Source organism: Muntiacus reevesi, chromosome 19 (genome assembly GCF_963930625.1).
Source record: "Muntiacus reevesi chromosome 19, mMunRee1.1, whole genome shotgun sequence".
NCBI classification, from domain to species: Eukaryota; Metazoa; Chordata; class Mammalia; order Artiodactyla; family Cervidae; genus Muntiacus; species Muntiacus reevesi.
The window spans coordinates 35,890,007-35,962,095 of record NC_089267.1 but is presented as its reverse complement, the minus strand read 5'-3'; the positions used below and the strand labels follow the sequence as shown (position 1 = coordinate 35,962,095).

General features: G+C 40.4%; 1 long non-coding RNA gene across 1 annotated transcript; it reads right to left on the bottom strand.

Annotated features, from left to right (window-relative positions):
* Positions 1-11,786: 11,786 nt before the first annotated feature.
* Positions 11,787-50,215, bottom strand: LOC136150916 (uncharacterized). Its single transcript, XR_010659953.1, has 3 exons — positions 50,125-50,215; positions 24,710-24,844; positions 11,787-12,189 (listed from the first exon to the last, which is right to left on the bottom strand). It is a non-coding gene; the product is annotated as an uncharacterized lncRNA (long non-coding RNA).
* Between the last annotated feature and the right edge of the window lie 21,874 nt (positions 50,216-72,089).

Here is a 72,089-nt window from a genome sequence, read left to right as displayed (position 1 = left end):
TAAAACTATCACCTTCTCTCTAAAACCCGTCCTTTTGCTTTGTGGACATTGGTAAATGTCATCATTTCTGATAGATCCGTTCTATCTTAAAATGTCAGAGTTCTTCAACTCCTCTCCCTCTATCTCACTTCAATATCTGATCATTTGCTAAAATCCTAGCAATTCTATCTTGAATGCCTCTCAAATCCAACTATTCCCAGTGTCCCTCTAAATATGTCACATATTATCTCTCAGTCTAGATAATTCTATCTTATGGATTAGTGTTTCTGATTTCAGTACCTGCTTCCTTCTCTCCACTTCCAATGTATTCTCTCTATGTCACCAGAGTGGCCTTTATAACATAAATCTTAACGGTAGATGCCTCTGTCTATAAATCTATAATTCCTTAAAGATCCATAGTGTTAGGCAAAAAAAAAAAAATCATACAAAGGAATATAAGGGATGGTTTCAGTATTAGTAAAGATAACATACATATACACAGTCTAGCAAAATGTAAGCAGTGCTTATCTTGTTATTGCTGAGTTGTAGTACTGGAATGAGTTGTATTTTCTTATTTTTGTTTGCTTGTATCTCTATACTGAGCATATGTTACTTCTGTAACAAGGCAAAAATATTATTTAAAAGTAAACTGGTAGGATTAAAAGGAGCTGATCTAAGTACCTTTGGAAAATAGTGTTTTTACTAGATGCTATAAAACTGAAAATGAAAAGAATGATACATAACACTGTACTCTAGTTGGGAAATTCATTTCTTCCCCAACTCCTCTGTCCATGGGATTCTCCAGGTAAGAATACTGGAGTGGGTTGTCATTTCCTTCTCCAGGGGATCTTCCCAACCCAGGGACTGAACCCAGTTCTCCTGCATTGCAGGCAGACGCTTTAACCTCTGAGCCACCAGGAAAGCCCATAAAACTGAAAATGAAAAAAATGATACATAACACTATACTCTAGTTGGGAAATTCATTTTTTACAGGGTTATGGGTTAGCAATTGTGAGACTACTTTACAAGTATATAAGGAATGAACAAATACATAAATAAACTGCAGATAATGGTACCAGGTTTCTAACTGGAAGGGATAGAAGTTACAAATAAGTAAAGAAGGCTGAAATAAACCTGACAGTAGAAGATTAGAGTTGGAAACATCAGCATGAATGCATGTTTAGTTTGGTACTTGAACAGATGGGTACAAAAGAATTATTGATTTGTGTATTTACATGGGTTAGCACACATGAGTGTATTTGAGAGGGCCGAGGAGCAGCGACACCCAGTAGCAACCAGTACACCAGCACCTGGGCCTGTTTCCAGAAGTCACTTTCCAACACGAGGAACCAAAGCTCCTTGGAGAAGTGTCTGAGTCTAGTCCTGGGCCACAGAAAATCAGTGATAAGCCTGGAGCACTCACAGTGACAGAAAGAGAGGAACTGCATAAAAAAAAAAAAGATGGAGCATTTCAAAAGGACACAGGAACCAACTTGAAAGAGCTTGAAATGGCCAAAGGCGAAACAAATTTCAGCAAAGAGAGAGAGAGAGAACTGAATTATATCTCAAAGAATTGTTTAAAAAATTCCAGCTTTCATACTAATATAGATAAATGGTTGATTAAATAAATAAATGAGGGGGGAGGGGCAAATCTCTCTTACAGAAGAATTTCAAATAATTTGTATATTAATAGACACCACTCCCCTCTCTGAGGGGGAGAACTTAATTCTCTTCTCCTTTAGTGTAGATAGACTTAGCACCACTCCTCTAATGAGTATTGTTAGAAAACAGAAAAAAGTTGTCCCTATGCAGTGGAGAAAACTAATAAACAGTGCCTTAATCATGTGATCACCTCACCAGTGATTGATAAGTGGTTTTCACATTATGTTCCTTTTTATGTTCCCTAGGACGAATGGAGCGTGTTACCTCTGGGGTATCTTTCCCTCAAGTCATGAGAAAACAATAAATAAACTAAAATTGAGGGATGTTCTACAAAATATCTGACCAGTACTCTTCAAAAGTGTCAAGGTCATGAAAAACTAGGAAGAATAAGAAACTTTCACAGATAAAGGAGACTAAGGAGACATGATGCAGTGTGGTCCCCTGGATCCTGGGACAGAGGAAGAATATTAGTGGAAAAACTGGTGAAATCCAAATGAAGTCTGTAGATTAATTAGAGGTAATGTATTAATGTTAATTTCTCATTAATTAATGTTAATGTTAATTAATTAACTACTGTTAATTTCTCATTGGAAAAGACCCTAATGCTGGGAAAGACTGAAAGCAGGAGGAGAAAGGGATGACAGAGGAGGAGATGGTTGGATGGCATCACCAACTCCATGGACATGAGCTTGAGTAAGCTCTGGGAGTTGGTGATGGACAGAGAAGCCTGGCATTCTGCAGTCCATGGGGTTGCAAAGAGTCAGACATGACTGAGTGACTGAACTGAACTAATTAATGTTAACTTCTTAGTTTTGACAAATGACTCATGAGTATGTAAACTGTTAAGGTTAGGAGAAGCTGGATGAAAGTGTATGGGAACATTCTGTTTGATTTTAGCAACTTTTCTATAAATCAGGTACCACCCCAAAATATGAACTGGAAAGAAAGAAAGAAATACATCTCACTGTCTGTGCAGGGCTTCTCAATTTGTCTTCAAAGATTCATCTGGAAATTTTTCAAAATTACATGCCTGGGCACCACCTGGGAGATTCCGATTCAGTGGGATGTGATTGAGTCAGGAAAACTACAATACATAATTGTGAAGTGGCACAGAAGAGCCTCATATACTTCAGGTATTGCGAAAACCACTTGTCAATAGTACAAACAGAGCCTGCCTATTTCTCCTAGGTAGACTTTTAAACTTTTTATAGTAAACAATTGCTCGGAGACCACAACCAGAACTGCCTTTTATAATTATAATTAACAGTATCCAAATTAATAAGGCATTCTGAATATAAGGAATATAACTGGTAGATTAATAGTTTGTCACACAAAGAATTGCATGACTATGTATTTTACTTCTAAATACAGTACATTATAAGTTTTCAGCTTGACACCCATCAACCCAAAAGCTTATTAAATATTTATGAGCCAAGAAATTATTTCCACACCCTCATTTTGCATTTCATTTGCTTTGAAGTGAAAATTTACACGATGTCTTTCCCATGGGATTTTCATGTGGTCATCCGGTACTTGCATGCTTTTTGTGAAACTGAAACACTCTAAAGTCATTTCAATAAACAGGAAAAAAAAAAAAAAAACAACTTGGTAAGATGTAGGGGAAAGTTAAAGAGTAATGGAGAAAAAGACTGAAATCAGAGAGTCCACGTAGATTATATCCCAAGTGTTTGTACATGCCTCTGTGAGTGTTTGTGTGCATGGAGTCTCTTACTGACGTCTAAGGAGGCCTAGAGACTCATGAGGAAGAGTCGGGGTTCCTTAGACTATGAATTTGAAAGAAAATATGTGTACATACACTTTTTTTTCTGGGCCATGATAGCAGTAAGCCATAGAGAGTTAAGAAATGCTGGCTGTGTGTGGTCTTTTTGGTAATGATAACATACATTTATATTAACTAAATTACTGCACTTTTAAAGTAAATAACTGGCAAATAGATGCATTGTGATGTGATCTCATAACAAGACGTATGGCTAATGACCCAGTGGAACACATATAAAGTGTTATTTATTTTTCCCAATAAAGAGTTGAGAAAGGTCTCAGAATGCAATGAACATTCTCAGAAAGGGTGACCAAAATGAAAGCCTCTGCTCAGAGATAGAGCATTCATTCATCAAGTGTTTACAAAGTCTTTACTATGTGCCAGGCACAGTTCCAGGGTTTTGAAATAAACTAGTTGACAAAACAGACAAACATCTGTCTCTCACAGTTTACTTTCAAGTAGGGAAGATAGACAATAATGAATAAGCAAAATAAGTAAATGACATAGTAGGTCAAAGTGCTATGAAAAAGAGGAAAAAATAGAGTCGGGAATGGGGATTGAAACTGCCATTTGGAGATGGGGAACGATTGTGTCTTAAATAAGGTGAGAGGGTAGTTCTCATTGAAGAGGTAAGATTTGAACAAAGATTCAAAGGTGGTGATGGAGCTAGCTGGGTGGATTCTGGGGAAGAACATTCCAGGCAGAGGGAACACAGAGCAAAATCATGTTCAGGGAGCAGCAAACAGCCTTCTGGCTGGAAGAGATATAGTGGTGAGAAAGGAGCAGGAGGATAGGAAAAGAGGCCAGAGACACAATGAAGCAGGGGGGCTTTGCAGCCACTCATGTAAAGACTTGGGTTCTTTCTCTGCATGTGATGGGAGCCACAACAGGTATTTCTCTCCCTTAATGTACCTTTGTCAGAAATTGACAGATTAAGTCAATACAAAATTTGGAAGGCTAGAGAGAATTTGATAAACAAAATCAACATATTAACTAAATGTAAAAGTACAGAATGTAATTGTTTCCCAACCACACAGGAAATAGTTATATTCGGTTGTCTATGTATTAGAACACATATAAAATCTTAACACATTCAAGAAATAAGAAACAATACATAACATACTATCTCACAACAGTCTGACAAAAGTAGACATTAACAGGAGTAGAATAGTTTTTAAAAATATATATCTGTTTAGAAGTTTAAAAGCACTCTTTCAAACAACTCTTGGTTTAACAAGCGTATCAAGTTCAAATTACAAACTAGGAGAAAAGTAGTGATGAGAAAAACACTGTTTGTTGAAACCTATGCAACATAGTAAGCTATCCTCAAGCAGTAAATTGAATTCAGAACATTTCAGGATCTCTTACATTGAAGTGACGGCATTTATTGTGAAGTAGTGGACCCTGAAAATTAGAATGGAAACATGTAGAATCTAATGTAGCTGTAGAATGTACCTCTAAACTCTGCTTACTTTGTTAGTAGAAGCATCTTTTCCTCTGACTAGGGAAGCTAGTCTCTTTCTAGTCTAGAAGACTCTTTCTAGTCTTCTTTCCTGAAGACTCTGCAGTGGCCCCCCTTGAGGCAGTTTTCTTGCAGAAGATGCTGAGGACTGCAGGGTTTTAAGCAGAGGAATAACAGTTTGTTTCAAATTAATGGCTGTCATATTGCAAAAGACACTATAGAGGGCAATAATGGATGCTGGAAGACTTACAGAAGGCTCTTAGAGTGATTCGGATGGGAGAGGATGGTGCATGGACCATCAGGGAGCAGGGGGTGTGGTAAGAAGTGCTCAGAGTCTGAAGGTACAGCCAGTGCAGTCTTCTGGTTGGTTGTACGTATCAGGGAAAGAGAAGAATCGAGGATACCACTAAAGGTTTTGGTCTGAGAAAAGTAGAACGATGGAGTTTTCCCCAGATGAAATGGAGAAGGCTGCTGTTGGGGCAGATTTCAGGAAGTCAAGAGTTCAGTTTTCGATCTGTTAAATTTGAGAGGCTAGATATCCAACTGAAGATATGATGGAAGCAGTTGGCTATGAATCTAGAATTTGGGAGAGAGATTTGAGTTGAAGATCTACATTTTGGAGTTATCAGCATATAAATGATGAGGAAGCCAGGGACTTAATGAAATCACTAAAGGAGAGAAGGCTGGATGGCATCACCGACTCGTTGGGCATGGGTTTGGGTAGACTCCGGGAGTTGGTGATTGACAGGGAGGCCTGGCATGCTGCAATTCATGGGGTCTCAAAGAGTCGAACATGACTGAGCGACTGAACTGAACTGAACTGAACTGAAGGGAGAGAGGATAGATGAAGAAGAGGCCAAGGACTGAGTTTGGGGGCTCTCCAGCACTAACCCTGAGGGAAAAGTAGGATTACCAATCCAGGAGGCAGGGAAGGGATAAAGGAAGGGCATTGGTAGGGAAAGTGGGGTCAGAATAAGTGCTCTCTTTTTTGTCTTTTTAAGATCAGACACATAACAGCATGTTTGAATAGTGATAGAAATGATTCAAAGGACAGTGAAAAGTGAATGGTATAGGCAATAAGAGTTGGTAGATCAATATCCTTGGTTAGACAAGAAGGATGGGATGTAGTATACACAGAGAGGGGCTGACACTTAGGAAAATGGAAATTTCATCCATGAAAGAGGTGGGTATGCAGAGAATGTGGGTGGATTGTAGTAGTTGTCTGTGGAAATTTTCTTTTAATTGCTTCTATTTCCCAGTGAAGAGAGAATTGAGGTCAGCATCTGAGAGCAAGGATAGTCAAAAAATTTTATGAAGCTATAAATATTATGTCAAAAAAATGTTTTACTTTTGAACTCTTTCTATTAAGCCTCATTTTCCAGTTTCACTTGCACAGAATCAATGGAGGCAAGAGTTCAGTTTGAGAAGTACCGTAACAGGGTGTACAGAGAATAGCTACCATGGGCAACTCTTGTCCAGCTCTTTCATGTATGATTCAAAGTGATATTCTTCCAGAACTCAGTATACATTGTGGGAAATTTGGGGACTTTGATCCCTTGGAGAATATTCTAAAAGGGTAACCCATGACAACTGCACAAACTGCTCCCATATTACTCACCCAAGGACTTATGAGTGGTAATCCAATGGAAACAGTATAGACAAATTCATCTTGACCCCAGAGGTCTGCCTCCACCCAAGGCTGAAGTGTCTTTCCTCTTCTGTACCATGTGAGTTTCCTGAAGCAAATATTCATCTTAGCCGCACTTAGGTGTCAGGTCTGTTTAGGTATGAAAAGCCACTCACATCTCACTGCTTTTAAAATAAGATGTTTTTTTCCTGGCATCTCCTGAGATGCCCCACAGCAGAGCACCTTCATGTATGCTTTAACTGAATGAGCATTTAAGCAGGTAGTTTTCTGAGAGGGCAGGAGCACTTTGAAACAGACAAACAACATTAGGAAACTGACTCTTCTCATTTAATCATTCATTTCTCTGTTTAGAACTTTGGAATTTATGAGGCACCTAGTTTAGAAAGGCATTTGATTAAATAGGGAAATATTAAGAAATATCTTTTTAAAAAAGAAGAAAGAAAATGGTAGCTCTGCAATTTTAATCTCTATCTTAGATAGAGATGACCTACAGAGAAAATTGCTTTATTTTGTTGGCACATTGTGTGTGTGTGTGTGTGTGTGTGTGTGTGTGCGCACATGCATGTGAATGTGTTTATGAAACTCTGGGCAGATCCTCTGACCTTCCACTCATCCATGTAAAATAGGCAGTTTTACATCTTCTTAAGTCATGAACATCGAGTCTCAACTTTCTAACAGTTCACTCTGAGGTATTAACCACCACATCAATCTCCAATCAAGGTTAAGTCTCTTCTTACCCTCTCCCTGACTGAAGACCAAGTTTTGAAGGTCAGACTTCTGTTCTCTCCATGGCAATCCCTATTCCTGGAAGCTGGTTAATCCTTCCAGGGTGGAAGAAAGAGGGTAGAGGAAAGTGAAGGCAGCCCTGATGTGTTAGAGCGATGGCTTCCAAGAGCTAGTTGTTAAGTATCAGGAAACCTATGAGAGAGTTTTTAAACTGTTGGTAGCTTGAAATCAATCATGCTGCTGCTGCTGCTAAGTCACTTCAGTCATGTCCGACTCTGTGCAACCCCATGGATAGCAGCCCACCAGGCTCCTCTGTCCACGGGATTCTCCAGGCAAGAATACTGGAGTGGGTTGCCATTTCCATCTCCCAATCAATCATGGTGGGTATTTTTATACCACAGAAATTGGTAAGTGCTATAAGTCAGGACTTTCCCCTCTCTGGATAGCTGTATTTGCTAACCCACTGTCAGTCTGGCATTTGCCCTGGCTATTGGTGTTTCAACTTAAAACGCACACACACACAGAGAGACACAACATTAAGAGCTGAGTTGAGTTTATTCTTACTAAAGACTATAGCCTAGGAGACAGAAGACAGCATCTCACATAGCCCTGAGAAACTAGTCCAAAGAAGTATAGGAGGAGCCAGTACATACACATGCTGTCAAGATCAAGATTTCAGCAAAAGGTTACTACTAGTCGTGAGGATCAGATAACGCAATGATTTTAGTGCTTTTCTATTATGAGAAGATGCAAGACTCTGGGGTCATTGAAATTCTTCCTTAGATATGTGTTTTACCTACCTACCATATATCCAAAAGACAGAATGCTTCATCCTGAATCCCTTTCAAGGTATACTTGTAGGTCAGTAACTATAGTGGCTAATGATTTGACCCTCATAGAACTGGAATGGTAGGGGACATTGTTTATAGTGCCCTCGTTGGTCATAAATTTGACCAAGGTTTAGGAGGCAGCTCCTGGCTAATTCGTCTCACGGTGCTAGGAAGGCTTATTCCTAGGTCAGGCAAGGATTCCATTGTTAGGTCACTTGGTGTGCTATTTCTGGACGACAGCCTGTTAATAGCATTCTTTGTTAACAGTGGCTTTGTGCTCTCTAGACTTACCAGACAGTACACCTCTTCTCCCCTGATCTGTGAGTTCTTTGGAGACTCCCATTGTCAGATACCTCTGATGTGATGGGCAGTGCATGTTGCCCTTTGGCAGGCCACTCCCAACCCTCAGTCAGCTTCTGGTTTTAGATGATCATTCCATGGAATCTTGCTGCTGAAGGTCTTTTTGGGCTCTGGGCAGGCTCCTTACTCATATTACCCCAGGACAACATTTCTATTATATTAATTTTAGTTTTATTTTGTCACACAAAATAATTGCTCAGTGGCTTGAAGTCACACACATTTCTTATCTCAGTTTCCATGGGTCAGGACTCTGGGCTCAACTTAGCTGGGCCCTCTGCTCAAGGTCTCACAAGGCTGTAGTCAAGATTCGCATGGGATGCATTCCTTTCTTGAACTCAAGGTTCTCTTCCAAGCTCATGAGATTGTTGGCAGAATTCCATTTCCTAGTGGTTGTAGGATTGGGGTCCATGTTTTCTGGCTGGCCATCAACCAAGGGCTGTTCTTAGCTCCTAGAACATGCAGTTCTCTGTCATATTCGCTCTCACAGGCACTTTGACAGCATGGCAGCTACTCTTTTGAAGAGAGAAGGTGAATCTCTATCTTGGTTGCAAAGAGGAAGTTTTATGCAATGCAAGGTAATACAGTCACACAAGTGACTATCCCATCCTCTTTGCCTAATCATGGGAGGGACATTCCAACATTCATCACACAATGTAACATAATCAAAGCAGTGATATCCAGTCACTTGTCATATTCTATCAGCTAGGGGCCAGTCACAGGTGCTGTCCCCATTCAACAGGAGGGAATTGTATGGGATTGTGATTCATTGGAGATCTCCTTAAGTTCAGTTCACCATACCTTCTATAGGTTCCACACTTGGATCCTGAGTTTCACAGACTTTTGACCACCATCAGGGAAGCACAGTTCTCAACACAGACTCAGCTTTCTCTGTTTTGCTGCCAAAGCAGCCTGCCGGATTTTCTTTCCTTTAAGATTTCTTGGGCAGGAGTTAGAGACATTTCTACTGTGTTCCGCTGGAGGATAATGTGTGATTCCCTCTGGTGTTCACTTTGAAGCCCAATTTTTTTTGGACCTGAAGCTAAGGAAGTTAAAACTGACATGACGTCCCTGCCCTTTTGTGGAAAAGAACTGGCTATCCCAGCATAAATTTCTCTGAATAATTCTTCTCAAATTTTCTTTCTTCTTCATATTATGACTTCTTTGTGTAAATTTAACCTTGCCAATGAGCTCAAGAGTCAGAGCCTTTAATTTCCTTAATAGGAAACCAGTAGGTTACCATATAAAATTGATAAGTTAAGAATAGCAGCACATATATCATTTTAAAATGTGAATGACTACTGTAGGAAATAGTTAAGATTGAAAACTGGGTGCCATTGGAAGGCAGGACTGGGTGTGGGCAAGAGTAAGGCTGGTCACTGCTTGTTTTCTGCATAGTCTTTGCAGGACTAATTAATTTTTATAATATCTACCTGTATGATTTGGATTTGAAGGGAGATACATTCAAAGAGTCGGTTTCCTTTGGCCTTTTACATTGTATATGCTACTGGAGGACCGAACATTGGAATTTTTCTAATTCATTTTACTCTTCTGTTAGGTGAACATGGCAATGCTTTAGAAATAAAGAAATAAAAATTCTTGGCAAAATATTTTGAAACCCTCTAAGGAAACATGCCTAAAAATGTTAGCTGTGATGAGCCAATTTGCCATCAACCTTCTATATTTTAAGTCAAATACTCTTTGTCTAAGTTATTTCTATTCCAAAACTATGATCCAGTCTCAGCTGAAAATGTATTTGTTGAACACAAGCTACATCAATGCCTTATATTTAACATTGTTTAATGGTGAATTTTTAATTGCGTGTTTGACATTCTTGGAAGTCAGTGCTCACTTTAGTGGAATACATTCTGTCTAAAGTGTACACTAATCTTCTTCATTGTACTAATCTCCCACATTAATATCCTAGGCATATAAATATATGCAGAGAGACACATATACATTGGAGACATAAATTTTGTGATATATAAAATCAAAACAAATATTGAAGTGATGAGAGTAGCATTCATAGCTGGGAACCAAGCTACAAGTGTAACATGAGGAAGCCTGTGTCAGTGATCATAAGGGTCAGGCCAAGTCACAGCAGGGATAGTACCCGTAATCAGCAGCTAGAATTATCAATATCTAGGCTTGAGTGTCCTGGTGCTCCAGGAACTCTTTTTTGAGCTGAACTTTCCAACACTTGAAAAGGCAAATTTGAAAGCAGAAGTTTCCATTAAGCTTAATTGTTTATCTATAACAAATTGAGCCAGGCCATTTTGGAAATGTTCAACATTTAAGATAGTTTTGGTGGATAATAGGAGATTCTGGGCTTCCCAGGTGGTGCTAGTGGTAAAGAACCCACTTGCTAATGCAGAAGATATAAGAGATGCAGGTTTGATCCTTGGGTTGGAAAGATTCCCCTGGAAGAGTGCATGGCAACCCACTCCAGTATTCTTGCCTGGAGAATGCCATGGACAGAAGAGTCTGGCAGGCTACAGTCCATAGGGTCACAAAGAATTGGACACGACTGAAGCAACTTAGCACACACACACACAGGAGATTCCAGTTATTTGATCTGTTTGATGCTCCATTCATCACCTTTGTATGAAGTGATGAGGAAAGAAATTCTCAAACAAAATTCTAGAGTCGCATATAGACATTTGTTAACATTCATTACTAAGCAGGGCCAAGCCAGCTTGACTCTTTTAAGACTGAGAAGGTCTTAACTATCTGATTTTAGGTGATTTAACTGTCTGCTACATGGAAAGTTTAGTTGAGACAGACATACTAATTTCCTGGAGACAGGATTTTGTTACCCTGACAGGTGACATCAGGCAAACAGAAGTCTTCTGACTTCCCGGGTGGATACAGGACAGCAGGCACAAGCTACAGGTCAGGTTAAACTCTTATTCTAGGGTGGAGAATCTCTCCAAACTATTCTATTTTACCTCTTCTATATGTCAGTATGTTGTTTAGTCGCTCAGTTGTGTCTGACTCTTTGAGACCCTATGGACTGTAACCCTCCAGACTCCTCTGTCAAGGGGAAGTCCCAGGCAGGAACACTGCAGTGGGTTGCCATGCCCTCCTCCAGGGGGTCTTCCAGGCCCAGGAATTGAACCTGCGACTCCTGTGGTGGCAGGCAGGTTCACCACTAGCATCAGCTGGGAAGCCCCTCTACTTAAATAGGTGTGTTACTCGCTCAGGGGTGTCAAACTGTTTCTCCAGGGGATCTTCCCAAATCAGGGATCGGACCCATGTGTCCTTCATCGGCAGGTGGATTCTTTACAACGGAGCCACCGGGGAAGCTCCCTCTTTATATTTAGAGTGCCTATGATTTCATCACTGAGAGCCCATTCCTAATTTTCTTTATGCTAATTTCATAACTCTCTGGTGTAGATGGAGGAAAGCTTACCTGAACACTGTGCTAGCCTTCTCTGAAGTGTGGGCTTCCCGATTAACTGTAACTGAGTAGCTCATTGACCATCCCTGGGATGGGAATTTCTGCTTAGGACAACACACAGAACCTAAAGCTTTACTTAAACTAGTAAGTGCTATTTATGCTGAAGAAGCAACATTTTAAAGCAAAACATGGACATCTTAACAATGTCCATTAGCCGGATTACATACAGTTGCATTTTCTGACAAATACTATTCTCCTGGAGCAGGTAAGCTCATATTGTTGAGAACAAAACACTTGAGGGGATGATACTGCATTCATCTTTCACACTGGAGCTTGATGTTTCAGCTGTGGACCAAAAAGGAACATAAATTTCATTGTTTAACTTTATTCTTTGTCCATTTCTGAAATAAACTTGGCAGACAGACTGCAGGCTCCTGATTATCACTAAGCTGCCCCAAACCATTGCAAGCTTTTCATCTCTTTTCAGTGGCACCAGCAGAAAATTGATGTCTTATTTGTGGCATTAGTTTGAACCTAATGCCATCTCTCAAGGAGAGACATGCTCTTTATTTAATGAGTCTACACCCCAGGTTAGCTCTGAGGGAAGAAATTAGTCTTTCTCTCTCTCTCCCTCCCCTCCTCCCTCTCTCCTGCCTTTCTGTTTCCCCACAGCCTGTCTTTTCTATTCTACTTTCTGTGTTGTTATTTTTTGATCTCTTCCAATAAGTTAATTAATTGCTTGGTTCTTTGTATTAAACAGAACTAAGCTACTTCTACAAAGGAAGTTGGTAGGATTTTCATTATTCCAGGTCATAAGAAAGATCTTCTATGGCAACTTCTATTATTTCTGCTACTGGTTTTAAATGTTGCAAACCTACAGATTATTCCATGGCCAATAACTTTGTGTCTGAATAGCTCAACCCTCTGCTGAGCTTTTTCTTGGTGCCTTTGTCTTCTTTTACCAGTTGTCGTGTATCATTAGTTCCTGTGGGCAGGCACTTAAACACTCAGGTTGCCTTTGGACATCTATTTATTTTCCATTCATCCATTAAATATTTACTGATCACTTCTTATCAAGGGTGAAAAGGATATACATGTAAATGAGGTAAATGCATCATCAAACCACAGTGAGATACTGAGTGTTTAACAGCAGTGCTTAAACATTTCTTTGGGGGCTCCTTACTCTACAAAATGGAGCATCTGGAGAATGGCGTGTTAACTCCACTTCAAAAAGCCATGGGTTAAGACTGTAAAACTAGGGGCTAGAATTAACCTTAGCTTCCCTTCCTCTCTTCCTTTTTCCCTTCCCTCCTTCATTTTTTGAAACAAATCTAGATTGGGAACTGGACTGACAGCTCAATTAAGTGAGGCAAGCAAAGATTTCCCAGCTGGTGCCAACTCAAAATGGATTATATCAAAAGAGGGAAAGCAGACTTCCCATCTGGAAAGCACCAAAGACCTTGAACCTCACAGCATGGATCAGTGAATTAAGGATGAACAAAGCATTGAAAATGTGGCCAAGCCACAATATCTTTGTATTGTACCTTTAGAAAAAAATGAATAGAAAAGATCTCTGGCTCAAAGGGAAGTTATATTGAGTCACAATTTACAACCCCTGCACAGAGCCCAATACAGAGCAGGTGCTCACGAAATACTTGTTAGCTGAAGTCACTTTTGACTGGAATTGCCTCTAAAGCACCTTCATCTGACCCAGTGGTATTTATGGACCTCCTGGTCACAGCCCTGCCCTGGCTTTCTCAATGTAGTATCTCCATGCAGGGAAACCTTCTAATCCCCAGTAAAATGAAAGACAGCATAAATATTCAGTAACTTGAGGGTTTAAGTAAATGCTCAGTGTCCTACCTATAAACATGTCTGCAAAGGATCTTGGTTTGTTCTTTGGAGATGAACCAAATGCTTTAGCTAATGGTAGAGCATTTTTCTCTCCCTTTGCTCTTGTAGACCTGGCCTAACATAAAAATAAATATTTGCTTAAGATAATCTCCAGCTTGACCTTTCTGAAGACACAGGAAGCTGGTTTTACTGTAGCCATCCACAGTTACAGGTTGGAATGTCTTGATGTAGGGAGGACAATGTTTCCAAGGAAAGTGCTTCTCCATTTCCTTGCTGGTTGTATTAATGCCCCAGTATTCAAGTCGAAATCTTCGGGGTAATGGATACAGTGGATAATGGGGAGTGGTTTTGTTTTTTTTTAAACCAACATAACACATTGAAATGCTTGTAACTGATGAGTGAATTAGGCTTAGCATTCTGCTCTATGGCTAAACACATCAATTTGTGAAAAGAACGTAGAGGTACACACTGGGATAAACTAGTGGCTATGCTTACATAATGTGGCTGTCCACTCTCATTTTCCTGAAGTCACCTAGCTCGAAAGCTTTCAAGTAATGGATAGGTAAGCTAACTTATGGAGAACTGGTGGTAGGAGCATGATGTTGGTATTTACATCTCAACTCTTAATTGATGCTGGGCAAACATATTTCCTTCTCTGAGAATTAATATCTTAATCTCGTAACAAGGCAACAACAGGTGCTGAGTAGGATTTTCCCTGTTGTCCCAGAATCATCAGTAAGACCCAGAACCGGGGCTGTTCCCCAAATTCTAAGCCCTGAGAACTGTAGCTAATGGGACCTACTATCTCTTTCTTTGCAGGGGTAGCTGAGAAGGATTATTTCCGAAGACTGGGCTTTATTGTTCCACTATTTCCCCTGCTGAGGTATGAGAAGACAAGCCTTTTGAGGGGGTGAAGTGCTGGTTTCTTCTCTTGATCTCTTCCACAGAAGGCTTGAGAAGGAAGTCTGAGAGAATCATTCTTACATTTGGGGGTGGCTAATGAAAGTCCCACTGACACTTCATTCCCTGGTTGAATATCTACTTAGTTAGCAGAGCTGATGAACTACCTCTGAGCTATTCTGTGTGTGTGTGTGTGTGTGTGAGTGTGTGTGTGTGTGTGACTGAGAGAGAGAGAGAGAGAGAGATCTCAGATGGGCAACATGTACTTGGATGCTGGGGAAGGAACCCTCCAATGCAGAATTAGGATTTCTCACATGTGCCACATTTTAAGAGATACTGAGAGTGCTCCTACATATATATGTTGCAAGCTTACAAACAGGCCAAGGAAGTTAGAGTTTGGGATCATGTATCTCTAGAGGAATCTCATAACAAGGGACAAAAGAATGTGACATAACAGTGCCAGCTGAGGTCAGCCAGAAATGTGGCCAAATTTCATAAGGAGTTGCCAATGCTTAGAGTGATGACTCGGAGGGAGTGTTGGTGAGAAGGAAGCATGCTGGAGCCACAGTCAAGCAGAGATGGGGGTAAAGGGGAAGCATGCAAGCTCACTCTACCCTGCCCCAACTCTAACGGAGATATTTCAGGGAAGATGAGGAAGGGAGCTGGCATCTGACAAAGGCCACATCCCTGGCTAGAGGGAGGGAGAAGAATGTGATAAATTGGATATAACATGATATCTTAATCAAATAAAGTGAATAAAAGCATAGATTAGGGATACATTGTTATTTTTTGTTGGGGGGGGCTTGGTCTAGCGTAGTTGGGTACTGTCACTAGAAGAAAATAATATAGTTTCAAATTCACAGTCTAGGAGTTGAGACTCTTCAGTAAACCCTCTTGCCTTCTAGTCCATTGTTCTTCCTGCTATATAAGGGCTGCTTATACAAGCCCTTGTGTCAAATCCTATCTCATCCCAGAAGTCTTCCTTAACGACCCCACTTTCCACCCTACCTTTTCCCCATTGCACTCCACCACTTTGGCATTTTTCTGGAATCCACCTTGTTTTTCATTCCACCTGGCCACGAGCTAGTTTAGCACTTCAACTAATCTCACCTCCAGAGCATTGCCACACTGCCCATGGCCAGCTGGCAGAGGCCCTGCTGTGTTTGGCAAGTTGTGTGTTCTGAAACAGGGCAGCCCAGCCAGTGTGTTAGTCACTCAGTCGTGTCTGACGTTTGCAACCCGGTGAGCTGTAGCCCACCAGGCTCCTCTGTCCATGGAAGTCTCCAGGAAAGAATACTGGAGTGGGTAGCCATTTCCTTCTCCCGGGGATCTTCCTGACCCAGGGATCGAACCCAGGTCTCCTGCACGACAGGCGATTCCTTACTCTTGAGCCACCAGGGAAGCCCAGAGGAGTATGTTTTTCTAAACTGCACAGGCTCAGCCCACCAGGTGTGCGCCTGTGGGATCATGGATGCTCAGGAGGAGTGTATTTTCCTGTTTCGTGAGGGTGACCCTGGGCTTTTTAACCGTCTGTTTTCCCCACACTGGCTTCCCAGGTGGCTCAGACGGTAAAGGATCTGCCTGCAATGCAGGAGACCCAGGTTCAGTCCCTGGGTTGGGAAGATCCCTTGGAGAAGGGAATGGCAACCCACTCTAGTATTCTTGCCTGGAGAATCCCATGGACAGAGGAGCCTGTCAGGCTATCCTCCATGGGATCACACAGTCGAAGATGGTTTAGCGACTAACACTTTCACTTTTCCCCACACCACTCTTGATTTCAAATTATCTTGTACATGACTGACAGATCAGTTTTCTTTTAATTAAGAAAATCTGTCTTTTTGTACATAAAATTCATGCTCCAGGGCACCCTCTTGTCATATATATGTGGTGTTGTTTTTGAAGGGCTGAAATGAGACTCAGCCTTAGTGTGCAGTGAAATGAAAAGCTTCCTAGCACCATGATTCTTAAACTTTAATGTGTACACTAATCACAAACAAATCTCATAAAAACACAGATTCTGATTCAGAAGGTCTGAGTGGGATGTGAGAGTCTAACAAGTGCTTAGGTGATGCTAATGATGCTAGTCTGAGGACTACACTTGAAGTAGCAAGCAAATCTCATTTAATTCTCACAAAGATCCCTATGAGGTAAGGATTATTTTTACTGCTACTCTATGAATGAGAAAACTGATGGTCAAACTGATTAAATAATTTGTTCAAGGTCACATGTCTTGTAAGTAGAGGAACTGGGACTCAAATGCAGTTCAGCCTGAGTCAAAACCTCTCTTTAATCACCATAGTATATTCCCTCCAGAAGGGTTGGGCAGAAGAGAATGAACTTAAGGAAGGAATTCCATTTAGGAAGTAAGGCAGGCAAACTTGGTGATGAGCTGGCCTTGATCTTCTCAATCACACTGGAGAGGAGGTCACTTGCTATTAGGAATGAAGTCTGGGCATTGGGAATGGAAGACTTAAGGAGAATTTGGAGGGTGTGGAGCAGCTGCAGTTTGCTGTGTGCTCAGGAATCAGCAGAAGGAGCAGGAGGACTGTCTGCAGAAGGGAAAACTAGGTGAAGTTGGGTAGATTAGATCTGCCAAAGTACTGGATGGTTCCTCAGCTCCATGTTAGAACCACTGTGCATCCTTAAAAATTTTCAAAAAGCTGAGGGCATGCCCAAGACCAATTAAGTCACAATCTCTGGAGCTGGGACACAAGCATCAAATTTCTTTTTGATGGTACCCTGGTAATTTCAGTTAGATAATTTGGGTAACCAAAAAATTGTTACAGACTATCTGCTTCTAATGCTAAAGTGGAGAAAGTATTTAATTATTTATGAAGAGCCAAGAAGCATTAAATAATGGTTTGGGGTTTTGGTGTTGCTTAGAGCTTGGCAAACTTTTTCTGTTTAGAGCTGAGTAGTAAATAAAATATTCTAAGTTTTGTGAGCCAAACAGCAAAATTAAGGGTATTATGTAAGTACTTACATAACAAGAGAGAAAACAAAGTTCCACAAATTTTCTATTAGTGAAATTAAAAACTTTATGGACACAATCATGAATTTCATATATAATTTCTATATGTTATGAAATATTATGCTTCTTTTTATTTCTTGTCATTTAAAAATATAAACATCATTATTTATTTGTAGGCTGTTCACAACAGGCAGCCAACTGAATTTGGCCCTTGAGTTGAAGGGCTGAAATTTGTTGACCCCCGATGTGGTTAATGATATGCTTTGATGAATCCTAAGAAGCTATCAAATATATGCATTTAAATAAAAATATCAGTATTCAGATAAGTGCCCTACTTGACTAGCAGTAAAACTGCCTTTGAAAAGTCATTGTTCTTTCTAAGGACACTGTGCAAATTGAATGACAACATTTTGGGGCAAAAATTTATTTTTGTCCCTACTTTTTACAATAAATTAAAAATAGCTTGTTGAAAATATGAATGCATTACATAGTTCACTACATAATGTGCTTTATAAATTACTCAAAAACTTTAAAAGTATCTTATAAAAAATATAAATAGGGTTTGATTTTATTTTAAAACATCTTAGTGTTTAACCAGATGTCTGTTCTCTCTGGGCCCTGATTTGTTCAAGAGTCCTGGTTGAAGAGTACAGCCTTCTTGTGTTTCTATTTTGTGTGTTTGGATACAGGAACTATAGGCCCCAAATTGCAATTTTATGGAAATACTGTCTGTGTCATCAGGTGAATAGTCTGAAATGCATGAGAGGGTTTAGAGAAATCACTTTACTGTCTCTCTCTCTCTTTTAATCCCTAAGTGAATTCCAAGGATTGCTTCACTAGTACAAAATTATACATCTGGTAACAATCAGGGCAAAACTTGAATCCAAATCATCTTACTGCAGATTCTATGCTTAGCTCATCACACCACTCAAACTTCACGGTCACTGTGAAGCCAAAAGCCCACCCCAGCAGGCTCTGTGTTTTAAAGGGTGTGCATTTGGGTCTGCTATTCAAGCACCAGAATCTTTACTTGAAGTGTCAGTGCTCACTAACTGGCTTGCATATCTCTTTTTAATAATTCTTAATGTTTTCACTAATTCAGGGTTTTAGTTTTTTAAGTTAATTAATTTATTTTTTAGCCACGTGGCATGTGGGATCTTAGTTCCCTGACCAGGGATGGAACCCATGCCCCCAGCATTAGAAGCACAGAGTCTTAACAACAGCACACCAGGGAAATCCCCATTAATTCAGGATTTTAAAACAACGATATGATGAATTAAGAAAATAATGATACCAATATTTCAGAATGTAGTATGTCCTTTTTCCCAGTTAACTTAAAAGTAAAAAGTATGAATAGATTTAAAAGCAATATAAGAACACACAAACATAGGTATAACTTTAGTGTACTTCTGTTGCAAATTATAAACCCAATGGTCTCCTCTGATGGATTCTATGCTATGGGTATTTACCATGTATTATCAGCTCTCCTTCAGGGGAAGCTGTGTGGCTAAAAATGGTCATTTTATTGCTTTGCTAGGTTTTACAGTTTAGCTGTTTCATTTCGACTTAAACAGGAGTATGTTTAAACTGGCTACTTATTTCATACTCTGTTGTCAAAAATTTTATAGAAGACTAACTTAAGGAAGTAATTCACAATATAGGAAAGAGATATTTTAAGCAAAAAGGTATTATACTATGTAAAAAGAATATTTAGAATATGCTTAAATATCCAGCTATATCTTAAATATCTTTTAGTACATACGCTCATGTTACTGAATGCTATGTAATTTTTAAGAGTTATGTGTACAAATAAATTTTTACTGAAGTATGACATGTTTGAATAAAATGTTCATTACTGAAGCAAGATGAAAGTTGTAAATTCTATACACAATTTGATAATCTATGTATTAACATGGAAGCAAAGTTATACATAAAAGAGATTGGAAAAAAAAAAGCAACCAACCAAAATAGCTAGGGATGTACCTGGAGGACAAGCTTACTGAGTTTTTCCTCTTTCTGTTTTTGTTTCCCCTAATGAGTGTATATCACTATTAATTCTAAAAATCTTAGTTTCATTTAAAAAGAAATCCTATCAGATGATTCAAGATCATAATTGCTAAGTATTTGACTATTCTGGATTGTAACTTCTTGTCATCCTTCTGTCTTGAGGCATTTTATAACTAGACTATCCTACATTATTGTATTAATGATTTCAGATAAAGTATCTCATTAGAAAAACACAGTGGGAAAATTTTTTTAAAGAGCCTTAGGACCTGGTGATCTAAATATTGTGTTTATAGTTTATTTACGATTGCAAAGTTGTTTTTTCCCCCACTACATATGAAAATATTCAATTGCTAGCAGAAGTTACTAGAAAATAAAAACTTGAAGGTTGTCTGCTTTGAGAATTTGCCAGACGTGGAAGGGAGCCCTCTGCTGTTAGTTATATTTATTACAGTAAAATTTGATTTATATTGTTTTGTACCCTTCCTTGAACCTACTCAGATTTTTAATGTCTCTATTATGATTGTACATTTCACATAACAAAGGAAACATAAATTCCATGATGCCAGCTGGCACGGTTAATAATCCGTCAATTCTGCCCTTTTTGAACCTTACCACAACATCGGAACATCTGGCGGTTTCCAATTTCCATGTTAGAGTGGGGTTTTGACCTCTATTTCACTTTCAAATGGGTCTCTTCGGCAGAATAACTCTGCTTTCTCAATTAACTGCACCGTTCACACCCTTTACAGTGCATGTGAGGCTTTAAACTGAATGCTTCAGAAGGCGACTGTGCTGATGTCAGAGGGGACTACTCTCTCCCCTGCTCCTTTAATCGCCTTTGTTAGTTTCTCCCATCCTTTAACGGTGAAGGCTCCCTAAATCTTGCTCTGTGGGCCTTTTTGTAAGAAAAAAATTCTGCATTTGTTGCTTCTGAGGGCTCGTCTGTTCTCACAATCCTAGTTTTTATGTCTAAAATAATAACTTCTTAAACAATGACATCTGCAGGGCTCTGGAAGGGGAGGAGGGGACAGCATTTATTGGGTGCATGAAGTGCAGTTGTCTTGCCGCATGAGTGCAGTTGTCTGTTTGTATATACATACACATAAAACTTGTCAAATATAGATATAAAAATATTTCTTTTTGCCTGTTTTTATTCACTGGCATCAGACTATCTTCATGCCCTGGGACTCAGCTCTTGGGAGGAAGTTTCTTCTGCTTCTGTGATTCTGAATTTACCCCTGTGCTTTTCTATCCCCACTACCATTATAAAGACCTCATCACTTCACATTTGGATGACAGTTTTAGCATTTCTGACATTTAGCATTTTCTAACCTCTAGCATTTTCCCCCTTTTATCTGCTGTGCATGTTCTCAACAAACCACTCTTGCTATTGTATTCAGTCGCTTCAGTCATGTCCGACTCTTTGCGACCCTATCAATGTTAGCCCACCAGGCTCCTCTGCCCAAGGGATTTTCAAGGCAAGAATACTGGAGTGGGTTGCCACACCCTCCTCCAGGGGATCTTCCTGACCCAGGGATTGAACCTGTCTCTCATGTCTCCTGCAGTGGCAGGTGGGTTCTTTACCACCAGCTGCATCCCCACTCTTCCTAATAAACTCTTTATTTCCCCTTTGAAAATATCTGCAATCCTTTTCTTTTGCTTAAAGGTTCTGTATCAGATATCTCTCCCTGTTACTCTAGGCCTTTAAAATGTTGACTTTCCCTTTCCAGCCTAATATCCTGCTGTTAGGGGAACCACTGACCAAAACTGCCCACTCAGGTCTGATAGTAACCACTTGCATGAGTTATGTTACAACAGGAGGTCCTGGCAAGGAACACAGAGCTAACAAGCTGTCACCAACCAGAAGAATTCGGGAAGGTCAGAAGGAGAGAGGAGGCACCAGTCCACGTGTCCTGCCAACTTCTCAGAATCCTTGTTGCTGGGATCCATCTTGGTTGAGAAATAAACTAGGCATCAGGAAGGACCCTGAGTCCGAATGACTGGCCAGGGACAACCTGGAAACTAACGCTATCGCCATAAAACCTGAGGCTGCGAGCCACACAGCTGAGCAGTTCTCCCGGGTTCCCTTACCCCGCAGCTCTCCACTTGAGCGCCTCTTCCCACATGTGTCTCCTCAGACTGTTCATTTCTGAGTGTTAAAGAAGAGCCCACTCTCAAGCCCTAGAAGGGATTCGCCTTCCTGCAACATTGCTCCTAAGAAGTCTGTTCAACAGGTCAGACTTTTCTTTGCTTCCTTTTCTTTTCTACATCAGGCCTCACATTCCTACCTTAAGGCTTTCTCATTATGTTCCTGTCTGAAATGTGTTCTTTCCGTCTACCTGCCAAATCCAACTCCCACTTGAAATAACTAATGTTTCCATCAAATCTTTTTTAATAATCAGGCAACCCCCTTTCTCAGTTATTTGTTCGGCATTTATTACTAGCTCTGCTCATTACAATATTTTGTTGTATTTAATTTGATCCTGGCGTGTTTTCTCTTGGGTACTCTCAATTGTTCCTTTAATATATCTTCTCTCACAAAATTATACATTTATGAGGATAATAAATAAACTCTGGGTACTGCCCTGAGCTTAGTCAATTACTTGAACTCTCTGGAATTCATTTTCTTCTTCTGTAAAATGGAAATAATGATAGCTCTTTACCTATCTCAGTTTGACACTAGAGGCTAAAATGAAATTAATGTGGAGAAATGCTTCAAAGCTTTCAAACTCATTTGTTACCACTATTATGGTGATATATAACCTCCCTCCTTTTTTTTTTCTGAGATGCCACCCAATTATAGAATCATGGAATCTCTTTCTGAGTATAGAGTTAATCACCAAAGAGGGTCACAGCCATCATAAGGAAAGGATACCATCTCTCGGAAGGCATATCAGATCTTCCTGAGTGAAAGGTTGAGTCAGTCTCCTCAATGTAGCTCTTCATTCTCTCATCCATAGACTTTGATAGTGTCTATTTTCATTTATACAAAGCATCTTGACATCTTAGACTATATTTACACTTTATACTCTAGCAATCTGGGGTCAAAACTCACAAGTATACAGAAATTGCTCCCTAGAAGTGATCAAAGGGATTCTAACTATTTAATCCAATAGCTACTCTTCAATCAGGCTTCCCTTGTGGCTCAGCTGGTAAAGAATCCGCCTGCAATGCAGGAGACCTGGGTTCAATCCCTGGGTTAGGCAGATCCTGTGAAGAAGGGAAGGATCCTGGCCTACGTAATTCCATGGACTATACAGTCCATGGGGTTGCAAAGAGTCAGACACGATTGAACGACTTTCACTTCACTTCACTTCACTCTTTAATCTTCACCTTCCTAGACCTCTCTGTAACATCAAGTCCCACTAAGCAGAGTTGAAAAATCAGGTTTTAATAAAGAGGGAGATGTTTCTAGGCAAAAGACCACAAAGGAAAAGACAGGTTTGACTACATTATAATGGAAGACTTCTCTACATCAGTAGTATCATAAATTAAATGAGAAGGCAAAGAAAAACTTGGAAACTGTTTGCCATGTGTTTCACAACCGTATTAGCGTTCCTCATACCAAAACCTCTAAACAATATGGAAAAGGGCAAACGCTGTAATAGGAAAACGGGCAAAAGTTGTGAACATGCAAATCACAGAAGAGAAGATACAAATTTTATACATATGATATTCAACTTCACAATAATCAAAGCCAGTGGCCAGTTGTAATTCCCATCTTTTTCCTTTTGAAATGTTTCAGAATTATATGAAGCTTCTTTCAAACACATTTCAGGAAAAAATTCTGACTGGCATGGCTGGAATTCCTCATGTTGAGCCCAAAATGATGGACTATCCTCACTATACTTGCTTGAGGGTATCAGCTTGGCACGAGATTTCTATTTCCCAGGAATATAATGGGATCTGTGTACCATAACGTCAATCCTGAAAATAGTATTAGCTTGAAGTGGCATGTTTACATCAAGTTATGTCATTAATAAAATGTTTCTGCCATCTCTCATCTGATAACAGAATCTAGAAGACAGACAAAATCCCATCAGGTCTTGTTGAAAGAGTGAGGGGTGAATTGTTTAAGGAGACAGAGATGTCTTCATTTCCATCTAAACTTTGTTCCATGTCAATATTTTAGATTTGTATCCTTGGTTCAAGGTAACAGAAGATCTTCCAAGTGATATAGTAGCTGCTAGACATAAACTCATATACCATGTTGCCAAGAACTTTCCTATTACCTTGAACAATCCCCCCCCCACCACCACACACACACTATATTAAAATATGCCCTGTTCAGTTCAGTCCCTCAGTCATGTCTGACTCCTTGCGACCCCATGGACTGCAGCACACCAGGCTTCCTTGTCCATCACCAACTCCCAGAGTTTACTCAAATTCATCTCCATTGAGTCAGTGATGCCATCCAACCATCTCATCCTCTGTTCTCCCCTTCTCCTCCTGCCCTCAATCTTTCCCAGCATCAAGGTCTTTTCCAGTGAGTCAGTCCTTCCCATCTGGTTGCCAAAGTATTGGAGTTTCAGCTTCAGCATCAGTCCTTCCAATGAACATTCAGGTCTGATCTCCTTTAGGACTGACTGGTTTGATCTTGCTGGCCAAGGGATTCTTAAAGTCTTCTCCCACACCACAGTTCAAAAGCATCAATTCTTCACTGCTCAGCTTTCTTTATAGTCCAACTCTCACATCCATACATGACCACTGGAAAAACCATACTAGGTCTAGAAAAGTATTCCTTCTTTTACAGCTACTCTTTTCAAACAACAAATATTAAAGATCCTAAGATCTTCTCTTTAGCTGTCATAAGCCAGGCACAATTACTGAGTGTAATGTGCCAGGCACTTTACAAATACTATTCATTTAACTTTGTGACATTCTTAGAGGATATAATAGATCTTAAAAAATTTTTTTTAACATTTTTAAGAAGAAAACTAGAACCTGTGTGTCAGATAAAATAAATAACTTATTTAAGGTTCACACAGCTACTAAGAGACCTACTCACAATTGAAATAATGTCTGCCTGTTCACAAGAGCTCATGTTTTCCTACCTTACCTCATCTTTTAATGTTTTCTTCCAGCTCTCTAATTTTCATACCATGTTCACATTAAAATGAATACAAGGCTTACCATGCACTTGGTAAGAATGAAGATTGTGAGAATCACTTCTGAGGGTTTCCTCTGACTCCACAGAATGATCTACCTACTACATCTGGAAGCATCTGGAAGTTCTTTTCAATCATGAGAAAGCTGAAGACCACCTGTCTTGAAATGAAAAATAAAACAGGGCATCTATTAGACCTCATATGGCATATGATTTAGAGCTAGTGAAGGTCACAGCAAGATGACCTGACAAATGGAAAATTTATGTTATATTCTGAGTTATTAGTGGGGTTTGTGGTTAAGTCATGTAAAGAACACTTGCTCAGGAATAGTAGTGAGTGGTCATTATACAATCCTTATTGGTTGCTCTGGCTCAACTCTCTCCTGGACAGTTATCTTTAGTGTGCAGATTCTAGTGTCATTTGATTTAGTGAAATTTGGACACTGTGGTTTGTCCAGTCCAGACCAAGTGGGGTGCAAGGAAAACTGTCTTTTTTCCCCAGAACTCACAGGGCCTATGCCTCTGCTGGGTTCAAATTTTGACTTTGCTGCTTGATAGAAGGTGACCTTCACATGTCAGTGGACATCTCTGAGTCTCAGCTCTCTTTGTTTGAGTTATGATAATAATAATATCCATATCACTGTGTTGAAATCATATACAGTAAAGCACCTTGAAAACTTTAAAAGTGCTATGTGTATGCTTAGTTGCTCAGTCATGTCCAGCTCTTTTTCTGAGCCCATGGACTATAGCCCGACAGGTTCCTCTGTCCCTGGGATTCTCCAGGCAAGAATACTGGAGTGGGTAGCCTTTCCCTTCTCCAGGATATCTTCCCCACCCAGAGATTGAAGTTGGGTCTCCTGCATTGCAGGCAAAATGTCTGAGCCACCAGGGAAGCCCTTAAAAGTACTGTACACAAAGACAAATAACCCACTTAAAAATGGGCAAAAGATCTGAGAACATTTCTTCAAATAATACATACATACACATGGCCAATAACCACATAAAAATATTTAACATAATTAGTCATTAAAAACACAATGAAATATCACTTCATAGCCACTAGGATAACTATAATTAAAAAGTCAGATGATAGTAAGTATTGGTGAGGATGTGGAGAAATGGGGACCCTCATGCACTGCTGGTGGAAATGGAAAATGGTGCAGATTCTTTGTAAAACAGCCTGGAAGTTTCTTTAAAGCTTAATATAACTACCATATGATTCAGGAGTTTTACATCTGGGTATATACCTGACAGAAATAAAAACGCATGCCCATATAAAAACTTGTATATAAGTGTTCATAGGCATTATTCACAATAGCCTACAAAAGTAGAAACAACTTATACCTCCATCAGCTGATGAGTAGATAAATAAAATGAATATTCATACAATAGAATATTACTTGACAACAAAGAGAAAAGAAGTCCTAATACATGCGATTATGTGGATGAATCTTGAAAATGCGTTAGATGAAACAAGCCGGTCACAAAGGATCACGTTTATATGAAGTGTCTAGAATTGGCAACTCTATAGAGACAGAAAGTAGGCTGATGGCTGCCTATGACTGAGGGGATTGGGAGAAAATGGGGAGCTACAGCTAATGGATATCGGTTTTTTTTTGGGAGGATGCTAAAAATGTTCTAAAATTGATGTAATAACTGTACAACTTTGTGAATAGACTAACAACTATTATACGCTTCAAATGGGTAAAATGTACAATATGTCTGTGAGTTGTATCTCAGTAAAGCTGTTATGTGGAAAGTCATATGGGCTTCCCTAGTAGCTCAGCTGGTAAAGACTCTGCCTGCAATGCAGGAGACCCCGGTTCAATTCCTGGGTTGGGAAGATCCACTGGAGAAGGGTAGGCTACCCACTGCAGTGTTCTTAGGCTTCTCTGCTGGTTCAGATGGTAAACAATCTGCCTGCAGTGCAAGAGACATGGGTTCGATCCCTGGGTTGGGAAGATCCCCTGGAGGAGGGCATGGCAACCCACCCCAGTATTCTTGCCTGGAGAATCCCCGTGGACAGTGGAACCTGGCGAGCTATAGGTCATGGGGTCACAAAAGAGTTGGACACAACTGAGCGATTGAGCAGAGCACAGAAAATCATATACAGTGGAAATCATCATAACAATTTATTATTTTATTTGTGCCTTACTTTTGCAATATCAATGTTCCAGTGTTTCTCCGCTTCTGGCTCCAAGCTAAAGACAAAAGTACATTACAGATTTCTTATGAAAGCTCATAGTTTTTCTTAGGTTAAGTATTACAAAGGAATCTTAAAGACAGCCACTCTGATTTAGGTGGATATTACTCAGGGCCTTGCCAGGGTGAGCACTGAGGTTTTCAGTATTTGCAAGTTACCGCTGAGGATACACATAAGTAGGCATTTGTAATCAATTTGAATTTCAAGGGCTTTGACAAAGACAGGATTGTGGGAACAAATATCCTAGTGAGAGTGAACCAAATTGGTCCCCTGCTGAGGGCATTTAAAGTCTGTGTGGACAGATCTATTTAGATTCTCACTGAGGACAGAGAGGGGAAATAATTACTTGTAATTATATTTCAGAATTTGAAGATTGTAGAAGATCTCCGGAAGAATCCTTTGAGAAAGATCAATGATCTACACTACCAAAAATGATTCTACAAAGTACTGATGTAAGGTAAAAATACAGTTGGGATGGTGATAGTGTTAGGTAGATGAGAAGAAAACTATCCAGACAAATTGCTATTGAGATATTGAGCAGGCATAGCGTAAAACTTTACCTTTAATCATTTATTATCTGGCTGTTTGTAGATAAGGCCCCTTTTGACACTTGCAGAGCAGGTCCTAACATGCTGATACCTCTGAAAGCTTTCCTAAGTGTACATGCTCCTTTATGTTTTTTAACTGAATTGTTTTTGGCTAACCTATTTTGAGTCAGACTGTACATGCTGACCTAGCAACTCCTTTACCTTTTGGCATAATCAAAGAATTTAAGTTTTTTTTAACACTAGCTCTATTCCAAATACCTAAATTTTACTGAGGTAAGTGCTAGGCAGCCTAGTTGTGTGTGTGTGTGTGTGTGTGTGTGTGTGTGTTTAATAATTTCTTTCATAGTCAAAGCTTCTTCTCACTGGACAGGGAAGCTCCCAGAATGAGCTGGAAACCAGGACATGTTGAATGGAAGAGAAGCAGAGTGTGCAATCACTGGGCTCATTCTCTGATGTACGTGAAGACACAGTTCAATCAGCTGAAGAGCCCATTAGTTAATGAAGAATTTGAGTGTTCTGAAGAGCTGAAGGCAAGACAAGGCTGCGGCAGGGGCCTGGTTTTACTTATTCATCACTCAACAAATATTTGCTGTCTGTCTAATGACTGGGAATACCAGTAGGAGTCAGGCAGTCGTGATGTATTGAGGAAGACAGACAAAAATCAACAACATGCCAGGTGCTATGAAAGAGCCACGGCTTGCATGTTAAGGGGCCTGGGCTGGGCTGGGAGTACCGCACACGCCAGGTCCCAGAGGCTGAGAAGAGAGGCAGGCACATTTGGAGAGCCTCCCCACCCACCACCATCTGGTGGTTAAAACGCAAATAAGACATCTTTAATTTAAAACTTAGCATTTGAAGACGTTGCAGACTTGACGTCCTTGAGTTTGAAATGTAAAGAATATGTGCTCAGAGATGGAGTTTTTCCTGCTGATTCAGAGGAAGCCAGCTCTGAGCCCCACGACAGCTTTTGATCTAGGGAGTAATCACTGTCTGTTTTCTCTGTAATCACAGAGAATTTCAGCAAAGCCTTTCCTAAAACAACCATAACCAATTTTTTTTTTCAAAAATACTCCCTGCATTTCATGTTCTCTGTTTAGGTAATCTGCATAGAGTTTTTATAAAAAAAAAAAACCACCTTGTAAAATAAATATTTTGTCTATTTTACAGAAAAGAAAATAGAGATATAGGGAAGTTAACAATAACTTAGTTACTCAGCAAGGTTTGGAATAAGGATTTTAGTCTGTGACATGCTGCCTCTTTATAAATCCCTGCTCTTAGTCATATTAAATCTGCAAAGATTACAATGTTAGTCTAATTTATCAGTGCCTAAGAACTTCCTCCTGAATGATGTCTCTATGTGGCTTCTAAAGTACTTTAAAATTCTTATCTCTAAGTTTTTAAGAATAAGACATGTAAATAATTTTTTTTTTTTTCCTCTATAGGGAAGGCACTTTATTTTTTTTATTATTTTTTTTTTAAATTTTATTTTATTAGTTGGAGGCCAATTACTTCACAACATTTCAGTGGGTTTTGTCATACATTGACACGAATCAGCCATTGAGTTACACGTATTCCCCATCCCGATCCCCCCTCCCACCTCCCTCTCCACCCGACTCCTGTGGGTCCTCCCAGTGCACCAGGCCCGAGCACTCGTCTCATGCATCCCACCTGGGCTAGTGATCTGATTCACCATAGATAATATACATGCTGTTCTTTTGAAACATCCCACCCTCACCTTCTCCCACGGAGTTCAAAAGTCTGTTCTGTACTTCTGTGTCTCTTTCTCTGTTTTGCATATAGGGTTATCGTTACCATCTTTCTAAATTCCGTATATATGTGTTAGTATGCTGTAATGTTCTTTATCTTTCTGGCTTACTTCACTCTGTATAATGGGCTCCAGTTTCGTCCATCTCATTAGAACTGATTCAAATGAATTCTTTTTAATGGCTGAGTAATATTCCATGGTGTATATGTACCACAGCTTCCTTATCCATTCATCTGCGGATGGGCATCTAGGCTGCTTCCATGTCCTGGCTATTATAAACAGTGCTGCGATGAACATTGGGGTGCACGTGTCTCTTTCAGATCTGGTTTCCTCGGTGTGTATGCCCAGTAGTGGTATTGCTGGGTCATATGGCAGTTCTATTTCCAGTTTTTTAAGAAATCTCCACACTGTTTTCCATAGTGGCTGTACTAGTTTGCATTCCCACCAACAGTGTAAGAGGGTTCCCTTTTCTCCACACCCTCTCCAGCATTTATTGCTTGTAGACTTTTGGATAGCAGCCATCCTGACTGGCGTGTAATGGTATCTCATTGTGGTTTTGATTTGCATTTCTCTAATAATGAGTGATGTTGAGCATCTTTTCATGTGTTTGTTAGCCATCTGTATGTCTTCTTTGGAGAAATGTCTGTTTAGTTCTTTGGCCCATTTTTTGATTGGGTCATTTATTTTTCTGGAATTGAGCTTCAGGAGTTGCTTGTATATTTTTGAGATTAATCCTTTGTCTGTTTCTTCATTTGCTATTATTTTCTCCCAATCTGAGGGCTGTCTTTTCACCTTACTTATAGTTTCCTTTGTAGTGCAAAAGCTTTTAAGTTTCATTAGGTCCCATTTGTTTAGTTTTGCTTTTATTTCCAATATTCTGGGAGGTGGGTCATAGAGGATCCTGCTGAGATTTATGTCAGAGAGTGTTTTGCCTATGTTCTCCTCTAGGAGTTTTACAGTTTCTGGTCTTACATTTAGATCTTTAATCCATTTTGAGTTTATTTTTGTGTATGGTGTGAGAAAGTGTTCTAGTTTCATTCTTTTACAAGTGGTTGACCAGTTTTCCCAGCACCACTTGTTAAAGAGGTTGTCTTTTTTCCATTGTATATCCTTGCCTCCTTTGTCAAAGATAAGGTGTCCATAGGTTCGTGGATTTATCTCTGGGCTTTCAATTCTGTTCCATTGATCTATATTTCTGTCTTTGTGCCAGTACCATACTGTCTTGATGACTGTGGCTTTGTAGAAGAGTCTGAAGTCAGGGAGGGTGATTCCTCCAGTTCCATTCTTCTTTCTCAAGATTACTTTGGCTATTCGTGGTTTTCTGTATTTCCATACAAATTGTGAAATTATTTGTTCTAGTTCTGTGAAAAATACCGTTGGTAGCTTGATAGGGATTGCATTGAATCTATAGATTGCTTTGGGTAGAATAGCCATTTTGACAATATTGATTCTTCCAATCCATGAACAGGGTATGTTTCTCCATCTGTTTGTGTCCTCTTTGATTTCTTTCATCAGTGTTTTATAGTTTTCTATGTACAGGTCTTTTGTTTCTTTAGGTAGATATACTCCTAAGTATTTTATTCTTTTTGTTGCAATGGTGAATGGTATTGTTTCCTTAATTTCTCTTTCTGTTTTCTCATTGTTAGTGTATAGAAATGCAAGGGATTTCTGTGTATTAACTTTATATCCTGCAACTTTACTATATTCGTTGATTAGCTCTAGTAATTTTCTGGTAGAGTCTTTAGGGTTTGCTATGTAGAGGATCATGTCATCTGCAAACAGCGAGAGTTTCACTTCTTCTTTTCCTATCTGGATTCCTTTTACTTCTTTTTCTGCTCTGATTGCTGTGGCCAAAACTTCCAAGACTATGTTGAATAGTAGTGGTGAGAGTGGGCACCCCTGTCTTGTTCCTGATTTCAGGGGAAATGCTTTCAATTTTTCACCATTGAGGGTGATGCTTGCTGTGGGTTTGTCATATATAGCTTTTATTATGTTGAGGTATGTTCCCTCTATTCCTGCTTTCTGGAGAGTTTTAATCATAAATGGGTGTTGAATTTTGTCAAAGGCTTTCTCTGCATCTATTGAGATAATCATATGGTTTTTATCTTTCAATTTGTTAATGTGGTGTATTACATTGATTGACTTGCGGATATTAAAGAATCCTTGCATTCCTGGGATAAAGCCCACTTGGTCATGGTGTATGATTTTTTTAATATGTTGTTGGATTCTGTTTGCTAGAATTTTGTTAAGGATTTTTGCATCTATGTTCATCAGTGATATTGGCCTGTAGTTTTCTTTTTTTGTGGCATCTTTGTCTGGTTTTGGAATTAGGGTGATGGTGGCCTCATAGAATGAGTTTGGAAGCTTACCTTCTTCTGCAATTTTCTGGAAGAGTTTGAGTAAGATAGGTGTTAGCTCTTCTCTAAATTTTTGGTAGAATTCAGCTGTGAAGCCATCTGGTCCTGGGCTTTTGTTTCCTGGAAGATTTTTGATTACAGTTTCGATTTCCTTGCTTGTGATGGTTCTGTTAAGATCTTCTATTTCTTCCTGGTTCAGTTTTGGAAAGTTATACTTTTCTAAGAATTTGTCCATTTCATCCAAGTTGTCCATTTTATTGGCATAGAGCTGCTGGTAGTAGTCTCTTATGATCCTTTGTATTTCAGTGTTGTCTGTTGTGATCTCACCCTTTTCATTTCTTATTTTGTTAATTTGGTTCTTCTCTCTTTGTTTCTTAATGAGTCTTGCTAATGGTTTGTCAATTTTGTTTATTTTTTCAAAAAACCAGCTTTTAGCTTTGTTGATTTTTGCTATGGTCTCTTTAGTTTCTTTTGCATTTATTTCTGCCCTAATTTTTAAGATTTCTTTCCTTCTGCTGACCCTGGGGTTCTTCATTTCTTCCTTCTCTAACTGCTTTAGGTGTAGAGTTAGGTTATTTATTTGGCTTTTTTCTTGTTTCTTGATGTGCGCCTGTAATGCTATGAACCTTCCCCTTAGCACTGCTTTTACAGTGTCCCATAGGTTTTGGGTTGTTGCGTTTTCATTTTCATTCATTTCTATACATATTTTGATTTCTTTTTTGATTTCTTCTGTAATTTGTTGGTTATTCAGAAGCGTGTTATTTAGCCTCCATATGTTTGAATTTTTAACAATTTTTTTCCTGGAATTGAGATCTAATCTTACTGCACTGTGATCAGAAAAGATGACTGGAATGATTTCAATTTTTCTGAATTTTCCAAGACCAGATTTATGGCCCAGGATGTGATCTATTCTGGAGAAGGTTCCGTGTGCACTTGAGAAAAAGGTGAAATTGATTGTTTTGGGGTGAAATGTCCTATAGATATCAATTAGGTCTAGCTGGTCCATTGTATCATTTAAGGTTTGTGTTTCCTTGTTGATTTTCTGTTTAGCTGATCTATCCATAGTTGTGAGTGGGGTGTTAAAGTCTCCCACTATTAATTGTGTTGCTATTAATTTCCTCTTTCATACTCATTAGCGTTTGCCGTACATATTGCGGTGCTCCTATGTTGGGTGCATATATGTTTATAATTGTTATATCTTCTTCTTGGATTGATCCTTTGATCATTATGTAGTGTCCTTCTTTGTCTCTCTTCACATCCTTTATTTGAAAGTCTATTTTATCTGATATGAGTATTGCGACTCCTGCTTTCTTTTGGTCTCCATTTGCGTGAAATATTTTTTTCCAGCCCTTCACTTTTAGTCTGTATGTGTCTCTGGTTTTGAGGTGGGTCTCTTGTAGGCAGCATATATAGGGGTCTTGTTTTTGTATCCATTCAGCCAATCTTTGTCTTTTGGTTGGGGCATTCAACCCATTTACATTTAAGGTAATTATTGATAGGTGTGGTCCCGTTGCCATTTACTTTGTTGTTTTGGGTTCACGTTTATACAACCTTTCTGCATTTCCTGTCTAGAGAAGATCTTTTAGCATTTGTTGAAGAGCTGGTTTGGTGGTGCTGAATTCTCTCAGCTTTTGCTTGTCTGTAAAGCTTTTGAATTCTCCTTCATATCTGAATGAGATCCTTGCTGGGTACAGTAATCTAGGTTGTAGATTATTCTCTTTCATTACTTTCATTAAGTCCTGCCATTCCCTTCTGGCCTGGAGGGTTTCTATTGATAGATCAGCTGTTATCCTTATGGGAATCCCTTTGTGTGTTATTTGTTGTTTCTCCCTTGCTGCTTTTAGTATTTGTTCTTTGTGTCTGATCTTTGTTAATTTGATTACTATGTGTCTTGGAGTGTTTCGCCTTGGGTTTATCCTGTTTGGGACTCTCTGGGTTTCTTGGACTTGGGTGGCTATTTCCTTCCCCATTTTAGGGAAGTTTTCAGCTATTATCTCCTCGAGTATTTTCTCGTGGCCTTTCTTTTTGTCTTCTTCTTCTGGGACTCCTATGATTCGAATGTTGGGGCGTTTCACATTGTCCCAGAGGTCCCTGAGGTTGTCCTCATTTCTTTTGATCCTTTTTTCTTTTTTCCTCTCTGCTTCATTTATTTCCACCATTCTATCTTCTACCTCACTTATCCTATCTTCTGTCTCCGTTATTCTACTCTTGGTTCCCTCCAAAGTGTTTTTGATCTCATTCATTGCATTATTCATTTTTAATTGACTCTCTTTTTTTTCTTCTAGGTCTTTTTTAAACATTTCTTGCATCTTTTCAATCTTTGTCTCCAGGCTATTTATCTGTAACTCCATTTTGTTTTCAAGATTTTGGATCATTTTTATTATCATTATTCTAAATTCTTTTTCAGATAGATTCCCTATCTCCTCCTCTTTTGTTTGACTTGGTGGGCACTTGTCATGTTCCTTTACCTGTTGGGTATTTCTCTGCCTTTTCATCTTGTTTAGATTGCTGTGTCTGGAGTGGGTTTTCTGTATTCTGGAGGTCTGTGATTTCTTTTTATTGTGGAGTTTTTACCCAGTGGGTGGGGTTGGACGGTTGACTTGTCAAGGTTTCCTGGTTAGGGAAGCTTGTTTCAGTGATCTGGAGCGTGGAACTTGATTTCTTCTCTTTGAAGAGCAATGGTGTGCCCAGTAATGAGTTTTGAGATGGGTCTATGTGTTAGGTGTGACTTTGGGCAGTCTGTATGTTGACTTTCAGGGCTATGTTCCTGTGTTGCTGGGGAATTTGTGTGATATGTCTTGCTCTAAAACTTGTTGGCTCCTGGGTGGTGGTTGGTTTCAGTGTAGGTATGAAGGCTTTTGGACGGTCTCTTATTACTTAAAGTTCCATGTAGTCAGGAGTTTTCTGGTGTTCTCAGGTTTTGGGCTTAAATCTCCTGCCTCTGGATTTCAGTTTTATTCTTCCTGTAGTCTCAGGACTTCTCCAACTATACAGCACTGATAATAAAACTTCTAGGTTAATGGCGAAAAGATTCTCCCCTGTTAGGGGCTCCCAGAGAGGTTCACAGAGTTACATGAAGAAGAGGACAGGGAAGAGGGAAATAGAGATGAGCAGGAGGAGAAAAAGGGGGACTCAAGAGGAGAGAGACAGATCTATGCAGTCGTCTGTTCCTAGAGTGTTCTCCGTAGCCCAGACACCAGCAAAGATTCACAGAATTGAATTGGGAAGAGAAGGGGAAAGGAGGAAATAGAGGTGTTCTGAGGTAGAAAACAGAGAGTCAAGATTGGGAGAGAATAATCACCACACTCCTGAATAAAAATGGAAACTGAATATTGGATTCTTAAATGTTTACAGTTTATATCATATACTGAAGAACAAAAATTAAAAATCTAGAGTATAGGTTAGACTCATAAAAATACTATATTAAAAACAAAAACAAAAACACCCCCCCAAAAATTTTAGAAATATATATGAGGTTCAGTTTAAAAATAAGGCTTCTCTTCTTTTTTTTTCCTTTTTTTCCTCTCCTCTTTGTAAGGTTATAGTGTATTGAAAATGAATAATTAAGGAGTAGTAGAGGAGTACTAGAGGACTTTAAAAGAAATAAGAGAAGAAGAAAAAAAAATAAAAAATAGAGGAGGAGAAGGAAAAAAAAAAAAAAAGAAGAAGAGAAAAAAAAGAGGAAAAAGAAAAAAAAAAATTTTCCCTAACTACAAAAATCGTAAGAATTTATGAAAATGAATGTTAAGGAGTAATGGGGGAGTAATAGGGAATTTTAAAGGAAAATAAAAGAGAAAAAATTAAAAAGAAAAAATAAAACTAAAAAAAAAATTTTTTTCTTTTTTTTTTTCCCTGCTTAAAAAAAAAAAAGAAAGAAAGAAAGAAAAAAAAAAAAAAGTAAAAATATATGTAGGAAGTTCTCTGGAGCTGTTGCGGTCAGTGTGGGTTCGGCTCAGTTTCAGATAGCTCCTCGTTCCAGCTTACACTTCTTGATATCTACAGGACCCTTGTGGTGTGGTCAGTGTTTCCTACAGGGATTTTAATCTGTTGCACCAGTTCCTTCTGAAGCGGTTTGGCTTCTGTTTGCCAGGCTCTTCAGGGCCTCATTTTCGCCCTGACCCAAGCGGGCGGAGGTGGACTCTTATTCAGGTAGCTAGTTCCGTCGCGCTGCAGGGAGGGGCTAGAGTTGCTCGGGCTCCGGAGCTGCTCAGGCTCCCAGCTGTTATATGGAGCAGCGCTGCGCGCAGTTCCAGCCCTCAGGTGTTCCGCCAAGGGTCGGAACTGAGATCTGCGCCTGCTCCCTGTGCCCTCCCCGTCAGAGCGGTCCAGGCAGCCAGGGGCTTGACGCTTGACGGGCGCACTCTCCCCGGGTGCGCGCGCCCACTCCCTTCCGCGGTCCCAGTCTCAGATTCCGCCGGCGCCAGTCCTGTGCGTGCGCCTTCTGCCCGCCGCGTCCCTAGCCCCAGTCCCCGCCTGCGCCGGTCGGGTGCCTGTGCCCTTTGTCTCGCCGCGACCCTCCCGGCGGATGTCGACCATCCAGAATCTCGGTCCCTTTGCTCTGCGAACCGCAGGCAGCGTGTTCTGGCGGGTTAATTTTCTCTCTCTTGCTCTCCCACAGTTCAAGCTGGGAACTCACAAAAGCTCCCTCCGATTGTCCACAGGGCTCTCAGGCCCGGACCCTGCCCCAAATAATGCCGCTCACTCCTCTCCGTTCCGCTCCCACTTGCTGGTGGCGGATGCGGGTGTCTGGGGTACTCTCCTGCTGGGAGTTGTTTTTAGGCTCGTAATCTGTGGGTTTTATTATTGTTTCTCTCCCAGTCAGGTTGCCCTCTGAGATTCAAACATTTCCCCCAGGCCCGCCAGGTCGAGGGTTCCCCGGTGTCTGGGAACGTCCTCTATTAAGACCCTTCCCGGGACGGATCTCCGTCCTTAGCTCTTTTGTCTCACTTTTTATCTTTTATATTTTGTCCTACCTCCTTTCGAAGACAATGGGCTGCTTTTCTGGGCGCCTGGTGACCTCTGCTAGCGATCAGAAGTTGTTTTGTGAAGTTTGCTCTGCGTACAGTTATTCTTTTGATGAATTTCTAGGAGAGAAAGTGGTCTCCCCGTCCTACTCCTCCGCCATCTTGGCTCCTCCCCCCAATAATTTTTTTTTAAAGGAAATGAACAAGAGGTTAAGTTCTAACTCAGTAGGATGAGTTTTTATTCTGATTTTTTTTTTTTTTAATACCAAAATGTGTTATTCTCTTGGACTGCAGAGGGACTTTCCAAAGGGGAAAAAAAGTGACTTACATAATATTCAACTTCTCTCCCAATCCTAAGATTCTTTTATTTTGGTAAAAAATTTGACATTTCTGTCACTGATGTGAACAATGGGAGGACACTGTTTTGTAAGTGTGATTGTCTAAGCTGAACACATTCTTGACTGAGACAGTCCAGGGGAGAAATTCCTTCTGAGGACCACACCCCAAATATTGCCTTGAATTTAGAAGCATACCCATCCATTTTCTCCACAGGTCGTGTAGAGGTTAGTGTGCATTTCTTGGTTTCTAATGTTCTGCTGTAAGGATCTGATTTAAAAGTTCATTTCCTTACACACCAGGAACAGTGTTTATAGGTCAGGCTCCCAGACTGTGAAATCCTTGAACTCTCTAGGAAATATCCTGAGCAAGTGATTTAACTTCTGGCTTCCCGGGTCTTGAATGGGGCCTTTGGAAAATATGGAACACAGAGAAAGCTTATTTCTCCAGCAGCTCATTTTATTTCTAGACTGAGGAGCATAGCTGAGAATCGTGATAACTTTTGCCAGTTGTCTTGCTTCTTGCTTACTACATTCTTTCACTGCTTCTGCACAGCACCACTGAATCCTGAGTTTATCTGCCTCCTCTGCTCGCATGTTCCAGAGAGTAAACCCTCTGGTAAAGCCGTAACACCTGGCAGATCACGGCCACTGCAGACAATTGGTCTCCAGTCTGAGCTAGGTGCTCAGAAATTCCTGTCAATGCTTTTACTTTTTCACAGTTGCCTCCCTCTCCCATTCCTTTAATGATTTCCCACAACCTCACCAGACTCCTTCTGACCCCTTTTAATACTCTCTTCCTCTGTTTCCAAAGATGACCTTGCTGTCACTACCCTGATGACCTTTAGGTCCCAAGTAATAAGCCCTCTATCAACTACCAGCTAGCAGCCCACATGCTCCCTCCATCCACATCTATACCGGCTTGCATGCACTGTTTTCTTATCTCAGAGGATGGCTTGCTTCCTCTCAAGTCCAAGTCCTCTCGGCTACTAACCTAAGTCAGTGACCTAAATCAATGACCCTTCGGCCACTTGGAACTCTGTGGAATTTTATTCCTACAGTCATTGCCCCACCCTCCTCTTTCTCCACTCTTTCCTTATCCACAGGTTTCTAAAAATGTAAACTGGCTTTGAGGCCATTTCCCTCTGAACCATCATCAAATCTCTCTTTTCTTTGAGAATTCAAAATTCTCAAAGGAGTAGGCTGGACCCCTAAATTGGCTTTCCTACCTCATACAGGATCTGGCTTTGGAACCCACCATTCATTAACTGCTCTCACTAAGGTCACCAAAAATGACCTCATAACCCAAATGCAATTGACCCTTCTTAGTCTTTATCTCCAAGGCTCTGTATGTTGCACTTAGCAAAGCTGACCACGCTTTCTTTCTCCAAACACTCTATATATTTCCTCCATTTCTCCAACACCATGTCCTTCCAGTTCTCTCCATCCCAGCCTGATGCTACTTCTCTTCTACATGGGCTCCCCTCTCTCTACCACCACTTAGAAGTTTGTTGAATGCAGAATTGGTGTTCATTAAGAGTGACGATTTTTGAGTTAATTTGTCTCTTACTGTTTGTGCGTCCATAGATTCTTAACCCCTCTGTGCCCCAGTTTCCTCGTCTTTTAAAATGGGATTGATAATATTTCTCATTTATCTGAGAGTTAAGTCAGATAACACATGCAAAGTCCTTAATGTGAATTTTTCATTTCAAAGAGAAAATTCAATTGTTATGAGATAACTTAATTATATAAAGAAGCATTCCGAAATAAAATATTAGATTTCTAGTTTTCAGTAGTGGCTCATCAGCATTTTATCATGTTTTTGGTTATTCCAACTGTAAATGTCATAGGAATTATTTGAAAACTAAAAAAAAAAAAAGGTGCTTTTCTGAATTTGTCACGACAGCCAATTCAAATTTTTAACTGTTGAGGAACATCTAGCAAGATTAGGGCATTTAAGACTGTTTTAAAATAACTAGATTCTTGTTTTGATAACTACCAAAGACTTCTTTTTTAAAAAATAACTGTGTTAAAGCTAAAAAGAAAATTCAAAAACATACAAAATACATTGTAATTTTTGAATTGCTCACAAAATTTTTATTCAGCTGTCCTTATAATTAAAGTGAAATAATATTTGATTTAAAAAAAGGTAAGTTCAAACTTTATTTCTGATAAGTTAATGCAATTTCCAGAGACATGTTGACTCCTGTTTACAAATAGGATAATTATATATAACTGAACTAAATTGATTCAAAGCAATTTATTTCTAGACTTATGTGTAGAGGTTATCATAAATTAGAGCAAATTAGTAGATATTTATTTGGTTATTCTAGAAAAAAAAACCAATGTCAATATTTCAGATTTATGATATACATTTTCCTCCCAAATCCCAACCTATTTTTGATCAGAAGTTTACAGACTCTTCTGAAGGTGCATTAATCCTTTAGAATGTTAAGATATTGTTCAGTGAATTTTTAAATTCACTAAAAAGTGAGTATTTTGGTTCTGTAAATTTTGTGATTTGAGTATCAGTTCAATTTGACTAGGCAAAGCATTACATTCTTTAGGTACTATGCACATTTTAGTCTTGTTTGGGTGACCAATTTTCTTGATTTGCCCGAAGACTGCCCTGGGTTTAGCACTGCAAACACCTTATCCTGAGAAATTCCTTAGTTCCAGAAAACCAGGACAACTGGCCAGCCTAGGCTCAGTGAATCTACCATGGAGCCTGACCAGAATTCTCTCCTTGTTTCAAATTAAAAAAAAAAAAAAAAAGCAAAAATAAAACCATGCTCTTTGTCAATTTGTGTGTCCTTTATTAAATATTTAAAGACATTGATTTCATGTTGTGGGGAGCTTAGAAAGGTTCATTTGTATGATTTATTTCATGTCTTTTTTTCTTATAACCTGCAACTCGATGTTAAAAGTAAACATTCTCAGATTAAAATGGATTGAGTCTACCTTTTGAGCATCAGATGTCTAAATAGGTTCCATGTCTGTATCTAGAGCCCTTTCATCTTTACCATCCACTCAGTACTTAGAACTTAGGATTAAAGACTGTGAATATATTTGTATATGGTTATACAGGGCTGTAGTAATATGAAAGTGGGCTTCTCAGGTAGTTCAGTGGTAAGGAATCCGCCTGCCAACAGGGGAGACTCAGATTCAATCCCTGGGTCAGGAAGATCCCCTGGAGAAGGAAATAGCAACCCACTTCAGTATTCTTTTCTGAAAAATCCCATGGACAGAGAAGCCTGGCAGGCTACAGTCCCTGGGGTCGCAAAAGTATCAGACACGACTTAATGACTAAACAATAACAACAGTATGAGAGAAGATTCAACTCAGCTTCTTACGGGAGATGATTCACATTCACCTTCTTAGAGCTCACTGACCCACTGCGAGGTGCATCTTTTACTCCCCCTGTAGGAGGAGACAGAAAGCTGCATCAGTTTCTAGGATATCCCCCCTTTCAGGAGAAGCAGTGAAAACAGGCAGCAAGCGGCAGGGCCATTTAGTGACTTCCTCCAGCCATCTCTGTTTCATGGTGCAATTTAAGGTGGATGAATGGTTCACTCTGGGCTCTAGGCCAACTAACCGGCCCTGGAGAAAATCATTCTCACACCCACGCTTGACACACACACGCACCCTTCGATTCTCTTTCCTGCCCAGCAGCCCCCCAAATAAAATCCTTCTACTGGAGGAAGCAGCAGGTTCTTTCATTGCAGTCTCTGGGCTACAAGAACCAAGGAGCAAAATGGATATTTTGCTCTGAGAACTGGCACTGAACAGAAGGAAGGAAATGACTACTCCAATTCAAGCATGTTTTACTCGCAGGAGAAGTGGGGACACAGGAGGCACAAAATTGGCTGAGGAATCAGTGGGAAAGTCATAAATTTTGTCTCTTATCCCAGCAGCTAAGATTCTCCCTTTATAGTGCCACCCACTTCTTTTTCTCTTTAAAAGGGTTTGGATAATGAACAGTCACTTTCTAAATTCTCAAGTTCAAAAATCTCTCAGTGGAGGAAGAAAAAGGAGTTTTGAGTAGATCTCGAAAGTCTGGATGTATCCCTTCAGAACATGCTCAGAAATTTTAAGATTCACACACACCTGGTGAATACACTGTCCTAACCTAAAGAAACTGGCAGCAAACAAATCTACAGTTTCTTACCTCATTGTTACTTTATTTTGATACTTTGTTTTAAAAGGTCAACTCATAGTTTCTATTTGTTTTAAAGAATTTCCTATCATTGAGACAATGAGCAGTAAACACTACTGTGATCCACTTTTAAAAACAATGATCCAGTTTGACCTGAACCTAAAGATAAAGACTCAGTTAGATCCAGATGGGGGGACTGTCTACGGTCACCTGGCATGGACTTACCAAAATGTCGGCTTAAACAAAAAGTTGTTGTTATTGGTGGTGGTGGTGGGCTCTTCTAGAATCAGGAGATTTAAGAGACATAACAAATAGAATGTAGATCCTTATGCCTTGATTCTTGATTGCGATAATGATACTGTCACTAAAGGAGAATTTCTTTGTTCTTAAGAGCAACATGCTGAAGTATTTGGAGCAAAATGTCTTGATGTCTTCAACTTATTTATTTTTTTCAATCAGTAAAGGCAGAGATGATTGAGAGAGGAAGAGAGATAGAGTGAGAGTGAAAAGAAGGCAAAAAACTCTAGCCTAAATATTGATTTGGAGTTCATATTGAAAAATTCCCTATTGCTTGTTGCTCAGGCCAGGCAAGTCCACAAGTTCACCATTTGGCCTCAGAGTATAAATCTGGCTACTCTGACATCTTATAAAGATCTGTCTTTCGTCTGGCTTCTATTAAAGTTTAAGCTTACAGGAAGAGATTTACTGTCTGAAAAAGTGTGTCTGAGGAATTTCTTACAGATGTCCCTTACAAAGTATTCCAAATTTGTTTCTCTCAATTAATTTTTCAATCAATTTCTATACCCACTTCATTATATTTTTAATTTAATTTGCAAATAAAATGGCATTTGCATTTTCTTGAGTAACTGTCCCTTCAGTTACCACTCATTTCCTTTTCTAGAATCTCAATTATGTTATGATACATGCTGCAATAATTGCATTGTAAGAAGTCATGAACCATGATAATAGGGAGGCTATTCATAAAAATCCCCTCACTGTCTACTTACACTAAGGGCTTGATTCTTAAATTTGAAAGAAAAATTCCATGATTGTGTTGGCTAGCGGAGAATCTTTGTGCTTTAATAGGCCCTATAGCCCATGTACATGTGGGCATGTACACATGTGTGGTTTTGGAACATGGTTTTAAAGCAAGTCTTTGGGGCATCTTACTTTAAAAATATCAAAAGTAGTTTGATATAAATTCACATTTTTTAGGACTTCCCTGGTGGTGCAGTGGATAAGAATAGCCTGCCAGTGCAGGGGACACGGGTTCGATCCCTGGAAGATTCCACATGCCACTGAACAACTAAGCCTGTGCGCCACAACTACTGAACCCTTGCTCTAGAGCCCTCAAGCTGCAACTACTGAAGCCTGCTTGCCTAGGGCCTGTGCTCAGAAACGAGAAGCCACTTCAGTGAGAAGCCCTCACACAACAATAGAGAGTAGCCCCTATTCTCCGGAACTAGAGAAAGCCCTCACAGCAACGGAGACCCAGTGCCCCCAAAAATAAATAAATAAAATATAGCAGTGTGTACATGTCAAAAAAATAAATGAAACCTTTAAAAAAATATTCACAGTTTTTAAAGACTCCTCAGTCACACAGCCTATGGAGTGGCATAGAGTCGGACACAACTAAAATGACTGAGCACATGCATACACAGTCACAAATTTGGCCATTCTGCTCTTGTGCTGGGTCATCATTTTCGAGCATCTGACAATCAGCACCTGGGTCCCCAAAGACCAGTTTTCAGTAGCCCACTGGCAAGTTGAATAACTTCAAAATTCTGCCCCAATTCTTTGATACCTTTGAAAGATGCACCTCTTTATTGCACAGTCTTTTCCACTTGCACTTTTTTTCTCAAAAAACATCCTGTAATCTATTTCAGCTGGAACTTTAACAATGCTGTGTTGGGCACTGTGCTGTGCATTGTAAGGAAGAGATGAAGAAGTAAGCTGTGCCCTCCTGGTTTCCAGGGAGAATGGGATTCAGCAGGAATAGAAGACATGTGTATACTTCACTCTTACCTCAGCTAGAGTATGGCACATCGCATATGCAAGTCATAAACCAAGTATTGTCCTGGCTTCCTTCTGCATTATTCTAGCATAATGAGATGCTCCTTCCTCATGATTCAATTCCCCCCCACCCTGTTTCAAGAGTATGGCAGATGCATAATAGGTTGTGGTTATCAGCCCAGAGCATACATTTCTTAAGCCAATTCATTGACATTCATAAAATACCTTTAGTACCTATCAAAGTTATGGTATATGGTAGAGTTTTGAAAATTATTATTGTCTAAAATGAACAGACGGATGGAGAGGTAGTAAATGTGTGTGTGCTAAGTCGCTTTAGTCATGTCCAACTCTGTGCGACCCTATGGACTATATAGCTCGCCAGGCTCCTCTGTCTATTGGATTCTCCAGGTAAGAACACTGGAGTGGGTTGCCATGCCCTCCTCCAGGAGACCTTTCTGACCCAGGGATGGAACCCACGTCTCTTATGTCTCCTGAATTGGCAGGTGGGTGCTTTACCACTAGCACCACCTAGGAAGCATGAATTGATGAATCGTCATCAAAAAAACCCAGATGTCCATAAGTTTTTCTGTGATCAGACTGATATAAGTTTCAGGGTTTAGAGGCCTTTGCCTTCAATCTCTTACTCATTTTGTTCTGTAAACTCAGAAATAAAATCACCATGATGAGGACAATGAAAAGGAGTTTAGTTGTCTCATTTGTATCTTGTTCTGTTACTCTTCCCTTGTCATAAATTGTATACCAGAGCAAATCTTCATCTTTACCACCATGACCTTAGAAACTAGCTTCTTCGCTTCTACTGAGTACTTGCTCAGTTTCTGGCCCAGTTTTATAATTTTCTTCTCAGTTCCCCCAAGGACAAACTCTGACCTCAGTCAGTAATTCATTTCTGGGGACACAGAAATCATCTCTGCTAGTTCGTAAGGAGATTATGACCCAGTCAGTGCTCATTGGTGAGTAGAAATAAAGACTAGGTTCAGTGGACATACCATTCCCAGTGCTATAAACTTGGAAGAGCTTTTAAACTATAAGGAGCTGTGAGTCTCTCTGATTACTTGGACAGGAGGAGGAAGGATTAAAACTCACTTTTAAACTGCTTGGGTTAAGTAACATAATTTGTATGATATTGAGACAGCTTAAATTAAATATCAAGAGGTTAAACTATTGAATGACTTATAAATCCTGGTACTTAATACAGTGAGTAGATGGTAAAGGAAATAAAGAAAATGTGCTTTTTCTTAGTTGAGTAAATGTTAAGTAAATGGCAGTAAATATATAAACTCCACTGGTTGTTCTGCCTCTTCTTGGTATAACCATTTCAATGATTAGAGTGGCAACTAAATGCCAGAATGATAGGTGATTTCCATACATTATCTCTGACTCATAGTACTATAGGGTAGATGAGGAAACTGGGTCTCACAGAGGTTAAATAACTTTCCCTGGTCACACAGCTAAGAAGGGGCTCCCAGAAATCAAAGCTAGATCTATCTCAATCCATAAATAAAATATTTACATGGACATAAATCAATAAAATGCATGACATTGACCTAGTCAAGGAATTTAGTTGTAGAAGCTTGACAGTGGTTTGTAGTTACCACGTAAAACCAGATATTCTAGCCTGTGGACCAAGAATGTGCCTGCCGTATCTGTAAACAAAGGATGCTGCCGTCAAGCGGCAGTCACAGAAGCCACTCCAGACTATGCATCCTGAGGGGGATTCATGATGGAGGAAAAAAAAAAAAAAAAATAGAGGCCCTAGATAGCTAAGGTGTATATCAAAGGGATGATTTCAATGAGCCCAGACTCTCTTCTCTTGCACAGAAAGGTGCTTAATTCTTTAACTTGAGATGTTTGGTTTTCTTTAAGAGTAATCTCTGACGTTCTGACTACCTGTATTTTCTTTTTTCTTTTTTTTTTTGCAAAAACTCCTCTATGTCCTGGCTTCTCCCATATCTCTTTAGAGCAGTTCCTGGGAGTGATCTGAGAGGCTATTTTCCAGGCTTAAGTCCTCAGAAAATCTGCCAAATAGAACATAATTCTCAACTTTTAGGTTCTGTGTGTGTGTTTTTCCCCAGTCAACAAGCCTTTCCATGGTCTGCCATTCAGGATTTGGCCATCATTTCTCTCCATCTTACTTAAACAATGCTTGCCTTGATGAAAATCACAACATCAGTTCTATACACCTGAGTGAACTTAAAGATTTTTTTTTTTGACCTGTCACAGGGACATTGGAAGTTTTAGATTTCCTCTAATTGTTAGTAAAATGTTTTAACCATGTTACAAGAATCTCTGATATAAGCTAACAAGAGATGTATTTTGAAGGTCTTCCCTTTACAGGAAATTCAGGAATCTACATAGATCATACCTCTATGAAGCTGATGCTGGTGAGGTGCTCATGATATAAAGATGAGCAGAAGCTGCTCTTGTCCTCATGGAATGTATAGTCTACCAGGAGAGTTGGATTATCAATGAATATGTGTGTTGTGCTAGTAGCTCAGTCGTGTCTGACTCTTTGCAACCCATGAACTGTAGCCCACCAGGCTCCTCTGTCCACGGAATTGTCCAGGCGGGAATACTAAGTGGGTTGCCATTCCCTTCTCCGGGGGATCTTCCTAACCCAGGGATCAAAGCTGGGTCTCCTGCATTGCAGGCAGATTCTTTGCCATCTGAACCACCAGGCAGGCCCTTATAAATGTATAATCATGTTCAATAATTTTATCACTTGGTAGCAGTACATATGCAATGTTACTAATTATATACTAGAATGAGTGCCCCAAAGGAAACAAATGAAGTTCAATAAAATAGTTTATCAAAGGCATAAAACTTAAGCCTGGGCTCAGAGGAAGCTTTTCAGGAGAAGTAATGCTTAAAGGAGGGAGGAGCCTTTCAGGCCAAAAGAGCATTTCATCAGAGTGTGCTCTGGCACTGTGGGGAGGGGCTTTGCACATCATAGACCTGAAGGAAGGACCTAGGATGGAGAACAGGGGAGAGTGATGAGAAGTAAGACTAAAGAGGCAGACAGTGTCCAGACACTGAGCAATGCATGCTTTGTGGGCCTGGGTAAGGATTTTGGTCTTTATCTTGGGGACAATAGGGACCCACTGAAGAGTTTTAACCAAGGGGCAGGGAGTAGTGTGTGTGAGTAACAGAAGGACTGGAAGGGGAGCAGAGTAGATGCAGGCCTGCCAAGTAGGAGGCTGTTGTCAGCAGTTGGGGCCAGAGATAAGGGTGGCTCAGCCTGGGGTAACAGCCCAAGTGGTGGGAGGTATGTCTAGCTGTGAGAAGTGAGTGCCTTGGGCAAGTACATGCAGAGAGGAGTGGCAATCAGAGGCTTGGAAAGTTTCTGACTGAACTTGTCTGAACATGATACTGGCAGGTGTTTAAAATTAGGGGTGCAAATGACATTTTGATTGGGTTTGCCCTTCCTGGTAGTTATTCAGAAACATGAGATAAATATTTAGATTATGAGAAAGGATAAAAAAATCTTCTCTCTTCTATAAACCCATCTCATTCTGAGGGAGAGAGAAATTGATGATTTTATTTAGTCCCTTGAGCAGTGAGGGGTTGTGGTGGGTGGGTGCTTACAGTTAGGAAATTGAAGCTTCATCTAACTCTCAGAAACTGGGTTGTTCTGAACTGTCCAATCAGCCTGGAGCAGAAAGGAATGGCTATAACAGTTGAAGCGCAGAATTTGTGCTCAGTTCTCCCATACCTAAGGGACACTTGTGCCTTTACACTGTTACCTTTCCTTGAAAAGGGACTTCAGACCATTTCTGAAAGATCTGTAGAGATCTGAAGGCCCCAAAACAAGTCTTTTTTGCAAAAATTCTTTCAGTAAACTGGTTGCCAAAAACAAAACTGCCCATTCCTTTGATATAATTAACTTAAAAAAAAAAATCATGCTGGAGCCGTCTCAGTCTTTTGGACTGAGGAACCAGAAGGTAAGAATCAACACAGAACAAAATGACACAGTGGAAATCCCCTCTCCCTTCTTTTCTAACGCCCTTGCTCTTTTCTACACTGAGCTTCTGTGACTCGTATTTCTTTTCAGATGCTTGTCTCCCAGGGACTGAATTCTTACTTACCTACTCCAGGAGTCATCCTATGCTGTTATTCTCCCCAGAGTAGTTTTTACAAGGCCCTGCCTAACATGTTAGGAAAAAATTCTATTTGGAATCATGGTATTTCAAGCCCTCTGCTAGTGCAGAGAGCTTCTCTGTAGCTAGTCAACTCCTTGCAAAGAAGGTCTTGCCAGGGCTCACTAGTGTTAGGTACTAGTTGTGTACTGACCATGCTCTAGCATAGATTATAATCAACTATTACATTGAAATTCACCCAGTAGTCAGTTATTAGTGGTATTGATGATTTGGTGAATTAAATCTACATATTAATATTCTACTTGAATTTCAAAATCTCTCCCACTGACCTATGAGAACTGCTGACAATCTCAGCTAACAACCCTATGTGTCACGCTTCAGTATTATGTACCGTCTCCTCTACTTTGACCTCACTACTGCAGAGAAAGGATCAGAAGTTAGGCACCAAGATGAAAAATAGGAGTGGATGGACAAATATAGGCTGTTGAAACTTGAACAGTTAATGCCTGATAATGTTAGAAGAGCAAATAAAACAGACATGCATGAAGATTTTCTTTTTATATGTACATATACATAACTCAGTCATCTTAGAATTGTATGCTTTCAGATTTGATTTTTTTAAAAAACCAAAACAGAATGCCTTTTTGCCTGTTCTCTGGGATGCCAAGAAAAGGGATTAGAGATTTTTTAAATTGATTTCCCCAAGTGAGACAATTTCTTGTCTAATTTTACCCTGCCATTCTTAAAATCATCATCCTATGAATCTCAATGCATTTTAACTGCATAAGTGCACATCTCTTGGTTGTATCTTTTTCTAATATTCACAAAACCTCCCACAAACAAATTGGTTTCCTTGCCATCGAGGTTGGAAGAAAAAATATTTCAGTCTGGGGCTCCAGTTCCCATAGAGACGCGGTAGATGGCAGTGTGTAACGGCAGATTCGCACCTCCCGGCCTTGCAGGGGAAGCTGACTGGGAATAGATGGAATCTCTGGACAGGAGTGGTGTTCTTTCCAGCCCAGGCAGAGGAAGAGGTCGTCTTCCTAGGAAACGATTTCTCCACAGAAACTTAGTTTTGCTGAATCAGTGAACTGAAGTTACTTGAAATACTTTGACACCAAAGAATCTTAAGCTTCTTTAATTTAAGCCTGAAAAAAAAATCTGCACTGCAAAACTCTTCTTCAATGCAAGGAATAATCTTTCAGTTATATGACGTGCTGACCTAACGGTGCTTGGTTTTTACTAATCCCTGAACAAGATCACTCCGGGCAACATACAGATAAATCCTCTGGACATTTCATAAGCACAAGCTGGATATACTTTGTGATTTGACTTTTCAGCATCCTGGCTGGACTGATTTGAGCATCAGTATATACCTTCAAGGCCATGTTTAATTAGGTGACTGTTCTTTGACTATTTCAAAGCATTTTTATATTTTTGCATAATAGCTCCCGTGAAACTTAGTGATTATTTTCCAATAGCCTAAAATATTTGTAAGAATTAAAATTTTTTATTACAGAAGAGAGGCGTCTGGGATAGTTTTGTTGAAAATTTAAGACTGTGATTACTTCATTAATAAGCAAATAAATCATTTCTAATATGCTTCTCATTTTAAACCCTAGCAGAGGAGACCTTGGTCAATACCAGTATTTTTTTTTTTAAGAGAATTTCCGTAGAATATAAGTTTTTAGAGGAAAGGAAAGATATTATGCGTAAATTGTGTACAGCACCGTATTACATTGAAATTTAATAATTTAAGTAGATGTGCTCATGCCGTCCCACCCTTTCTTCCTATCTGCGCTCTTAAATTGGGAGCTTTGCTGTGACCTCCATTCTGCAGTGTATGTGGTTGCCTGGCTTTCCTCACTTGGACTAATACGCTACATCATGTTTCTTTTCCCAGACTTCCTCGTCCATTTAGAGTTCAGACCTGTGTCCAATTACACAGCACCCTGGAACTCCAAGCTTTGACTTTTCCTGGCCTGACTCACTCTTCTGGCTCCAGTTAGGCTGAACTGCTAGATCTTCTCAAGGGTTGATTCCATTGGCCTTTGGACTCCAGAGTTGTGTTGTCAATTGCAGGAGTCTCTTTTCCTCAGTGTCTTTAACATGATCTTTTGGGAGTTGCTTTTCTCCTTCCTTAAATGGTGGTGTTGCTCAGGGTCCAGTCCTAGGCCCTCCTGTCTAATCTTCTAGGCTTTCATTTACATGTCCATGCTAACACCTTCCAGTTCCAAGTCTGCAGAGCCTTCCCTTGAGATTCAGAACTTAGATGCCTCACATCAGTAGAGGCACTTAGATGTCCCTCTGCCACCAATGGCAGGCCCATCACAGCAGATAGTAGTACATTATTTGTGGTAGAAGTATAAGTGCATGTATGCTCAATCGTGTCTAACTCTTTGCGACCCCATGGACTGTAGCCCACCACACTCCTCTGTACATGGATTCTCCAGGCAAGAATACTGGAGTGGGTTGCCATTTCTTCCTTCAGGGGATCTTTCCAATCCAGGGATCAAACTGGCATCTCTTGCATCTCCTGCATTGGCAGGCGAATTCTTTACCACTGTGCCACTTGGGAAGTGGTAGAAGTACGTGAATCAATAAAGAAATTCATTACAGGCTATCAATCCATAATACTTATTGGACACGTCCTGTGGGCAGTCATGGATAATTGGAATTATTTTAGGATGGGAGGAAAGCTTGGTTAGAACATAAAGCTATATCAAGTACCTCCAGTCCATTCACATAGAATAGATTAGTTGACATTGCTTTCAATGGTCTTTGATGCCATTTTAAGAAATGAGCTTTAATAGGTATGAAGAGTCTGAAAAGAGGATGTCTAAAAACAGACCAAAATATGCTGTCCTCTGTTATCTATATATAGATGTAGTTTAAAGATATTTGAGTAACCAGTAGTCCGGCACATACCACAGACCATCTTGTCTACTTAACAATATTATTTACTTTCTCATATATTTGTCTTACCTCCGTTAATTGTGCTGTAACACTTGGGGCACCAGCAGTATCATTCCTGCTTGAGGGTCGCCTCAGTATTTTAACAATGTGTGTGTCGCACAGATAGCAGACGCTCATTGGAGGTTTGTGTGTAAAACTTCGGATGTAGCTGGCTCTTCTGAAGGAGAGTTATTTTGGTTAGTTTATTTGGACTTACCTCATGTCGACGGGCAGCACAGCGTGTTATGTTTATAGTAACTGAAACATTTGACTGTATAAGGCATCCTGCGTTGTGTACACAAAACTGGGCAGTCTTTTCTAATTAGTCATTGCCATTTCTTGTCCTGCAATGATCTGAGGAACTCTAATAGAACTGCAAAAACACTGAGAGCCAATGTCCAAGCAGGAAGGACACTTAGACATATAGACAAGCCGATAAACCACACCTATCGCTTCAGTTAGATGATAAACTGTCAGAAAAATGAAAAATATGGTAGAAAATATAGCCGGGGTCCAGGGTTTTCAATTCCTGGGTAAAGTTTGATGAGATTGTCAATATAGCATTTCTGGACCCATATAGCTCCAGAAACTAAAAAAAAAAAAAGAAAAACTAGGTTAGCACCTATTTTAAATGACCCTCAATTGGATTGGATTGTATACATAAAACATACCGATTTTAACAGGGTAGAAATTTATTTCTGTCTCCTGTGACAGACACTGCTGCCTGCTGCATACTAAGTTGTTTCAGTCGTGTCCAACCCTATGGACTGTAGGCCCCTCTGTGCATGGGATTCTCCAGGCAGGAATCTGGAGTGGGTTGCCTTTCCTCCTCCAGGGGATCTTTAGTTTTTTACGTCTCCTGTATTGCCAGTTGGGTTCTTTACCGCTAGCGCCACCTGGGAAGCCCCTGAAAGACCAGAGATACTTAATCCAGAGAACTTTAGTCAACACACCAGGGTCACACAGTTTGGTGATGGCAAAACTTTAATTTCATCATCTGAGAGGTTCAAATGATAACCGCATCTGCCTTCTGTGCTGCAAGGATTTAATACTAGAAAATGTGACATACTTAGAAAAATGCCTGGCAACACAGTAACAGTCCTAAGTGTTAATATTATTAGGGACCTTGGATGAATCAAGAGATCACATCCATAAGTGAAAACTAACGCTGTGATAACTTACTTGTAGGAAGGATGCAGGGTGTTATGAGAGGATATAATCGGGGTTTCTGGAACTTCTCTGGTGGTCAGTGGTAAGACCCTACACCTCACTGCAGGGGCACAGTTCCATCCCTGATCTGTGAACTAAAATCCCACATGGCTGGGTGTTGACCCAGTGGCCGGCTGAAACTGGCTCTAGGCAGAGAGAACTAACCTGTCCTGAATCAGGAGGGAGTGTGGGGAAGGACTAAAAGGAGAGTTTGTGGATTCTAGAAGATGAGTCTGGAGAAAGGGGCAGCTTCCAAGGGGACATAGTAGGGATTTTGGTCTGTAACTGAAGAGCAGTGGGCCTGCTCATCCAAAGAGGATGCCTGGAGGGTGATTCCAGCTGGATCCAGCCTTATTCATGAGCCTGATTGTTGGTCTCTGACCTCTGGGAGGCTGGTAAGCCCCTGAGCTGGAGGGGACTGTGGGCAGGGCTCACCTAACTACCTGAATTCCCTGAGGTCCAGGTGGTGCAGCTCTAGGCTTTAGAAGAGATTTGCAGGCTGCTTTCAATAATATGTTGAATGTCAGATAGTTAGGGGAAAAGGAAATTTATTTTGACTTAGACTTCCTCACCTACACAAAAATATTTCGACAGCCCTAAACCAGAGGAGAAACATATGGATAATCTGAAAACACTTATGTTTGGCTCTAGAAGTTGCAAAGATAAACAGCTCCAGGGGCAGGGTTATGTCTATGTCATTGTTTCTGCAAATTCAGACTGACTCCCTCTGGCCTCTGCAAACTCACACTGACCCTTGCTCAGAGTCTGGGACCTACAGGGTGACAAGAGAGTGAGGCCACTAGGGGTGACTAAGCAATACTTTATTTGAAGGCAGGTGTCTAAGGTCATTGAAAGTTATATGGAGACCCAGACTAGAATTTAGTATTTTTACAGGTAATTTTCCATAGATAAAGGACTCTGTGGCTAGTTCTTATCCAGATAGGAATAGATCTTGTGAATAAAACATATAAACATTATTCAATTTTTTTCTCAATACTTTTGAAAATAAAATCAGAGGTACAAAAATTAAGAGGTCCTGAATAATACCTGAGTAGAGGTTATATTTTATCAAATATATAACTAAGGAATCTCATCATCCTTGGTTTTTTTTGTAGAGTCTGTCCTTTACAATAAGTGAACATTCTGTATATTCTAAAGTGCCTAAAATATTCTCTTCGCGGAGCTTGCCAGGTCTGCAAAGCCTGGCTCCTTTTGAAGAGGAGAGCGTGGGCGCTCCATTAGCGGGCTTTGGTGGCATTAATAATTCAGAGAAGTGCCCTCTGTCTTCTTTCAGATACACAGAAGGGTCCAGTTTAATGTAACACAGGGGAACAGAGAAGCGAGGAGATGAGTCCCACACCAGGGGGATGGAAGCTAATTGTGAAAAGCTGCCCCACTACAGCTGCTGCCTTTTGAAAAGTATAAACACGGTTTAAGTAAACACATCATCATCTTGTAGGAATGTTAGACAGGGCTGACTATGCCCCCTCCCTCACCAAAGGCTGCGTCTTATCTAACTAGCATATGTGAAAGTCGATTTCTTTTTTAATCAGGAGGCTACGGAAACAAACTCATTTTGTGATTTAATCTTAACTTGTAAGCACTAATGATAATTAAAATTTATTCTAAAAATTAAAAAAACTTCATGTACATTTTTGATATGTTGTCATGAGAGTATTAAGATATTATAGATAAGTGGTTCCAAATATTTCCAGCACTTGAAAATTTAAAAAATGACATTTTCCCCTGAACTCAGCATTATAGTAGTAATGAAGAATCTAGAATCAAAGTATTTCTGGGGAAGAAATATTTCTTCCAGCATACCAAGCCTCAGAGGCAGCAGTGAGTCAGTGTATAATCAAGCCACATTTGGATCTGGCTGAAAAATGTATGTCAGTGAGAGATGATGCTTTTTGTCATAGTTAAACATCTGTTGGGCCTATTAAATGTCAAACTCTGCTGTAGAGAACAACTTGATTTGGCATCATCATCGCAGTTAATAATTGAAATAGAGAGATAAAGAAAGAACCCTCATCATAATTGGGCAAAGGTATGAAGATGATTCATATTTAAATACATAATATGAATATAGTTCTGAGATTACAGAAGTCACACAAAAAGATGGTTAGGTTCATCATTAGGGTCTTTGGTTGTCAAGAATCTGAGATTTGGGGTTTCCTCTTAGAGTCATGAAATTTGTTGTAGAGCAATGGTCCTTCAATAATGGCCAGAGGATTCCTGACCATTAGAGTCCCTATTAGGGCAGCTAATTGCCCTAATTAGGGCAAACTCTTCCCTTTCCAACTAATATCTGTGGGAAGCCAAATTTTCCTCACATAGTTCAACCAAAACAACATATGACAACAGATTGCAGAGGCAGATATAAGGATCCATCAGTCTTCTGTTAAACAGGAATTACAGAGGTTTGCAAACAAAACAGTGGCCTTCTTCTCATTAATTACTTTTTTGCTCCAGAGGAAAATGTTATTTTTTATAAAACTGTTATTTATGTTAACATATAGTAGTTTTGTTATCTTAAATGAATTAAATATATTCTTTAAAATTTTCTGTTTTAATTTCTAATGGTGTATATATGCAGAAATAGAATTCACATAAACACAAAGATTTTGAGATTTTGAGGGTACTCAGTCAAGTTTAAGAGTGTGAGAAGTCTTGAGATTAAGATTTTAAAATTTTGAGACCCATGGCTATAGATTTTCAACTCATGAAAGTGAAATCAGTGACCAGATAAATTGCCCATGGCAACAAAAACTCATTGACCTTCCAAATCCTACATTTTATTTTTTATTAATTTTAAAAAATTGCAGTATTGTTTATTTACAATATTGTGTTTCAGGTGTACAGCAAAGTGATTCAGTTATATATATGTATATACATGTGTGTGTGGATGTGTATTCATATTTGGTGGTGGTGTTCAGTTGCTCAATCATGTCTGACTCTTTGTGACTCCATGGACTGCAGAATGCCAGGATTCCCTCTCCATCACCAGGGATTGAACCCGTGTCTGCTGCATTGGCAGGAGGATTCTTATCCTCTGTACAACTAGGAAGTGAAGTGAAGTGAATGTCACTCAGTCATGTCTGACTCTTTGCAATCCCATGTTCTATACAGTCCATGGAATTCTCCAGGCCAGAATACTAGAGTGGGTAAGCCATTCCCTTCTCCAGGAGATCTTCCCAACCAAGGGATTGAACCCAGGTCTCCCACATTGTGGGCGGATTCTTTACCAGCTGAGCCACTAGTCCTATATATATATATATATAAAATTTTCTTTTCAGATTATTTTCCATGGTAGGTTATCATCAGTTCAATTCAGTCACTCAGTCGTGTCTGACTCTTTGCGACCCCATGGGCTACAGCATGCCAAGCCTCCCTGTTCATCACCAACTCCTGGAGTTTACTCAAGCTCATGTCCATTGAGTTGGTGATGCCCTCCAACCATCTCATCCTCTGTCATCCCCTTCTCCTCCTGCCTTCAATCTTTCCCAGCATCAGGGTCTTTTCCAAGGAGTCAGTTCTTCGCATCAGGTGGCCAAAGTATTGGAGTTTCAGCTTCAGCATCAGTTCTTCCAATGAATCTTCAGGACTGATTTCCTTTAGGTTTGACTGGTTTGATCCTCTTGCAGTCTAAGGGATGCTCAAGAGTCTTCTCCAATACCACAGTTCAAAAGCATCAATATTTTGATACTCAGGTTTCTTTATAGTCCAACTCTCACATCCATACATGACTACTAGAAAAACCACAGCTTTGAATAAGTGGACCTTTGTCAGCAAAGTAATGTCTCTCCTTTTTATTATGCTGTCTAGGTTGCTCATAGCTTTTATTCCAAGGAGCAAGTGATGGGAATACCAGACCACCTTACCTGCCTCCTGAGGAAAGAAGCAACAGTTAGAACCAGATATGGACCAATGGACTGGTTCCAAATTGTGAAAGGAGTACATCAAGGCTGTATATTGTCACCCTGCTTATTTAACTTATATGCAGAGTACATCATGCAAAATGCCAGGCTGGATGAAGCACAAGCTGGAATCAAGCTTGCTGGGAGAAATATCAATAACCTCAGATATGCAGATGACACCACCCTTATGGCAGAAAGCAAAGAAGAACTAAAGAGCCTCTTGATGAAAGTGAAAGAGGAGAGTGAAAAAGTGGGCTTAAAGCTCAACATTCAGAATACTAAGATCATGGCATCTGGTCCCATCACTTCATGGCAAATAGATGGGGAAACAGTGGAAACAGTGACAGACCTTATTTTCTTGGGCTCCAAAATCACTGCAAATGGTGAAATTAAAAGACACTTGCTCCTTGGAAGATTATTATAAGATATTGGAGAGAGTTCCCTGTTGCTGTTGTTTTAGTTTCTAAACCATGTTCTACTCTTCTGCAATACCATGGACTGTAGCCCACCAGGCTCCTCTATCCTTGGCATTTCCCAGGCAAGAATGCTAGAGTGGGTTGCTAGTTCCTTCTCCATTGGGCTTCCCAAGTGGCTCAATACTTAAGAAAGTGGTAAGAAACAAACTTTAACATAAAATCTTCAACTCTTACCGATTTCAGACAAAGAAAAGAGGTTACCTGTGATGCTGCTAGGGCTTTCCTGGTCATCCAATGGTAAAGAGTCTGCCTGCAATGCAGGCAATGCAGGAGGCTCAGTTTTATTCTGGGGCCAAGAAGAGCCCCCAGAGAAGAGGATGGCAGTATCTGCTGGGATAATCTCTTGGACAGAGGAGCCTGGTGGGCTATCATCCATGGGGTTGCAAAGAGTCAGATAGAACTGAGTGACAGAGCACGTGTGCCTGCAGTTTGTGTCTGTTAGTCCCATACTCCTGATTTATCCATCCCCTCCTCCCTTTCCTCTTTGGTAACCCTATGTTTGTTTTCTATGTCTATGGGTCTCTTACTGTTCTGTAAATAAATCCATTTGTATCTTTTTTTTCATAGATTCTGCATGCAAGCCATTTCATATGATATTTGTTTTTGTCTGACTTCACTTTGTATGATAATCTCTAGGTCCATCCATGTTGTTGCAAATGGGATTATTTCATTCTTTTTTATGACTGAATAATATTCCATTATATATAGCTTTAGATATACGCACACACACCACACCATCTTAAAGCAGTCATCTGTTGATGGGCACTTGGGTTGCTTCCAGTCTTGACTATTGTAAATAATGCTGCTGTGAACACTGGGGTACATGTATCTTTTTGAATTAGAGTTTTCATCTCTTTTGATGATTCTGTCTTAGCCCTCCTTCATTGTGATTTTCATTGTTCTTTCTACTTCCGATACAGATGCTGCATAATTTATTGTTTAAACTAGAAAACTCTTAAAGTAAAAGAAGGTTCTGGCAAGGCAACAGGCTTACCTGGCTGCCCTCTCTCTTATCCTGTTTAATAGCTACCCTCCAAGAGTGGAATTGCTGAGTCCAAGGATATGAAAATGGTTCTAGATCCTATTCATTAACAATTGTACCAGAGATGTGATTACAGTAGGCAAGAATTGATTAGATTTCAGCAGTGCATTTTTGTATTTGATCTCTAAAATGTTTTTAAAGTTGAACTCTGAAATTGGATAATCTTATTTAGATGGCAGTAGGTTTGCTAGTTTAGAGGATAACTGTAGAACTGTGAAATTTGGCATGTGATTTCATGTCATCATCTTGTCCCAGGAGAGTGAGTTCACTTGGTTAGATTTGGAGCTTAGACAATGATCCTGATTGTGGGCGGGGACTGTGATTTGGGTACTATAAAAAGTCAGATTGTCTGAGCTCAAACTCACTTCACCAGGAAGTCTGGAGAGAGCAAAGTGCAGACTTCAGAACTTCAGGGCATCAGCTGCTGCTGCTGCTAAGTCGCTTCAGTCATGTCCTACTCTGTGTGACCCCATAGATGGCAGCCCACCAGGCACTCCTGTCCCTGGGATTCTCCAGGCAAGAACACTGGAGTGGTTTGCCATTTCCTTCTCCAATGCATGAAAGTGAAAAGTGAAAGTGAATTTGCTCAGTTGTGTCCGACTCCTAGCAACCCCGTGGACTGCAGCCTACCAGGCTGCTCCGTCCATGGGTTTTTCCAGGCAAGAGTACTGGAGTGGGTTGCCATTGCCTTCTCCTTGGGGCATCAGCTGAAAGCCTCTAAATCAGTGTAAACAATGACTTCTACTGGGTTGTTTTCACTATACCGTTTCTCTGTCATTGGCTGTACTTACCTTTTGAATACCCAAGAATAGAGTTGCATAACTGAAGCAGTTCCATACTGTTTTCTGTAGTGGCTACACTAGTTTACATTCCCACCAACAGTATACATCGTGTACCAACAGTACACACCCTTTTCCCCATATCCTCACCAGCATTCGTTGTTTGTAGGTTGTTTGTTTGATTTGTCTGTTTATCACAGTAGGTACTTGTTCATTATCTATTTTAAATGTAACAGTACTTGTCAATCCCCAAACCTCAGTCTATTACCCTAACCCCCAATAACCATAAATTCATTCTCTAAGTCTGTGAGTCTGCTTTATAAATAAGTTTGTTTGTATCATTTTTTTAAAGATTTTGCATGAAAGCAATATCATATGATTATTTGTCTTTCTCTATCTGATTTCATTTAATATGATAATCTCCAGGTCCATCCATGTTGCTTCAAATGGCATTTCATTCTTTTTTTTAATGGCTAAGTAACAGTCCATTGTGTTTATGTACCACATCTTCTTTATCCATTCATCTGTTAATGGACATTTAGGTTGCTTCCATGTCTTGGTTATTGTAAATAGTGCCGCAATAAACATTGGGTTGCATGCATGTTTTTGAACTATGGTTTTCTCCAGCTATATGCCCAGGAGTGAAATTGCTGGATCATATAGTAGTTCTATTTTTGTTTTTTTCAGGGAACCCCAATACTGTTCTCCACAGAGACTGTACTATGTTTGTAGAATTTTTTGATGATTGCCATTTGAACAGGATCCTTGAGTTCGATCCCTGGGTCAGGAAGATCCCCTGGAGGAGGGCATGGCAACCCACTCCAGTGTTCTTGCCTGGAAAATCCCATGATCAGGGGAGCCTGGCAGACTACAGTCCACAGGGTCACAAAGAATCAGACACAACTGAAGTGACTGAGCACCCACACATGAGGTGATATTGTGGTTTTGATTTGCATTTCTCTGATGAGTAGGTATGTTGCACATATTTTCATGTTGCTGTTGGTCACTTTTATATCTTCTTTAGAAAAATATCTATTCAGATTCTCTACCTGTTTTTAAAATTAGATTTTTTTTAATTGTATGAGTTCTTTGTATGTTTTGGATGTTAACCCAAATATATAAACCAGTTATATATATGTGTGTGTGTTTGTATGTGTGTGTATGTAAACTGTTATATATATAACCCAGATATATAAAATGCTCTCTCCCATTCAGTATGTACCCCCCTTTTTATGGTTGCATTTAGATATGGAAATTCTTTTTTTTCAACTGCAAGTGACTTTCAGAGGAATGCTGTTTAGGGATGAAGACTGCACCCCTGATTCCTGCTAAAGACCCAATGGAGTGAAAAAAAAAGACCCAGCTGAGCTCAGCTCCCATGGAGAGAAGCTGCAGTCAGAGCAGACAAGACTTCACCCAGAAGTCTCCAGAAAAGGTAAGCTTTCCCCCATGAAAAAACAATGTCCTCTGTCCTATTTCTCTTTCTTGTGATCACTTAAATTTTGGATAGTTTTCCTTATGGACAGTGCCTTTGCTATGATTCTCTGGTGGTTTTGTGTTACTTTCATGTATAAACTATAGAAAGATTTATATTATTTAATTTTTGCATTGGATTTAGGTATATCCTGATTACTGAAGAGCTGATCGTGTACTGAAGGCTCCTGATCACCCCCAGAAGCTAATAAAGGGCCATGTTGGCTCAGTTCACCTGAAGAGTGAGCCTTAGAGACCATGTCCCGCCATCTGCAAGAGGAAGCAGTCTGTCCAGCCTGTCAGGAGACTTACCTCAACCCCATTGCTCTCTCCTGTGCCCACACTTTCTGCTTTCATTGCACGCAAACTTGGACGGGAGAGCAGAAGGATCTGAAATTGATCTTTCCTGTATGCCGAGTTGTCACTGAGAATTCTCTTTTGGAGGCATGAAATATTAGAGAACTGATTCTTCTCATGGCCCAACACAGTTCCCAGTTGGAAGAAGGTCTGCATAGGAATAATGAGTACCTGAAGTTCTGAGAGGACATAACTCTGGACGCAGCCACCACCAACCCCTTTCTTGTCCTCTCTGAGGACAAGAGTGTCCAGTGTGGGAAGATCTGCCAAAACGTGATGGAAGATCCCCAGAGATTTCTACAGGCATTGTGTCCTGGACACTCCGTGTTTCTCCTCTGGCTGCCATTACTGGGAGGTAGAGGTGGGGAAGAGTAATGAGTGGGCTCTGGGAATCTGCAAAAAATCAGTCAACAGGAAGAGGAAGAATGATTTTTCCTCTGAACATGGCTTCTGGGTCATCAGCATGAAGGCTGGGACAATATATACCTGCTCCGTCCCAGAAATCAGAATTCCTACAAGCCCTTGCCTTAGCTGAGTCGGAATTTTTCTAGACATTGAGTTGGAAGAAATCAAGTTTTTTGATATCAGCCATGATGCCCTCATCTATATCAACAGTAATATTTCCTGTTTGGAGCCTTTGTGTCCATTCTTTTGTCTTGAGTTGCCCAGAGAAGGCAGTAATGCTGCCCTCCTGACCATATGTCCATCAGAAGTTCATCCCTTTCTAGACTCCTACAGTGGGATGAATGAGATCTTCCATGTGAAAAACGTCAGAATGACCAAAGAAGAGGCAATTTGGTAGGCTTTGTTGATAGGCAATTTTTAAAATTGATTTGGGGGTATATTTTGTAGACCTTGACGCTAAGTAATTTTGGGACTTCAGAGGGGGTGTTATTAGGCACTTTAAAGCCTCAGATTTTTAGCCTTTACTTGGGGATAATTCTGTTTCTCAGTCAAATATCTGTGATGATCAGAGACTGCATTGTACATTTATTTTATAGTATATACAATGGGGAGTTGTAGATTATAAATTAAATTATTACATTCTGTGGAGAGAAACAGTGTCTTTTTCATTATTTAATACCTTTACTATAGTAAAATTCCTGATAATGATAACTGTCTTGGGAAAAAGAATGAGACGCCAAGTTGAGATGTTTTGACATGAAATTCAAACGTGAGAGACAAAGGTACTGGGAAAGAAAGAAATTTTTCATTTTTACTTTCTTGAAAAACAGAACCTTTCACTGAGGTAGATATCACTAGTGGTGATTCATATTTGTTCTAATGCATGCTGTGCTCAGTCATGTCTGACTCTGTGACCCACTGGACCGTAGCCCTCCAGGTTCCTCTGTTCATGGGATTTTCCTGGCAAGAATACTGGAGAGGGTTGCCATTTCCTCCTCTATGGGATCTTCCTGACTGAGAGATCAAATCTGTGTTTTTTGTGTCTCCTACATTGCAGGTAGATTCTTTACCACTGAGTCACAAGTGCAAATTGGAATGCTCAAAATAATTGGTGTATTGGGTGGTTGTCAAAGTGGTATGGTATATATGATGGCCAAAGAGGTGCCAATTGGGTCAGTCAGAGAGTATCAAGTTTTGTAACCAAGCAGGACCCCATGGGCCTTTCTGGGACAAACCCCTCCCCTATATCCTCTGCTTTAGCTCCTCTCTGAAGTAGTATCTGATGCACATTTCCAGAGTTGTTTTATGGATGCTAAAATCTCTAACAAATGGAAGAAGTTAACTCCTTGATGACCATGAATGTATAGCCCCCAGGCCTGCTATTACCTAAGGATTGATAATGTTAACCCCAGCGACCCTACCCTCTTATCTCACCATCAACCAATCAGAATTGTGCAGGAGCTGATCACAAGCCCTGAGATGCTCCTTCCTCACCTGGCCTTTAAAGATGCTTTACTGAAACCCACTGGGCTTCAGGTATTTTGACATTAGCTGTCCTGGGCTCCTTGCTTGATGTCCTGCTATAAATACTGCACTTTCCTTCTCCACAGCCCTGGCAGTGGATTGCCTTTACTACACATGGGTGGGCAGACCCAAGGTTGGTCCAGTAGCAGTTTCTCTAAGATTATGAACTTTCTGGAATCGATTATGTCAGGAGAGAAATGACTGTTTAGAATGTTGAGTCCTCACACATCCAATCTGAAGTTTGTACCCCTCCCTCTCCACGACACCCACACTGTCCTAGCCTGCATTTTCCCACACCCCAGTCTTAAATGCCCATGATGGCTCCTTTTCAAACCATTCAGATGCTTTCAGGTTGTTGTATTTTTAAAATTTTACTGAGTCAGCCACTTCCAAGGTCACTTCTGTCCTAGAAGAGCTGGGTTGGGACATATTCTGGACTCTGCCTTTGACTTCTTTTCCAAAGAGAACCAGAAACCCAGAATTGTTGTAGGAAGAGGGTCCATTCCAGGGCCTGAGAGTGTCTCTTGTCTAACACTTGGAAATGAATTATCTGAACAGACACAAGTACTGACAAAACAAAAGACTTTACAGTAAGTCCCCTACATATGAACTTTCAAGTTGCAAACTTTCAAAAATGAAAAGATGTGTTTGCATGTCCAGTCACTAAGTTAGTTCACTTGTCTAGCACGCATTGTCACATGCGTGCATCCTCTATAAGTGGTTGTGGCATTGTGTACTTTACAGTAGTGTATAAAGTACACTGGTACAGTAACCTTATTTCAAGCCCAGGATGTCCTGAAGCAAGCATAAAAGCAGCAGCGGTATAGCTGGTACTGCTGAGAAGTGTCAAGTAAAAATGATGGAACTTGCTATGCAACACAAGGAGCTTACTAATGATGAAATTGGAGACTTGGAGAAATGAGGAGAGACAAGAGGAAGAAGAAGTAACTGAAGAGCCAATGAGATTCCTGATGCAGGAAGCGGAAACAGGAAGGGGATTTTCCTTATTTGAGGAGGCACTATTGGTTTTGGGGCCACAGGACTGGAACGCAGGACAGTACATGAAAGTTGTAGCAGTTGTTCAGAGTGCAATCCAGTGCTACGGTGTCATCTATAACAAGAAAAAAAGATCTAGTACCCAGACATCACTGGATTGCTTTTTTTTTTTTTTCTCAAAGTGGGTAGATAGAATTGAATCCAGCAAGGAACCAGACTCTGTGCCATCAACGTCAGGAGTGAGTGAAATTTCATCTTGCTCTCCATTTCCTGTTGCTGATGATCCTTTAGCTCTATCATCTCCCGCCTCTACCTCCTCCAGTCAGTAACTCTTTTCGCCTGTTCCCTTGATGCCAGCCCCTGTATGCCAGCTATTGCACTGTACTACTGAATTTTTCAGGGTACTTTACTGTAAGATGAAAAATGTTTTCTTATTTTTTGTTTGTTCATTTTTTATGTATTTGCGTGAAAAGTATTTTAAACCTATTACAGAACAGTACTATATAGCCTATCATGTTAGCTTATTGGACTTCCCGACAAATTGGACTTAACAAACGCACTCTCAGAAAGGAACTCATTCCTATGTAGGGAATTTACTGTATTGGAAAGGGGTGGCGGCCGGGAGGAGAGTGGCAGGATGAGGGAGCCCAGGAGAACTGCTCTGCCATGTGGCTTATAGTCTCAGGTTTTATGGTAGTAGGGTCAGTTTACGGGTTGTCTCTGGCCAGTCATCTTGTCTGGCCCATATTTGATCTGACTCAGGGTCCTTCCTGGTAGCTTTAGCATCTCTCAACCAAGACGGATTCCAGTGCAAAGGTTTCTAGGAGATTGGTAGGACAATATTATGGGCTGGCATCTCCTTCCTCCTCTTGGTCCCTCCTGAATTCTCCCGTTTAATTTCAGTGGCAGCAACATGTTCTTAATCAGGAACTCCTATTGTGAGACAACTCCTGCAATTGGTTATCATTGTGTCTGGCCAAGGTGGGCAGTTTTGGTAAATGATTCCCTAACAGAATTGTCACCTTGTGTTTCTTTCTAGTTCCATTTGGAGTGAGGAACAGCTCAGTTTGGGTGTTTTGTTGCTGTTGTTATTGATCCCTGTGATTTTATTTCAGGGGTCTCTTTGCCCTTCTCTGACATGGAGCACGGGTGGGGACCACCCCAATCCATCTTAACAGGTGTTTGTAATATTGAAACAAAAGTTTTCTGAGATAATAACTATGATGGGTGATACACTATAATTTTATTTTATTATATTATATTAGAAAAAATGCTGGCCTCACACTAAATTTTATTTCACAACTCACCAATAGGTTAAAACTACTATTTGAAAATCTGGGAAAGTCCCTGGCTATTCATGTCTTTGAGTGCTAAAGAGACGGCAGCCCCAGTTTGCTAGGACTAGAGGTTCTCTCTAGGACCATTTGCTTTAAGGCAGCAATCCCCAACCATTTTTTGCACCAGGGACCGGTTTCATGGAAGAAAATTTTTCCGTGGACTGAGAAGAGAGGGGAGAGGTCTGGGGATGACTCAAACACATTACATTTATTGTGCACTTTATGTCTAATCTAATGTCACCATTGATCTTACAGGTCCACAACTGGGAGGTTGGGGACCCTTGTTTTGAGGGACTTTCTAGCTCTTCTTGAGGGGCATTTAAGTTCCAAGCTTTCTTTCATCTCAGCTAAAGGAACTGAGTGATTTTTTTTTCTTCTCATCGAACATTCAGGGAAAATGCCAGGGGCCCATGATTAGCCTGTTTCTTTTTTCCTATCTGAATCACTGTGGCCCAAGGGAAATGATGGGGCTGGGTCACGTGCTCATTCTGTTGCCAACTGGTATTTATCCTTAGCAAAATATTTCACATTCCCAACTCTTTAGTATGTTTATTGCTACACCTCTAATCTCAGCTTCACACTTAGCCCATCTGGATGGTTGTTGACAGCCTTCTAACTTCTTGCTCCACTCCTGCCTTTCCATAGTTCACTTCCACTTGGGCACCAGAACAATTCTTTTAAACTATCCATCAGGTCATTCCTGTTTTAAACCCTGCAAGGACTAATAGGTCAGTGAGAACAAATTCTCTCAGATCCCCTCCCCTACTCTCTCCCCTCACTCCTCTCCAAGAGCACTAGCTTTCTTTCTGCCAGAGCCAGCTTCCTGGTGTTCAAACCTTATTTTTGTTACTTTCAGTTATGTGATTTTTGGACAAGTTATCTAACTTCCTAACTTCTTCATGCCTCAGTTTCCTAATTAGTAAAGAGGGATTAAAGAAACCCAAGTTTCAGAATTATTGTGATGGTTAAATGAGATAATTCACCTCGATTGTTTAGCCCTGGGCCTTTCTTGTAAATTGTGTTGTTTGTAGCCAATTAGAAAGGAGTACGTCAAGGCTGTATATTGTCACCCCGATTGTTTAACTTATATGTAGAGTACATCATGAGAAACGCTGGGCTAGAGGAAGCACAAGCCAGAATCAAGATTGCCGGGAGAAATATCAATAAACTCAGATATGCAGATGACACCACCTTTCTGGCAGAAAGTGAAGAGGAACTAAAAAGCCTCTTGATGAAAGTGAAAGAGGAGAGTGAAAAAGTTGGCTTAAAGCTTAACATTCAGAAAACTAAGATCATGGCATCCGGTCCGATCATTTCATGGCAAATAGATGGGGAGACAATGGAAACAGTGGCTGACTTTATTGTTTTGGGCTCCAAAATCACTGTGAATGGTGACTGCAGCCATGAAATTAAAAGATGCTTACTCCTTGGAAGGAAAGTTATGACCAACCTAGATAGTGTATTAAAAAGCAGAGACATTACTTTGCCAACAAAGATCTGTCTGGTCAAGGCTGTGGTTTTTCCAGTGGTCGTGTATGAATGTGAGAGTTGGACTGTGAAGAAAGCTGAGCGCCAGAGAATTGATGCTTTTGAACTGTGGTGTGGAGAAGACTCTTGAGAGTCCCTTGGACTGCAAGGAGATCCAACCAGTCCATCCTAAAGGAGATCATTCCTGGGTGTTCATTGGAAGGACTGATGCTGAAGCTGAAACTCCAGTACTTTGGCCACCTCATGCGAAGAGTTGACTCATTGGAAAAGACCCTGATGCTGGGAGGGATTGGGGGCAGGAGGAAAAGGGGATGACAGAGGATGAGATGGTTGGATGGCATCATCGACTCAATGGACATGGGTTTGGGTGGACTCCAGGAGTTGGTGATGGACAGGGAGGCCTGGCGTGCTGCAGTTCATGGGGTCACGAAGAGTTGGACACGACTGAGTGACTGAACTGAACTGAACTGAGAACCATTGTTCCAGCCACTTACATTATCTGGGCCTTTATGGCCAAATAAAGCCATGCAAATAAACCTCATTCTAGGAATGGTGGGGGACCAGTCTTCTTTCCAAATAGAAACTGAAGATAGTGTTAAGTTTTTCCCTGTTTTCTCTGACTCAGATGGGGAGGATTGAGTTCTCCTATACCTCACTTGGTTGGAGCTTAGCCCACCCCTCACACTTCTTTCCCTCCATCTCCTTGGCCTTTTCTAGCTCTTCTTCCCCACCTAGCATGCAGCTTTAGTCATTTATGCTAATTGAGGCAGATTGAGCTTGGTACTTCATCAGTTTAGTTCAAGAAGATGTGGTGGAAGGAACATTATATGTATATAATGTATTCTTTGAAGAAATAATATAGGAGAGGCAGAGGAAAATGTGGGTAGGGGGGAGGGGAAGAGTAGAGGATATGATTTTGGCTTTAATGTTAAGCTTTAAGCCAACTTTTTCACTCTCCTCTTTCACTTTCATCAAGAGGCTTTTTAGTTCCTCTTCACTTTCTGCCAGAAGGGTGGTGTCATCTGCATATCTGAGGTTATTGATATTTCTCCCGGCAATCTTGATTCCAGCTTGTGCTTCCTCTAGCCCAGCATTTCTCATGATGTACTCTGCATATAAGTTAAATAATCGGGGTGACAATATACAGCCTTGATGTACTCCTTTTCCTATTTAGAACCAGTCTGTTGTTCCATGTCCAGTTCTAACTGTTGCTTCCTGACCTGCATACAGGTTTCTCAAGAAAGAGGCAGGTCAGGTGGTCTGGTATCCCCATCTCTTTAAGAATTTTCCACAGTTTATTGTGAACCACACAGTCAAAAGCTTTGGCATAGTCAATAAAGCAGAAATAGATGTTGTTCCGGAACTCTCTTGCTTTTTCGATGATCTGGCGGATGTTAGCAATTTGATCTCTGGTTCCTCTGCCTTTTCTAAAACCAGCTTGAACGTCTGAAGTTTACGGTTCATGTATTGCTGAAGCCTGGCTTGGAGAATTTTAAGCATTACTTTACTAGTCTGTGAGGTGAGTGCTATTGTGTGGTAGTTTGAGCATTCTTTGGGATTACCTTTCTTAGGGATTGGAATGAAAACTGACCTTTTCCAGTCCTGTGGCCACTGCTGAGTTTTTCAAAGGTTCTCAGTCTTGGCCTCTCCTTACAGCCGTGCGATGAATTTCAAAATTCCCCAAACAACACCCTAAACCAATCAAATTGGATCCTCTGGGTATGGTAGACAGTGGTACTTCTCCAAGTTTTCTAAGTGATTTCAGTGTGCAGCCAGGGGTGAAAGTTACTGGACTAAAGAACTGGTTCCAAGAGTTTATTGTGCCTCAGAATCCCTTGGATGAATTCAGTAGGTCTGGGGTGGAGCCCCCAAATTTGCTTTTGTAATCAGTTACCAAGTGATGCTGGCAAGGACCACATTTTCAAACCTGTGGACTAGAGGACAGAGTGCACTTTAATTTTCATTCTTGAATTAACTCATCAATTAAATTGATTAATTTAAAATTCAAATCTGTTTTAATTTTAATTCTTGCATTGAAAACTAAAAAATAAAACACATTTGTAAAACACTGGAACAGTTCAAGAGAAGGAAGGGGGAATGAGGGAGGTTGTGTGATCTTAGCTGGAATGGTTAGGGGAACCACTGACTGAAACCCCCACCCTGGCCAGGCACCACAGTAACCATTTGCAAGAGATATTTTACAATTAGGAGATCCTGGTAAGGAACATGGAACTAACAAGCCACCTTCAATCAGAAGAAATCAGGAAAGGTCAAAGGAGACAGGAGAGTCCAGTCCACATGTCCTCCCAGAATCCTTTTCACTGGAATCCATCTTGGCTGAGCAGCGAATGGTTGGCCAGAGACAACCCTGAAACTAATCCCATCACCATAAAACCCAAGACTGCAAGCCATGTGGCAGAGCAGTCCTCCTGGGTCCCCTTACCCTCTTGATCTCCACCTGGGTACCCCTTCCCAATAAAGTTTCTTTCTTTGTGAGCATGTGTGTCTCCTTGGACACTTCATTCCTGAGTGATAAGAGCCCACTCTCTGAGCTGTGGAAAGAGTCCCCTTCCTGCAACAGGATTAGATCAGTGTGTTAACAAAACTCAGATAACATTAGGGACATTCTAACCCACCACTGACCCTCCTTGTGTTGATCACACTATTTTCATCAATCATAATATCTCGGTAATAACCCAAAATGTGCATAAAAATAACTGTTCACTGTAATGACCCAAGCCTGTATTCTTCTTAATTGGTTTTAGGACTTTCTGTAATAAAAAGATTCTTGTTCAAGCCCTGCTGCACCAGCTGTTTTCCATAGAAAACAATTAGGAAAAGCAGTGAGATTTTTGGACTTCCCAGGTGGCGCAGTGGTAAAGAATCTGCCTGCCAATGCAGGAGACACAGGAGATGAGCGTTTGATCCCTGGATCAGGAAGATCTCCTGGGGGAGGAAACGGCAACCCATTCCAATATTCTTGCCTGGAGAATCCCGTGGACAGAGGAGCCTGGCAGGCTACAGTCCATGGGGTCGGAAAGAGTCGGACACGGTATAGCGACAGCACGCAGTGAGTGTTCCTGCTTCTTAAGAGGTGACTGTCTCTGGACAGCCCACACATGCTGGCTTAGGGTTTAGTGAGTGCTGTTCTTTGTTATTCATAGATGGCGGATTCCGCCCAGGCTCTAACACGTATGTAACTTCCTCATGGCACACTTCTAAGAACCTTTCTTAAGAAACTGCTGGCTTTCCTTCTTTGCTCACTTTTTGGTCTCTCCTTTCATCCTGCTGCTCTCCTCTCTTGGACCAAAATGGTAAGGGGCTGCCTCAGGGTCAGAGAGAAAGAAGCCCATGCCCATGAAGTGTGCAGGGAGCCCTGCTGGCTACAGAGCCTCTCTGCTTGCTTTGCGACGTCACCTCTGGCTTGATGTGGTACAGAAATAAACAGCTTTCCATTTTCAGGCCTGTGTTCTGATGTGATTTCTTGTGAATTATGATTCCTACTCATCCTGTGTGGGACATATGGGATCTAAGATATATTGAGTAGTTCAAAATTGAGTCCCACAGTGGCCAATATGAACTTCCATGCTGGTTGTTTAGTCTTAGAGGGATAAACTAAAAATATTACTTTATTTTGTAAAAGGCTTATTTACTTTTGGTTCTATTGAGTCTTCATTGATGCAGGCTTCCTCTAGTTGCAATGAGTGGGGACTACTCTTTCTTGTGGCGTGTAGGATTCTCACTGAAGTGGCTTCTCATGTTACCGAGCACAGGCTCTAGGGCATAGGGGGCTTCAGTGGTTCTGGTGCTCGGGCTTAGTTGCCTTGCAGAATGTGGAATCTTCCCAGACCAGGGATCAAACCTGTGTCCCCTGCATTGGCAGGCAGATTCTTAACTGTTGGACCACTGGGGAGGCCCCTAAAAATATTACTTTAGATAAAAATTTGATGGGTGATGTACATTCCTGGAACAGAAGGAGCCACTGATAGAGTCAAGACCCCCTTTCTTGGGGCTAACATTTACTCCAAGAGGCTGCTGAACAGAGTGCGTTGAAGTGGTTTTCTGGAAGACCTGATCCCACCCAGCTGAGAACCGGTCCCATCCGATGCTGGTGAAAACTTATCTGTGGGAGCCCAGGGTGACTTCCTGCTCACACTTGTCCTAAGACACATTTCTGAACCAAAGACCACGGCTTGTGCTAAGATGCCTCTTTTCTGACTTCTCCTTGGAGTGGCTTGTTACCCTACTTTCGATACTTGAACCTGTGTTGTGTGTGGGCAAATTGTGTGCAATAAACCAGGTGATTCCTGAATTTAATGTGGCTGTATTTCCTTTAGGGCTTCCCCGGTGGCCCAGTGCTAAAGAATCCATTAGCAAGTCAGGAGATGTGGGTTCAATCCCTGGGTCAGAAAGATACCCTGGAGGAAGGCGTGGCAATGCACTCCAGTATTCTTGCCTGGAGAATCCCATGGACAGAGGAGCCTGGTGGGCTACAGTCCATAGGGTTACAGAGTGGGCAGGACTGAAGCGACTCAGTATGCATGCACACACATGTTTCCTTTAACTCCAATCCCAGGATTCTCAATTGGCCTCACTTCTGCATCTGGAGACAAACATGCTCTCATTTCTGTGTTCTTGCAGCTCCTTTGTTCCTGACTCATACTATGGGGTGCCAAGGTCTTGTGACCTGGTGGTGATTGATTCATGGGCATTGTCTAGAGGACTCCTTTCCCGAGTGCCTGTCCTGAGACCTGTGGAGCAGCCCCAAATGCTCGTGTCTACTTTGTCCTGTCTTCCCTTGCACCAGGATTTTTCAGGCTCATAATCTGCCCTTAGCTTCCTTCTTCTCTTTTCTGACCAGCTTCAGTAACTGAAAGACAATGTGTAAAGTGTTCCTCAGCTTCCTCTTTTAATGGAAAATTCCAAACATGTACAAGTATAGAGGGCAGAGTAATGAATCTTCATATACTTATCACTCAGTTTCAACAATTACCAGCAAATGTCCAAATCCTCATTGGATCTAAGAGCCAATCTCACTTTTCATTTTGTGTGAGATAAATCTCTAAATTTACTAGAGATACTCTGTAAGTGTCTCTAAATGAAAAGCACTTAAGAAAATTATGATACCATTATCATATATAAAATGTCAGTCATTCCTTAATATCATCAAACATCCAATCAATGTTCCCATTCTCCCTCTGACTCAGCTCTGAGAGTTTCACTTTAAGTAGTGCCAGATATCCTGAGCTGCCTAAACTATGGAGTCCCTGTACTTTCTGTATCAAGGTTTCCAACCTCAAAACAAGAAGGCACTTTTTTTCTAGTTTTTTTTTTTTTTTTTTTTTTTAAGATAGTGAAGAGAAAATCAGGACCTTCCTTACCAACTCCACCCTCTGCCCTGCCCCAACCACTGTGTCAATCTAAAACTTGCAAGGGGCACCTGGGATCCTGTCACAGTGACTGAAATGTAGCTTCAGGGGGATCTGTGATTTTAAAAGTTCCAAATTCTGAATTTGTATCCCCTAGAGGTATTTTCTTTTCTTTATTTAAAACATTTTTGGCTGCGCTGCTCAAGCATACAGGTATTTCTCCAACCAGGGATGGAACCTGTGTCTCTGCAGTGGAAGCATGGTGTCCTATAGCCACTGGAGTGCTAGCCACTGGACCGCTGGGGAATTCCCTACAAGAGGTATTTTTTTCATATTCTGACACTTGTTACCTTTTTAAAAATCAGAGAATAAAAGCACACAGTACAGTATTCAAAGAGGTGCAGAGTAAAATTTTCTCAAGACGCTCTTTTCCCCACTTACCTCATTCTCTCCACAAACAGCTTTGGTCACCAATTACTTAGGGACTCATCTACAGGTCTTATAAATGTACACATATATATTCTACAAAAATGTTCATTTAGTATGTACTTTTCTTTGTACCTTGCTTTTTTCACTTGAGAGTAGTTATGGAGATTTACTTTAAATGGTCTTTTCCCAGGACTCAGATAATGAGGGCTTCTTGTACTGTGTTTATCAACTTAGCCAATTTCTGAAAAGAGTTTTCAATCATATTTGTAATAGTGCCTTAAATTTTTTCTAGGAAGTCACTAGCCTTTCTCACAACAAAATGCATGGCACTGTGACTACGGTCAAAAAATCATTAGAATGTCTAATTACTACAAAATACCAACAGAAACAGACTGACCTCAGGCCCCATCTTTCAAATAAGAAATATTTTTAAAGCACGGATTATTGGGTATAATAAAAACAATGTTTTGGTAAACCCTAGAAGAGGCTGAAGTGCCAGGTTTATTAAAGGACATGATTGTGGGCTCAGGTAATTCTCTGGAGACCTAAATGAAGGGCAAGAAGCAGAAAGTTGACAGTAATTTCTTAGGGAAAAAAAGATGCTGTTGCTTCACTCTACTGGACTCTGAGGATCCAGTTTGTGGCCAAAGGAGGAAGCCCAGTATAGGGCAATGCTGGTGATCCTGAGTGAGGCTAAGTAGAATCAGAATAAGAGTGCAAATCTATCCTTAAAGATGTTGATGTTTTTAAGACTTGGCTTGAGTGGAGAGTCCACAAAACAGGCAGAGTAGGAGGTAGCCTTTGACTTGCAAGTAATTAGCTTAGATCCAGATATTCCAGATAGCCTGAGAGGAGGAACTTTGAATTAATCTCTGAAGATTGTTTTAAAGGTGTATCTATTCACTGTTTGTATCTGCAAGCTAATGAACGAAAAAGAATATAGCTGAGATTCTTTTCCCTGATTAAAACAGACCAGAGTCTTGGAAAGCTAATAATATCTTTACTGTTAGTAATATATTGTTATTTAGTCTTACATTTTATTGCATATGAAACATATATCTTTTCTTCTTCTGATATAGCACTTAATAAACCCATTGGTTGCATTCTTGAAGGGAAAAAAAAACCCAAATTCTGGTTTTAGAAATCACAAGCAGATCTTATCAAATATCTGTCTGCTCTATCAGAAGCACA